Genomic DNA, 72,089 nt, shown 5'->3' on the forward strand with positions numbered 1-72,089 from the left:
TTTGATTCCTCCCCCCTCATAATTCTACTAATTCTCTCAATTCCTTCTGATTCTGAACAAGTGTGATCGTGACTTATAATTAAGAGAAGAAAAAAGAATCATCTCTCGAGTGAATAAAATAAATCATACTGTACAAAAGTTGTTTAGGTCAAAGCATTCGCTATCATAGTTATTTATTTCATTATGATAAATTTTTTCATAATGGCACATATTATCAGCAAAAATATCTGTAATGCAGTTTTTTAAAGATTATAAATTGTCACAAATCATATAAAATTTACATAGCTATATAAATAAATCTCTACCAAGCTAATAAACTTGGAAAACACAAGTAATCAAGCAAATTAGAGGGGAATTTTGATGAAATGCGGGATGAAACTGAAATCTACAATAAAGAGAATACATTCTTGTTTCTTTTTAAGACAATATGATAATTATCATTCTGCACATTTTCAACCAAAAATGTAAGACAAACAAAAGGTTTAAACGCATGGTGTGTTTCCCAAGACAATTCACTGTACCATGACAAAAACACTTCCTTTATAAAAATCAAAACCCCATACCATAACTTCAGTAAATCTATATGTAGGTTTCAAGCTTAAATAATCTGATCAGTAGATTAGAGATATTTCCTTCAGCCAGAAACATGTTGAACTTACCCTGCCCTTACCCCCCCCCCACAAAATATTAGGCTGTTATTAGCACCTAATATTGATGCCTGTATGAAAATGATAAAATCAGGGAAAATTTAAACTGAATATTTATCACATTTTATAAATAATTACCATATCATGTATGTCAATTAAAAGCATTTTGTATTGCGCTAAATACAGACATTTGTTTTCATCAATACACAAATAGTAAATAAACATTAATCTTTGGACAAAATAAATAATAACTTTATAACCTTGTATTGCCCGCACAAAATTCAAAAGTAACATATCATTGTATAACCAATATTTAGAAAACACTCATGATTTTTATGTTTTTTGTCCTCATTCTACATATTCAAGAGTTGTTCAAATTTCGGTAGTTTTCATGTGCAGTAATTGCATTGTGAAAGTGAAAATTTTAGCAAAATCAGCAAAAATAACACTATCCCATAATTGTCAGCTTTTACAGTAATTACACAAATGACTCCATTTATTAGAAGCAGTAGAAATTCTGAACAATGGTACCCAATTTAAATGAAAAAAAGAAGTGGGGTTAATATACAAGTTATTATATGTTTGCATTATGGAAATACAACTGATATAGAGAAAAATTGAAGATGTATATTGTTGCTGGAGTAAAAAGACTTTGGCCCAACACTTAAAACTAGAGAACATTCCCAATTTATTTTTTACTAGAGGTTCTTCCTGTGTCAAGGTGCAGAATTTGTTTGTCCAAAACCAGCTTGTTCTCTCAAAAAAAAAAACAGATAGTGCACTGCAAAAAGTTGTAGTGTCAAAATTCCATCGAGATTCCCAAAATCATTTTACAGTGATTTACACCAGTCTTAAATTCATGGTGTTAGATAATTATGCTGTTTTAAATGTACTTGGTATTATATTCAAACCACATGGTGTATTTTAACATTTGAGGGTGTGTTCCCCTAAGAACACTGACTGGTGTTGTTTTTAACACTGGAGATATTATAGTGTGCTGTGGCAGCAATGCCATTGATAGCACTAGCAACAAAATGCAACTTCATGCTTTATGTTCCAGAAGGCACTGTGATATATATATATATAAAACAGAGATGTATATTAACAACTTGACTGCTGACTGCCATAATGTGTATACAACCCCTCTGTGCTGAGCCAATTTAATACACACTCAAAACTCACTACATAACAAGTGGCTTTGAGCTTCTATAAATCACAGGGTCAGTCCCGAGAATTTTTGTTATAGCGCCATCTGTTGTCCAAATCCGCAGTTTTGATAATCCTGTGATATTTCCACCATAGGGGTATTACAGCGCGATGCTGGCACTTAAATCGGACAGTGTTGTAAGCACGTAATATTACAAGGTCCGCACAAAATGCAAACTAGCCAAGCACATAATATCAAGTGACCCGCAGCCAAGTGGTTAAACAAAATGTTTTGACATGTTTGTTGGTGAAGAATCAACATTTCTCAATGGCATGAAAAACAAAGTCAATAATTTGAAACAAATTTCACAGTGAGATTTGTCTATTTCATGAGGGGGGGGGGACAAGTATTTAACAATTTTTCTGATAAAATCATCTTTGGAAGTTTTCCTCAAACATATTTGATCTGAATTGCACCTTATTACATTGATCTTTACAGCAAATCAAAAATGCATTTTTTTTAATCCTTTACATGGGAAATGACATTATTTGTAGTCTGACATTTGAAAACATGAAGGAAATATAATATTCCAAGATATGAATCTTTTTGACTCTCTTGAAAATAAAGTACACAATACATTGTCACTTTTTCACAACCATAATTTCCTTCTCTCACTACATTCCCAAAATATGAAAAAGAATATATCTAGAAAGTTAATAAAAAGTAATTTTATATTCAACAAAAATACAGTAACCGCTACAAATTCATTCTTGTAAGGAACAGTTATCAAAACTAATGCATTTTTTTTCAGGGGGGGGGATTCAGCATTTATATAAAAAAAGGCAGTGGGAATAGTTTTGTTTCTTCTTGATGTATTCTGTTTGTAAGGGAAGAAAGATAAAATGAGAGAGATTACCTTTTCCATAATTACAGGATAAAAAATATCAATTGTATTTGTCAAATATCTTTATATACACTACCCATACAAAAGGAAGAAATGGCTCTTTCTATATATATATGGTATTCTATCGCCTTGCTGTAGATCCCATTGAATTGAACGAAGCAATAAATGGATACAAGTATAAAGCAGCTACGTAGAAAAACTCAGCATGTTGCAAAGACAATAGAATAAGAGAGAAGGATAAAATTCAAATATATACAGTTTGTTAATAAGCATTGTCATATAATCCTTAAAATAACGTAGCAAATGCGCAAGACATAATATATAAGTTATCAGTGTAAACATTAATTAAGACAGTACTGTGATACTCAGTAATATATATCATTCATTCATTATAAACATTATGAGCGTAAAAAAGGCAAAGAAATGCAACAAACTAAGGATGGAGAAAGAATTCCACCATGTTTGTCAGATTTCGGAAGAGGATCAAACTCCTATGGAGATATTCTACTGCTGATATACTCACATAAGATCTGTACAATTGCTCTCATTTTGCAACTGAAGCCATAAGTATTGACAGAATGTATTAATAAACAAATAACATTTGCGATGGCAAGAATGCTTATCTGTATTAACATTCTTAAATGTTCATGGTCTATGTGGACTTTAAAAGACAGAAAGCCATAAAAATTGCAATACAATTTTTCCACCTGAAAATAAGATGTATTCCCCCCTGAATTGGTTGGTGTGTAACTGAAACACTCGATATGACTGAATTGCACAAACAAGGTATTGTTTACAGGACTCAGTTATTTCATGCTTGTCCCAGGTGTTAATGAACATGATTCAACATTCACTAGTGAGCTACATGTATAAGCATCATTTCAATACTTATTTGGGCACTTCCATGTGTGTCTGACGAGACATTTCATCTCTAGTCTCTTAGCTGAATGCTTAGGCAATGAAATATTTTTTTGTCAATGATTAAGTTATAGTGAGAAGTCCTGTGAAAATGAATGAATGAATTAAAGATGAAAATGTTGTGTGTAGTTAGGGACATATAAATGTGCTATACGACACACAACATTTGAATTGAATTGGTTTCGTTTATTGAAAACAATACAGCTCGTAGGCTGAAAATGTTTAATTTACAAGCAAAAAATCATCAGAGATAGTATAATTATACAATGGTGAGAGATAAATCATAAGTTGCGATTGATAGAAAAACAATAAATTGATTTTCTACTATCATGTTTGAAATCAAAATACATAAACAAATAGGGCTAAATGATCAACAATGAACAAAAGCAGAAGAAAAGTGGTTTAGTTGAAGCAAAGGTCAAGTGATTGAAATTGAAATAAAGTAAATCTGTTGTGTAGATAAAAATAGAATATTACTTTGAGTTAAAATAATATTGAAAGAAACGGTAAGTTTCAATGTGCAGTAAGTGTTCATGTTAAAGGAAATTTGATAAATATTTTCATCAAATTTTCAACTCTGATTCACCCATGGACAGCTTATTTTTGTTAATCGTCATGTTTTACAAGACTACCCAGTAGTACTTTATCATTAGCATACAAACCTCATTTGTATGGACAGCAGGTTGAAAGTGTGAAAATGATTTTTCTAGCATGGAATCGCCCATTTCAAACTTCAGTGATAGACCTTTAATGATGTTAGTAGGACAGTCCACAAAGCTTCTAGATGATAATTCACTGTGAACAACATCAGGCTCTGTCAATCTGATTTGAAGGCTGGTCAGTCTAGGTGAGCAAGATAGCCAGTGTTAATCTACCTACCCTACCAGACTAAAGTCAATCAAGACTGCTTCTCTATTTAAGACGATTTATCCCAAATGCCTGCCAGAGCTGAACAGACCAGTGCCCAAATCAAATTGATCAAGTCTGATTAAGTTGACAGATAAAGCACCTCTTGCATGAAGAGATGTTATTAAGCTAATTAAGCTTTTTGTCACATCCAATCAAAGTCTTCTTGTGGAGTTCAGTTCAGCAGCTGGATTTTCTCTCCGAATACCAACATCTTGAACTGTTGTGAAAATTACCAAATTATTTAAAAAATACAGAAATTTTACAAGAGATGTAGGTGAGGATGAACTGAAGATGGTTTCATGATATTCTTCCCCTACTGAACAATTTTGGGAAATCCTAAATGTAAGGAAAAGGAACTCCACCAGTGAAACATAGGCAAAAGGGCATCCCACTTGATCAATGGATCACAAACATAGTGATCAGCAAGCTGAGGTGTCCATCTGAAGAATCATTGGTCTTGTGGTCTCCGAGGCAAGTTTTCCACAGATATAGATGACCATAACAACCATGGGCCATCGGTTACATGAACGTGGGCTTTCGATCTCTTCGGGCATCTGTCTCATGTGCCTTCGGTCTCAAAGGACTTTGTTAGATTCGCCACATGGATATTTTAAATAAGGCCTTCAGTCAAGTGACATTCCGTCACTTGGAACATCTCTTGGGTCACTGGTCACATGTGCTTCCAGACTCTTGGACAAACTCAATAAGGCTCTCCAGTCATGTGAGCATTCATTCTATTGGGACATATGTCATATGTGCCTTCGGTCTTAAGGGACATTAGCCATCATTACAAGCCTTGGGTCTATTGAATTTCAGACATCCACTACTCTACAGAGACCTAGTTGAATAGCTTGATGAAGCAAGTGTGACAGTACGCCTTGCCATTTTGTTCCTTGAAGGTTCCCTTGTTCAGTTGCTTCAGGCAGTAATCGCAGACAAAGCACTCCGGGTGGAACTTGCGCTGCATGGCCGTGATGCAGCGACTCGTGATTGGCTTGTTACAGCCGGCACAGAGGGACCCCCGTACAGCGTGGTAGTGGATCTCACAGTAGGGGACGCCATCGTGATCAAAGAAGTCACCTTCGTTGAAAGGTTTTCTACAAGTCTGGAGGATGAGATAAAAATGAGAAAAGATTGTTCCAAATGGTTCTCCAGCATTTTACAGAATACTCACAAGTAAATGATTCTATGCTATTGATTACATACACACATATATATTCCCAATTTAAAATGACTTTTTTTATGTTACGCTATTTCATTTCAGCTTCATCTTCACTTTGGGCTAAACAACATTTTTTTTAATCATTGCATCAGATTTTCATTTAGGGGATCATGACATTCAAGTAATAATGACACTTTCTATCAGTTGCTGAAAATTAAAATAAGTTCTAATTAGCATATAAAGCAATATTAATTATCATAACAGCTGTCTCTAATAGTGATTATAACAATATTGATAATGATGGGAGAAGTAGGAGGGGGAGAGGAGGAAAGGGAGAGGAAAAGGGGGGGGGGGGAGAAATATAAGAGAAAGGAGGTGAAAGGGATGGGAGTGGGAGTAGGGAGAGGGGAGGGGGGGGGGAAGAGAAGGGAGGTGATGTTGGTAGCTGTGGTAGTGATGATGCAGATAATGCTGACAATGACACCAGCAATGATGATGATAAGAGAAGTGGGTTGCTAACACCATTGAAATTGATAGAAACAGTTCACAGTCATGATGAAAATACTTCTAAAACCACTGCATGTTTAATATACAATTGAAAGCAAGTGGAAGGCCTCTGGCAGTCTCGCCTGCATTACGCGATTTGATATAGCAACAGTGCTGACTTTGAAAATAGCTATTCAATAATTATTCACATAAGAAAAATTCACATGATTATAAAATACTATGTCTATTGACCCAAAATGACCTTTGACCATGATCATGCGATCTAAGATGTGTGCAAAACTAGCGTTTATACTTGATTACCCTTATAAATGTCTACATTTCATGAACTAGATCCATAAACTTTCTCAGTTATGATGCCAATTCAACATTATACCCCCAACATGACCAAAGTTCATTGATCCTAAATGACCTTTGACCTTGGTCAAGTGACCTGAAACTCGCACAGGATGTTCAGTGATAGTTGATTACTCTTATGTCCAAGTTTTATGAACTAGCTCCCAGTCAGACCGCAGGTCCCTATGATAATGAGCAAAAAGGCCAGATTCATCCAAATCATCTCGTGGCTGAATCCTCCTCCTTGCAAAATCTCATGATTCGTGATATTTTTGTTTCTCTAAGAATTTACCTGATTTAACCTCTAGTTAAATGAAATATCATTGCACCATCAGATTGGGTAAATGTTACTCTTTCACATTGGCCATTTATTTTGTATACAATATTTTGATAAATGAATTTCGGGCCTGAAAATGTGCCTCAAAACTGAATTTTCTTCCTCTGTTTTCTTTTGCATATTGTGCAAAACTTTTTATTTTGAGCCTCAATGATATATATACATATCACAATAAAGCTGAACTTCTGTACTTTCTCACAATGCCACTATTGATATGAGGCACCTATTTATAATCAAATCAAGATCAGACTTTTCCCACCAAGGTACAAGACAAGATTTCTGAAATTTTGTAGTTGCATAAAATCCAGAGTTCTGATTGGCTGGATAAGGTTTACAAAACAGGCGCGGGTAATTTGAGGAGATTACCACATGGAAAGTGTGACCCTCCCATGAACCCATGCACTGGAATAGTTGGAATTTGCCAGTGTGTGCTCTGTTTGACCAATCAGAGTGCAGTATTCTTGTTTTCAAGCTGCTTTTTGTACTTGGTCAATGATAAGTGTGATATTGACCCGATTAAACCAATTCTTATTTTGACACAGGTCTATACCATCTTAAAGCATACATATTCAGCTTTATCATGATCTAAAAATAATGTGGGCTCAAACAAAAATAAAGTGTAAAAATAGCAGCTTTTGTCAGGTGAAAATAATTATTTTGCAGATATTTTAGATCAAAAGTTTAAGCTATATTACAAAATATTTTAATAAATGCAAACACATGACCTGAAAGAATGATTCTTCTTCTTTACAATGATACCAAAATCATGAAATTCAATACCCAATTAGAGCAGCAATGACTGAGTGAAAAGAGGTTTTTTTGGTCCGCATTAAGCTCATTAAATATGCAAAACTCCTCTTGTCATGAACATCACTAGGATGAAAGAAGCCATTTTCTTGGGACTTGCCGACTGACTGCTCCATAAAATTTAAAGTTATGATAGAAATTCAACAAATACTCCTAACATGCCCAAAGTTCAATGACCCTAAATGACCTTTGCCCTTAGTCATGTGACCTAAAACTCAGGCAGGATGTTCAGTAATACTTCATTACCATTATGTGCAAGTTTCATGAACTAGGTCCATATACTTTTTAAGTTATGATGACATTTCAAAAACTTAACCTTGGGTTAAGATTTGATGTTGACGGCGACGCCGCCGCCATCAGAAAAGCAGCGCCTATAGTCTCGCTCTGCTATGCAGGCGAGACAAAAAAATGATTGATCTTGACTCACCGCACACACAAAGCAATCTGGATGCCACTGTGCATTTAGTGCTGTGATGAAATTATCCATGATCGCTCTGTTGCATCCTCCGCATTTCGGGGCAAACATATCAAAGTAATCATCCCGACAGTAAGCTCTGCCATTCTTCTCGTGGAAGCCACTATCACCAAACGTTTTACCACACTGGGCGCAGAAGAAATGATCTGGATGCCAGGTCTTATCCATAGCAGTCACACACCTCTGCAAGATGGAGCAATACAATATACAATGAGAGTCAATCCTTCATTGATTTTTTTTTTAACTAAATGAAAATTTGATCCTAATCATATGCCTGGTTGAGTTCTATCCCTCGATCATTTTTCTTCTTTTTCCAATGGTAAAAGGGAGCTTTAAATGGTTTAAATATTGAATTACATTTAAAATTTTATTAACTGTAAAAACCCAGGTGAGTACCATAAGACCAGGGGTCCGTTGCAGAAAGAGTTGCGTTTAAACGCAAGTACAAATTCAATCGCAAGTCCAAAATGCGCGCTGTTGATTGGTTGAAAATCGAGTTACGCATGATTTTTTTTTAGATCTGTGTTTGATTGCAACTCCTTCTGCAACGGGCCCCTTGGCAACAATTTTTCAATCCCAATTTAACATGCTTCTATTTAATGAACAATACTAAAATTATTCATTTGGATATTAGACAAACTCAACATTTGACCAAGAGGAAATTAGACATGCTACTGACAAAGATAGATTAGACTCCACAGATTTAAATGTTAATTTGACCAAGTGCTTACAGACCAAGCATATATTAAATGACTGTCACCCCTGGGGCCCCGTCTTAAAAAAGTTGTGATTGATCAGAACAACCACAACTATGGAAAGCCAGCAATGTCAACAACTTAACTGCACGTTAGTTCAAAATATTTTATAGATTATGATGTACATCCATATTAATACATTCACCGTTTCCTTGGAAATTGTGCTTCGCTTGCTTAGAAAGGACAGCGAGTAAATTCATGTAGAAAAAATTAGGACACTGATAGATTTCTACACAGTTGAGGTTGATCTATTGTAACTCTTTGTAAGATGGGGCCCTGGATAATTCATCCAGCATATGCTAATGAACAACAAACTGTTTCATTCATTTAAAAATCCAAAACTGAAAATAACAAGAACTTTCTCAATCTTTAATGGATTTTCTTCAAACCTTCACCAATATTTGTAATGATTTTTTTCTCCTATATTTACAACACTCTTTTCTTCAGGGTGAACTTCCCCTTTAATCATGCACTTGATTTTCACTATTAATTATACAGTGCAGTCAATGCAATCAATCATAAAAAATATGTTGTACAATGATAGCAAAGCATTGTGTTCCCTGTGTGATAGCCCTTTACTTACATCCTTGATAGGGCCATTGCAGTAGGCACATTTGGGAGCAAAGAAATCGTGGTAGCACTCTTCACAGAAGGCTTGAGCATCTCGCTCAAAGAAGGTCTGGGTACCAAGTCCTTTCTGACATCCAGCACAGACGAAGTGCTCAGAATGCCACGTCTGACCAAGAGCTGTCACAATCTGACGAAAGGGGAAAGACACATGAATTCACTCTGATGGTAAAATGACCTTTGACTTTCAACATGTCATCTCAAATTCACATCAATTTATCATTAACACACCATTACCCTTCTCTACAAGATTAATGAATTGGTACTTAAACTTTTTATGGTACATGTATGCTGTATCCCAAAGTATTGTAGATGAATATTGCAATTATCCATTGGGAAAGTGATCATCAAATATTATTTAGGTGTAGATAATCCACAAGAAAAAGCAAATTGTGATTCAATACAGGGGAATCTCTCGTGAAATCCAGACTACTTGGTTAGACCTTACAAGCCAAAATTTGTGTATTGTGCATATCACACTGTGCTCAAGCTAATTGTGACATCACAATAACATGATCATCAACTTATAATCATGTAGACAAAATTAGTGAATATTTATTAACTGTTCAATACTCTTTAAAAAAAACACACCATACATTATTTTTTTCAATTATATAATCTCCATAGGCATACATCTAAAAACAGATAATCAGTTATATTTGGGCTTTTTGAGATTATTGCAATGGACCACTAAGAGTACAGCTGAAATCTATATCCTACATTTAAATAACAATTAAAAAAATTGTATGCTAATGGATAATCCCTAGGCACTGGATTAAGACTCACTTGTGAATTTTCAAAGACCAATTTGTATAGCTGCTGAATTTTATGTGTTGAATTCCTCGTATGGTAAACAAAAGACTTTTTTCAGTTTGCAGTTTGGAAGCCATCCCCTACCCCCTACCTGTTATAGTCAGGATGTTTTATGGCTTTAAATCATTCAATCACTAATGTCAAAGAGGTACACCACATATAAACCGGCTACATGTAGCTTGCTAAAAAGAAAACAGCATTCCATTTCCTAGTGGAAAAAAAAGATGATCTGTTACATTGTTATTTCCTAAGGAAATATTATCTTACATCTACACACTTCCACCCGAACAAATAGAAAGCCTAGGATCTCTTCAAAAGACATCAGGGGCCCGTTTCATAAAGAGTTACAACTGTTGTAACTCTGCCATTATGGCAACTACCATAGTAACCTTGATTCTCATTGGCTGCTGGGTCCTGTTACCATGGTAATTGCCATAATGACAAAGTTGGCATAGTTGTATCTCTTTATGAAACAGGCCCCATATCTTCTAAAGAGTGCATGAACCTTCAGAATAATCCCTTGGCCTCTTTTTGCTTTTTAGCAGAGTTGAAGGAGGTGCATTTCATGACAATAGTTTGTCAACAGGATTGAAAATCACAAACCACAATGAACAAAATAAAAATAAGGAGCTGTAAAGCAAGAGATCTCACACTGGCTTTTGTCGGCCATACTTCCTGTAGAATATGAAACTAGAAACAGACCTTGGAACCTTGTTCACATTGATTAATCTGGGAACATTCTAGACAAATATTTTGCCTTCATGAACCAGTTAAAGGTCAAGTCCACCTCAGAAGATGTTGATTTGAATCAATAGATAAAAATCAGACAAGCACAATGCTGAAAATTTCATCATAATTGGATGTAAAATATAAAAGTTATGACATTTCAAAGTTTCGCATATTTTCAACAAAATAGTTATATGAACGAGCCAGTTAAATCCAAATGAGAAAGTCAATGATGTCACTCACTCACTATTTCTTTTGTTTTTTATTGTTTGAATTATACAATATTTCAATTTTTACGAATTTGACAATTAGGACCTCCTTGCCTGAAGCACAAAATGTTAAAATAATGGAATTCCACGTGTTTAGGGAGGAATGAAACTTCATTTACAAATACATGACAATGACGAGAAAATAAAAATATTTCATATAATAAAATACAAAAGAAATAGTGAGTGAGTGATGTCATCAACTCTCTCATTTTGATATAACTGGCTCGTTCATATAACTATTTTATTGAAAATAAGCAAAACTTTAAAATGCCATAACCTTCTTATTTTACATCCGATTTTGATGAATTTTTCAGTGTTGTGCTTGTTGAATTTTTCTCCTTTTATTTCAAATCAAGTTTTTGTTGGGGTGAACTTGTCCTTTAATTTACCTGACATGTTAACACAACTGTCACTCTCAATGATAGATGTATGAAGAGGGTTCTTGAAAAATTCATTACGAGTGACTCATGCAAATGTACTTTGGTTGAAATCCCACTGCAATTCAGAGTTGCGCATCCATACCATGCCACATACAGTTGTTTTCAAAGATAGTGAACCCCACCACAAAATGCACTCTTTCATGATCGATGTTGAATGTAGACAACAACACTACAATGTTCAGCGAGCCCAGAGAAACTCTTTGAATATGTTCATTTTCTAGTGAGGTTTCACTAACTTTTGAGCACCACTGTACATGGGAATACTCAAGGATACAAAGATTCAGTGAAATCAATTTCATTTTTTATGTTAATATCTTTTTTCTTGGGGACAATCTTATTTCTTATATGTTTAACAAAAAGAACTTGTGGGTACCCCTGTGCTGTAGAAATCTATAAAATCTATAAAATATTCATATATTTGGTAAAGCTTTTATAGAAGTAACCCCAAATCTACGTATTCATCCTCGGTTGTATCGACAATACTACTATTTATCACTCGGGGGCTACACCCCTCAGGATAAATAATATCAGTCCAATCGCAGACAAGTAATTCCTCTATATTTACTCAAAACCTTGTATATTTGTAAATTATTTCCTACCCCCTAGCGTTATTCGACACAGGCATAGAATGGCCCCCACAGGAAGGGGGAGGGGAAGAATCTATATTGTTTTAAATGGCTTTATTGTTCAAAGTTATGCCAAAAGTGAAAGAGGTGATATCATTTACCTGTCCAGCTATGGGTTTCTGACAAGCTGCACACATTCCCTTAGTAATAGTCTGCACACCTTGTCTACTGACATCCGAATTGAGATGATCCAACATGGAATCCAGCTGACTGGGCTGGGATGGGGCATGGTTCTGCTGGGCGGGGGCAGGTGGTTGCTGAGGTGGGTATGACTGGGCCACTGGGGGTGGGGGAGTGTTGTTGATGTTCACCATGTTAGGGGGTGGGTGAGCTGGCTTTGGGGGTGGGGTGACTTTGTGGGGCTGGGCATAGGCGGGCTCCTGGGGCATGGTGTCTGTTGGTGAGAGCTGGTGTATTTTGGGGGAAATAATGTAGTTCTAGTTAATGGAGTATCATAAGACGAAAGTCTAATCAAATGATTAGTCAATACATGTAGCAAACAAACTCTCTGAACTACACTCCGAGCAATGTCACATAAGGAAGAAAAAGATAGTGACCCACATTCTTAAGTCGGGTTAACTTCAGCCATGGTCACATACTCTGTGCTGAAATTATGGAAGGCCAAAAATGTCATAATTTTGTTAACATTTGGATGTTTCTTTTGTGCATTGCACTCTTTCATCATGACATAACAGCGATGAAAACTAATTCAGTCATCATTCCTTTACAGTTATGAAAGATCAGAGTAACAGATGAAATAATTCAAAATCTGTAGTTTAAAAATTTTGTAACAAGGGCTTTTCATTGTTAAAACACATCTTTAGATCAGAGTTTAAACCAAATCCGACTTCAAAATATGGGCCAGTTACTTTATCATAGGAGGCAATATGTTGAAAATGCATGTTTTTCATACATCCCTTCTACTGTATATGATGGATAACACCTGATACTTGATAAGCACAGCAGAGCATCAATATCCCCATGAAAGTAGCCTTAAATATAGTCTGTGGCTGCAACTATCCTCTATGCTTTTACGAGTCTGATGCTGTTATTAAAGCGAGACATATCCAACATGTCTGATGCATAAAACTACGAACAGTGACTACAGAGCAACCATCACATAATCATACACTTTTGTTTCATTTCGGTCAGTGTTTTGTTTTTAATGACAAATGTCTGGTGGCAATTTGTCGAATGAAAATCCTGCACCGTATCATAGTCAATAAATAAATGTAAACAAAGTCTGAAGTAAAGACCAGCTGGTATAAGCAACATTTGCTTTGCACCCACTGTAGTCTAGCCACATCAGATGCAGTCACTTATGTTTATTGTAGTGGCAAATATACAGCTGCAGCCTCCATCTTGATTACAGGCTAGCATAAACCTGAGAATAATCTCACTTTAACCCATAGAGAACAGTGTCTCCCTGAGGAGGCACTTTCAGTATTTTCCTATGTACTGATTGCCAGTTATCATGCAAGAAATATGATGAGAGTGATAGATGATGAAGTGCTGGCAAATATGATACCATTTCCAATGTCATATGCACACCCATTCCAGCGAAAACCTGTTTAAATCAAAGGGATGCTCCAGGCTGAAGACATTTATAACTAAATAAATAGAGTAAAATTAACAGAGCAAAATGCTGAAAATTTGATCAAAATTGCATAACAAATAACAAAGTTATTGCACTTAAAATATTTGCATTATTCAGGGAAGATATTTCTAGGCATGTATTTATGAATATTCATTAGGTGGGCTGATGATGCCATATCCCCACTTGTTCTTTTTATTTTATTATATGAAATTAGGTTTATTAAAAAAATTCTACCAAGAACTAAAACAACTGGATTGACAACTGATTTTGTTAGTTATAAATTGCTGCAACTTCTGTGAATTTTACTCTATTTATTTTGATACAAATATTCTCAGCCCGGAGCATCCCCTTAAAGGAGAATGAAATCTTTGGAACAAAATAATTTGTATGAAAACAGAAAAATCAAAGAAACAGATCAACGAAAGTTTGAGAAAATTCGGACAAATAATGAGAAAGTTATGAGCATTTGAATATTGTAATCACTAATGTTATGGAGATCCTCACATTGGTAATGTGACAAAGATGTGTGATGTCACTTGTGAACAACTCTCCCCATTACTTTAGTATATATTTCACTTAAACTGCCTCTTTTATCACATCTATCAGTAGATCATGTGTTCTTTCTATATGAGGGCATGTAATACAGATTTTTTAAGAATACATCATGGATAAAGAGTTTGTATCACCATAAGAAAAAGCATAAATAGATATTTTTGGGGTATTTTCTAGTCCATCACAGGGAAAGTTTTTTGAAAGACTTGTGACATCACACATCCTTGTCGCATTGCCAATAAGAGGATCTCCATAGCATAAGTGATTGTAATATTCAAATTCTCATAACTTTCTCATTATTCGTCCGATTTTTCTCAAACTTTCTTTGTTCTTATTCTTTGATTTTTCTGTTTCGACACAAGCCTACTTGTTCCAAAGGTTTCATTCCTCTTTAAGCTAATATTTCACCAATCTGAATTTGAAACACAATAAAAATAACAAATCATTACTTAAAAATGCAAACTGGCAACTTTCTATTAAGATCTGCTATCATTCATTTTGCCTAATGTTTAGACCCATATCTTTCATCTTCAAATTATAAAAATGAATAGAAAATGACAATTTTGTTGCCAATTTGGAAAATAAAATCAGATTAATAATGATGTTATGGAAGCGGAGTAGTTTACCTGGAAATCTGAGAGTGACGCCATTAGATCGTCAAGCTCCTTGGTGGCTGAGGAAGCAGTCCTGGGAGGTGGCATACTAATCTGAGATTGACCTCCTGGGGGTGGGGCATGGGTGTTGTTTGCCATCACTCTATTGATTGGCTGCTGCTGCTGCTGGGGAGGCGGGGCACCGTTGGTGGGTGGGGCAGGTTGGGGGCGAGCAGGAGGCTGGGAGTGGGTGGTGTAGGTCTTCGTGGTTGTCTCTACTGTATAGCTGCTGGAAAAATAATCAAGTGATTAAAACTCAATTGTATGCACATAGGATGTATTTTTGTTCAATCCAAAGGAGTAGTCCGCAAGCATATACATGTACCTTTGGCTTTCGCATAGTGTATACTGCAGAGTTTGAAGTGGGAGACTTGATTCATTCTTGTGTGCAGTTGGCTGCTCCTACCTTTAATTTCAAGTGTAAAATTTGAGTCTGTGCTCGCAGACTATGAGAGAGGGCAGTGTTTATCAAGCTTTTATAAGCTGACTGTAATGCATGTAGATTAATAATAATTTCACAACCTCTTCCTTACATACATTTATTTTTGCTATATATATACATGTATTTACAATTGTTTTGTATGTGTCAATGAAGAACACTGAATCAAGTGGTTAGAACATGGAAGAACACAGCATTTGCATTTCAGAAAATTACAAACTTTTGGGGACTCTAATTTTTGTGGTTTCGGTCTTTAACATGTCCTCATATATTCTTGACTTTCTCATTCGTTTCATATCATGAAACATAAAAGTAATTATCATATTATCATGCAAACAGCGACCATTTTTTAACTTATGCTTGATAACTTAGCTAACTGATAAAGACCTTACAATTATTAGTTTTAACAATCTGATTGCGAAGACTCACTCTACTCCATTGCATGAAAGTGGTAGCTAGTACAAGTCGCAAAGATTAAGGCAGGACATCGTCACATTCAGTCTCTCTGCAGCGCTCATGCAGCGCTAGCTAATTTACTTGCTGCCAGTCAGCACAGCCCGGCGCTCATATATCTACAAAATAATAGTATGAGTTGTCTTCTTTTTAATTTATTCCTTATTCGGCCGCGAAGGATTTATACAAAGAAAAGAATTGGCCTAACTAAGAGTCCCCAATAATTTGATATAGAACATAAACTGCGTTTAAAAAAACTGATCAAAGTTTACAAGAGCTCTGCACAAATGATCAATATTTTTACACAGGCTAAAGTGTAGCTTCGATATTCTTTACTTGGCATATAGCAGTGATAACACAAAGAAAGAGAATGATTCAATCAAAGACAGGCTAAATGTATAGCACCTCACATCAATTGGTTTTTTAATCAAAAGTCGTAAAATAGTAAAAGAAAGATCAATAAAAATGAGATGATATTAAACAAACTTCCCAGTTTATTACACATGTCCTTCATGGGCATGTTCAAGTAATTGGCTCAATCACAAGGATGTTAACATTAAACTTTTAAATGACTAGAACAATCACACACCCACACCAAGATCACCATGAGGGATGTCCTGGTGAGCGGAGGATAATCTGAACACAGTATGTATCTGTGTGTATCTAACACAGCAAGGTCCATATTTCAACATCCACTTCAATTACACTTTCTGTAACGTTTAGATTCTGTTGAAAATGCCCATCAAATCACAATGGACAGAAGTCATTGCTGAAAGTTTGTGGACCGGGACAGCACGTCATCTTAAGATTTGAAGCAGACAACAAATTTCAAATTAAATATGTCGTCCATTCACCGATTTTTGACAAAGACTGCTTGCTAGAAAGAGCTTTTGACAAAAGATTCTATGCGTTATAAAACATGTCTGAGGAAGTGATTGCTAAAATGCCTTAATACGAAGCTGCCTCTTTTTAGTTGTGATTGAAAAACTGCATATCACCTTGCCACTGGGCTTCAAGAATATTTACTTTCCAAAAAGCTTTCTTCACCAGTGAGGAATTAAAGCCCATCGGGTGGGTGCATTATTGTATCGAATGCCTATCAGAAATTTAGAGTGGGCAATGGTTCCAATAACTGCCACCCATCTTACTCTTGGAAACGAAAGCACCTCAATAACATGCCAGAAAAACCCCAATCTGAACTCTATCAAATACGCATGCTGAAAGTAAACTTTTCATCCTCGAAATAAAAATTTGGAAATCGACTTACGAAGACGGTGTAACGGTGCCTACAAGGTCATCTAACATGTCATTGAGGTCACTGACTCCGCCCCCTCCTCCTCCTCCGACTCCGCCTCCCATGTTGGTCCGAGGAGGCTTTACTATACCAGCTGCCGGGGGTGGTGGCTTGGGTGGTGGGGTGGAAGCTGTTCAGAATAGATAAAAGAATAAAAATTAAGAGTAAATCAACTGTGAATTACATTTCAAGTAAATGCACTGTATGAAATACAAGTTAGGTACCTGTCAATGCCTATTTTACATGTACATAACATAAATGAATCAAGAAAATATACCTTTTCAAAATCATCATTCCAATAGTTGCATAAAGGCATTAACATAAACTAGAATTTAATTCGTCATGCGGACGAATTAGGTGGTCTGTCATGATTTTTCATTCAGAGTCGGCTAATGTATAAAATGAATAATTTAGATATGATTGATAATCTTCATTCTAGTCATCCTAAGAATAAATTTTGACCATTGCTCAATGTGATTATTAATGTTTCCCATAGACTTTACACGTAAGCAATTTTGAGAATTACAATTCCAATATTGCAAGTGAAAAACGGGCATGATCCCGGCATCTGATCAAAAAGTGGAGGGCACATTACCGAAAGCCCAGAATCTCAGCTATAACATATTAAAAGCTCCGGCAAAACTGACAAGAAGAAATGGAGATATGGCTCACGAAATAGAGGAATGTCGAATCTAGTTTTGAGAAAAAGTCATGTCCCATAGAGATTACACACAAAATACATGTGATATGAAAAAAAACAATTATAATCTGTTTTATCTTGCTAAATTTTAACTTTCATACCTTTTAATTATCATAAAGGATCATGTAAGAGGTGGTAAAAAGAAAAAAAAATGAAAAAAAAATCATCTTTTCTACCCCAGGACTCGAACCTCCGCCCTCGAGAAAGCAAGTCAAATGCGTTATCCATTGAGCCACGATATTCCCCATAGAGATTACACGTAAGCAATTTTGAGAATTACAATTCCAATTTTGCAAGTGAAATACGGGCATGATCCCGGCATCTGATCAAAAAATGAAGGGCACACTTCCGATAGCCCAGAATCTCAGCTACAACATTTTAAAAGCTCAAGGAAAGCTGACAAAAAAAATGGAGATATGGCTCACGAAATAGAGGAATGTCGAATCTAGTTTTGGGAAAAAGTCATGTCCCATAGAGATTACACGCAAAATGAGGAAAAATGACATGCCTCTTTTCATCGCTGTTTTACGCAATGATGCGTTTCTCAAAACGAATATTCATCTTAACTGAGGAGAAAGAGTACATTATAAACTACAACTTATCGAAATCTGGGCGAAAAATGATCTATATTCGAGAAGTTACAGTCAAATTTGCATAAATTTGATGACGTCATTTTTTAAAAAAATGAAATTTTTAGTTTGGGCGCCTATTTGATGACGTCACGATATAATTTAGGGACAATGGTGACATGAAATCAAATCTACAACTAATACTCTATCGATATATTAAAAAAAAATTGGGGGTCAACAGATTTTTTAAAGAGCTACAGTGAATTTACAATAGGCATGTTTTTGCCCATATATGGCCTATAGTGAGAGCTCGCGCGCACACGTGCTGCAAAGTTTAACGGGTGTTAATTTCGTTATTAATGGTTGTAGAAGGTTGATCAAGGTATCAAATTGCTCAGAATTTTATTAGCAATGCAATGATATTAAAGAAACGATTTTTCTGCGTTGCATTCAGGTGTAACGCGCGGAAACGCGCGCGCATATGTGCGCGCGCGCAAATTTTTGAAATGCTTAAAATGACCTGAAACGTACCCAAAAAAATTTATAGGTCATTTGGACGATTTTTTTACCTTTGACGCGTACGCGCGCGTCATGACCTCTACATGACCTTTGATGACATTGACATTTGACCCTTGACATGAAGTTAATGTCATGTAAATATTGTTAATTTTTAATAATTGATAATGAAGATATGATCAAATGAAGAATTTTACAAAATGGCACGTAGATGACGTCATCATGACCATATGACCTTGAAAAGCTTATTTTGCCGTCTCTATGATAGATTCTATATATGACGAAAAAATCAGCAAAATTGATTCAGCCAATTTCGAGAAAAGTTGGCGACAAAAAATAGGTACAATGAATAAAGAAAGAAAGAAAGAAATAAAGAAAATTCTGACGAAATCAATAGGTGATCTGTCGTAGACAGACCTTAACCTAAAAAGAACTCAATCATGCATTGGACATGGGCTAGTTTTAATTCTGGAGAAAACAAAAGTATTGGTATAGGGTCAAAGAAAGAGCAAACTGCCAATATAAGTTTTAGCTCAGGTATAATTCAAAGTACACGGCAAGTACCTTGACTGCATTAAATGTAAACTTTATTAAATATTTTGTAAATATGAACAATTAATAATAACAAACAATCAAAATCCAACAAGTTACCATCCTAAAGTTTCACAATATATCATCAAGCAGTTCATATGGCATATCTATCATAAACTCACTTTTTGGTTTCTGCCCTCTTTTAGTATACATTCTGCAGCAAATTTAATAAAATCCTTTGAACTATCAGCAAATCACAATTTGTTTACACCTCCACTCTGATTCAATCACAGTTCCAATAAAGTATAAGCTATTGATATCCAGCTTCACAAAATACAATACAAGTTAGTGAAATCGCAGCACTTATGCCAAATACTGATCAATATAAAAATCCAAGTTGGAACAAGGATATTGCAAACAATGATGTTCACCCCTCTTTGTATGCAATGTCCAAAGACTATCCAGGGATCACAAATGTTGTGTCTAAAATTCCAAATATTCCACAAATCTAGAAGTCTAAAATGTTAAAAACTGCTGAAAGCAAAATGATAATCTTGATGAATATCATGGAATCTGACAGGGAGAAATACATGTAATATCACTTGTTAGTTCCTGTTCCACCAAACTATAGATAAAACTGCAGGTAGATGTTATCCGAGATAACTCCTTTGTAATGCAGCAACATATTCCAGAAAAAAATATGAAAATAAAAATTTATTGACAATTCTTAGCCATAGGCCTCATCTGTATCCTGACAGAGAAAAAGAACACTTGGTAAATACCACAGCAAGGAATGTGTTTTCTCTAGTGCATACATGAACAATGAAATAGAAAATAATGCACAATGAAAACAGGCAATGTAAAGATAATGGTTAAATATTGCATGTTTCTATGACCATTAAATCATGTTAATTGATATTGTGAGGCTGAGACTGTAATTTGGTGAGCAGAACAAAAAACTAGCAAAGGGAAAAGTACTTTCACCATAAAATCTCTCACAATTACTGTATATGACTAAATGGGCAGTGATAGTATGAGGGGGGGGGGGGGAATGGATACCCCCAACACCCCTTAAAAATTTAAATTTGCACCATATTACAATCAGTTAGTCACAACACATTAACCCTTGGATAACATCAAGACTGATTCTCACAAAGGCCAAGATTTAGGAAATTATTACTCCAAAATTGCAGAAACATGGCTCCTAATAACGATTTGCAAAAACTGAAGCAACAATAACACTCAAATCACAGTACTCTGTTATAAGGTGAAACTTCGCAACCAATTAGTCAAAAAGCAACAGATGATAGCACAAATAATTCCCACAATGGCATGTGATTTCACCAGGAAATGTTCACTCTACAAATTGTTAGATAGTCAAAGATAAGAGACCAACTTCAGATCACATTCAATGAAGTTAAGTCTACAATAGCTCCCAATAAAAGATAAATGAAAACTGAAAGCAGTCATGGCCCTCAAACCAGAGTGAGACTTGAACGATCAGTTAGTAAAATAGAAGAAACCAACGGCAAATAGCACAGATAATAGCACAAATAATTCCACAAAAAGCTTTGAGATTTCACCAGGAAACATTCACTATAAATTGCAGAAAAATCAGAATTCACAGATCGGATACCCCAAAAGTAGATCACATAGAAGTCAAGAGCAATAGTAAGAATTGCAGCCTAGCGTATTCCAGAGGTACATAGCCCAGACCCAACAACAAACAAAATGCTGTAGATAGGATAAGATAGCATAGACAGCAGCAGTCTAGAACAGACGACCTCGATAAAACATGAATCATAATTGATCATTTCCAGGCACGGAAGACCCCATTAATGGGGGATGCAATATGGGAAATTTGCTTAATTTCTTTTATCATCATTACGGATTGCTATAGGTGTAAAGGCAGGTGGATCGTACCAGATTTTATGTAATTTAATAAACCCATCTCTCCGATTAAAACAATATCTTTTTCTACACCAATGGAGGCTGACATGTTATTGACGAAGCCAGTCTTTAAGTTCAGACTGTGGTATGAAAGCATAACGAGCAAATACACGAAGACAAAACAGGATATTCATATTTTTGTAAATCCAAGAAAAGAAAAATGTAGGAGGTAAACATTTAGCATAATGACCAATACAAGCACGTAACTCAGTTAAGAGATTGATAAGATGACTCATTTGCAATGTAAACATAAAATAAAGCTCATTAAGTAGGGAATACATTTAAAAACGATGAGAGTACGAGATAAAATTCAATGTACTCTGACTACGTACCATGAGCAAAAGTACCTAACAAGCTTAATGATAAAGAGTATCTGTATTAAGAGAAATGACCTTCCTTGATATTATGATTGTCATAACTGTGCTTGCTATTACACTGACTCATGCATATTTTCACTTCAATGGACATCTACAAATGACCAAGCTATTAAATTAATAGGTCTTGAAACTCTGGAGAGAGATGAGTGCCCATCAGTCTCCACTCTAATTATCATTATGTTTAAATTATCAAATTTTGATACATGTAGATATTTTTTTTCATTAGTTTGTTTTCAATTTAGTGGAATAAAACCAAGGTGACCAACTTAACAAGTAACAACTAAACCAGTAGAATGCTAAAGCATACAGTAGGGTCCACGGCCAAAGTATTGAAATTCAATGTACCTTATACCCCTTTCATAAACCCAATTATGCGGCTAATAGCAGCATAATTTGGTCGTAAAATCGGAGGAGGACCAGAGTTATCCGCATTATTTTGATGCTGCAATTATCCGCATAATAGCAGCATCGGGACCAGATTTTGACTTTATGAACGCATTTGAAAAGTAATGGGGATAATTGCCATGGAGCGGTCACAAGGTCACCCTTTTCCAACGCAACCGCATCGGAGGGGGTGTGTGCGGTTGCCATGACGATTATCATCCTTTTTTCCAGACGGGCGCTTGTAAAAATAGTGCGGATTATTTTCGGAGTCTATGAACCCAAATTTTATTGAATTATCCGCATTACTCTTAGGCGGCTTATTGGAGGATAGGTTTATGAAAGGGGTATCAGACTTTGTATTAAAGGACAGGTCCACTCCAACAAAAAGTTGATTTGATTAAACAGAGAAAAATCCAACAAGCATAACACTGAAAATTTCATTAAAATCAGATGTAAAATAAGAAAGTTACGACATTTTAAAGTTTCGCTTAATTTCACAAAACAGTTATATGCACATCCTGGTCGGTATGCAAATGAGGGGACTGATGACATCACTCACTCACTATTTCCTTTGTATTTTATTATATGAAATATTTAACTTTCTCCTCATTGCCCTGTGAAACAAAATTTTATTCCTCCCTGAACTTGTGGCATTACCATTTTTATAACATTTTATGGTTCAGTTTAGTTGGTCCTTGATGTCAAATTGGTAAAAAATGTCATGACTTTCCTATTTACATCAGATTTTGATCAAATTTTAAACATTATGCTTGCTTGATTATTCTCTATTTATTCAATTCAAAATTTCTCTGGGACGGACTTGACCGTACTGTAATACTGTTCCCATTTCAGACTAAGACTGCAGCATTTCAAGTTTGCTCTAACAAAAAAGTAGCACTATTAGCAGCCCTTGAAGCTACATGTAAATGTTGCCTACTTCTACATGCTTTGAATTTTGATATTTTTAGGCCAAAACCACTGTTCTATAGGGTACATTTTAATATTACACCATACATGGAGAAGAAACAAAATCTCCAAGGCCAGTAGGAGAGGGCATCAATGGCAATGTCCTTGGTGTCCTTGGATTCACTTTAAAGTGAAAAGCATTGCTTCTGTCTATTCATTCAATATTCTGTTCAAATTTAATGCTTTCATCACAAAGGATGATCCTCATAAAGATCTTGTCAGAAGCATTTGGATTCAGCTTTTCACATACACAACATGCCAAGGAGTTTACAGCTGGAGACATACCAATTTTGATTTGGTTTTGGGTTAACCACATGGTATGACACACGTTATCTCAGTCATTTGGGTGATGCAGTCCACCCTCCTTAATCATCAAGAGTTTCTCAATTCTCAAGATGGTGTGAATCATTCAGGACCAGTAGCTTACAATCTGGATCCAAGACAGAACTACTTAAACCAATGGCTACATTTCTCTTCTAACTATAAAATGAGGACCATATACACCAGCCCTGTTCACATTGCTACTGACTTCAGATGTAGGCATAATTAGGTCATTCTAGCAAAACCTATAACCTTTAAAGTGTGAACATGCTACACTACATCTTCCTTTCATTGAAGCATCACAGGAGGGCCAGGATGGTTCAAGGTGATTTGAAATGCCTTAAAGCTACAAACTATAAATTACTGATAATATAGTACATATTCAATGGTGCACTATATATCCAATAATACCTCGGGTTCAAGTACTGATAGAAAATGACAGCAAATTGATTTTTCAGTATTATCACCAATGTCATCAATAGGGTCCAAATGTCTATTATGGTGGAAAAAGGACTGGCAAAACTTTCAACTCCTACATGTAGGCAAACCCTCTACCTTTGATCAGGGGTCTTTATACTTCAACTAAAGGGGAAACGAAGGGGTGGGGTGTTGTGTTATTGCAAAACCCAAACTTTTAGAAATTAATCTTATGATGCTCTGGTTGCATGAATAAAAAGTGCTGTTTTCATATGATGTTGGACTATGCTGTTGTTATGTGCGCCTTTAAAGCCTATGGCAACACAAGAGACCAGCATCATGCCACGGTTCGCTCTGATGAAGACACACCAATCTCTCTCGCATCCAGCTTTAGAGGGGAAGCTAATTAACCATGACAAGACAAGTTCATGTACTATTCTGTAGGTCCTTCTTACTTATAGATGAAGCACATGGGGAAGGGGAGGTGGGGCATCCCCTTCCCTTTTTTTTGTAAAGTGATAAGGGAAACAAAACAAAACCAGGAGAATGAAAGTAAGAGAGAATAAACAGGAAAAAGAAGTATGGTTCCTTCCTTGTGATTTTTAATGTGACAAGTTCGCCCCAACAAAAAGTTGATTTGAATAAAAAGAGAAAAATCCAACAAGCATAACACTGAAAATTTCATCAAAATCGGATGCAAAGTAAGTTATGACATTTTCAAGTTTCGCTTATTTTTCACAAAACAGTTCTACGCTCCATTCAGTGATATGCAAATGAGAGAGTCAATGATGTAACTCACGCACTATTTCTTTTGTTTTTTGTTTGAATTATACAATATCTAAATTTTTACAAATTTGACAATTAGGACTCCCTTGCTTGAACCACAAAATGTTAAAATAATGGAATTCCACGTGTTCAGGGAGGAATAAAACATTGTTTCACATGACAATGATCAAAAATCAAAATATTTCATGTAATTAAAATACAAAAGAAATAGTGAGTGGGTAATGTCATCGGTCCCCTCATTTGCATAACGAACAGGATGTGCAAAGAACTGTTTAGAGAAATTAAGCAAAACTTGAAAATGCTATAACTTTCTTATTTTACATCTGATTTAGATGAAATTTTCTGTGTTGTGCTTGTTGGAATTTTCTCTCTTTATTCAAAATTTCAAAACAATTTTTGTTGGGGTAGACTTGTCCTTTAAGGAAAACAAATATCATCAAAAACAAGAGAGATAAAAAGAAAGGACAGAAGAGAAGAAAGGGGGAATATATATAGTATTGGAAAGGTGAGGGATCACCCCCCCACCCCCTTTCCCAATGATTCTTCAAAGAGAGTTGGAAAATGAAACTGAACAACTCTGGTACTACCTTTGATGAGGCAAGTATAGAGACTTGAAATAGATTAATTTGTGAGTGTGCTACATTAAATACTTATAACAGCAATAAAAAAAATTGACATGGGACAAATTGAAGGTCAATAATAACCTTTGAAACCCCAAAACATGAGGCCCACTTCCCCTATCATTCTACCTTTGTTTACATAATATTTGACACTGCTATATTTTTATATTTGACTTAATATCTGTTTACTTGTTGTACCATTGAGCCACTTTATAAAAAAAAACATTAATGTCTGCTGCATTTCCTCTGCAGGGCACATGGAGGAATAAAAGTTAAAATTCTGATGTTAATTTTGATCTTTGTTGATATTGATATATATCCTGTATAAATTGTTCAGGGAATGAGGGAATGTATTTTTAACTAGACAAGTTCCATTGGACCAAAATATGGCTCAGCTAGGAATAGAATGCCTTATTAGGAAGAGCCTGTGTGGATAGCAGAATATTATCATCATAAATCCTTCAAGTTGGTCTACAAAGAGGCATTTAGAAATCTGTTGGGATATCAACTGTACTTTCTTACTGAATGAATGTTTACGAATGAATACGGATGAATGGATGGATGGATGAATGAATAAATGGATGGATGAATTAATGAATGAATGAACGAACAAACGAATGAATGAATAAATTAATTAATTAATTAATCAATCAAAGAATGAAAGAATGTGTGTATTTTTTTGAACTCTCAAAAATAATATTGCAATGTTGGCCAAGAGTTGTCAATAAATATATGAATCTTACCGAGATATAATACCTGAACCTTTGAAGAAGTTTGTAAAGATTTGTTTTATCAATATGGTAGTCTTGAAGAATTCACCAATCATCATTTAGTGTCTATAGTATCCTTAATTCTCAACATTAAACATTGTGCTTATTTGAGTACTTTCTACATCAAATATGTTTCATAACTTTATTTAATATGTCTTATTGCATTGCTTTTGGGTATTCTTGTTTGAGAGGCAAAACAAATCAATTCTAAACATGAGCATGACTGTTACAATTTATTCTACTCAGGACAATATAATAAAAAATCTATTTCCAAGACACTGAACCTAAATCAAGTTGGAATCTAACAACTGTCATGAGAGACATAAATCATCTCCTGCTGTAACACCATTTACATGATAAATGCTACTCCCTCGACACGATCATGTTCTAAATATTTACCAAGAAATCCCTATCTAATGATAGCATCCTAGAGCATTCAGGATTCAATGGGGTTATTACCATCTTCCAAAAGATGATGTTAACTGTATTTATTTCAACTAAAAATTTCCATGACTGTCTTTGGAAATTGAATAAGTTTTTTTTTCAAACTATGGGGACTTATAGACATGTATAAACAACAAAAGTTTGTTCTTTCTTTTAAAAAGGCAAGAGAAATAAGAGTAATGTTGCATGAAAATGAAAACATGAAAAATATTCAAATAATGTATGTTGCATGTATTCTTTTAACAAGCAATCTATATGTATGCAAGGAACTATCATGGGTCAATTTGGTTTATCATGTTTGATACATGTACACCACCACTCCTACATCTAGCAAATTCTCATTTTATCCTTCATTTTAAGTAAATATAGGCCTTACTGATACTCTCTTGGCTGCAAAAATCAATCCACATTACTGCACCTCAAAAAGCAGATCATTGTGGAAAAAAGTGATACTCAAAAAGTGATTCAGAAAAACTTCAGGAGAAAAAAATCACCCCAGGCCACTTCAATTTATCATAACAATAACTTAATTCCCTTTTGAACCTCATTTTGATGATGAGCAACAGTAAATCAGTTAAGACATTTCCAATGGCATTTTGGAACAACTTCTGAATTGCGATTCTGCAAGAGTTTTACTGTGAGGAATGTTTTGTGAAGGATCAAGAGTCAGCTTTTGAAATAGTTTTGCCTTTTAAATCAGATCTTGGGGTGAGAATGTGGGTTGAACGACAAACCACGCTTTGTTTTCCGCATGAAAATCAAACCACCCACGTCTGTACACATTAATGAGATAGACGCTGAGGACGTGTCATGGGTACTTGGCACTATGACTGTGACACATTCAATGGCACGTACTGAGGCCCACCTCTAACCAACAAGACCAACATTACCAAGAAATGGAATTTGAACTTGGTCTATGGGCTATTTTCTTTGTGGATTAGTTTAAAGTATGGCAGAAGAATAAAAAAAAACAGTATATCAAAGCAAAGTTTAGAATACAATGTGGTAGAGTGTGGTTTATAAATGTACATACTCTCATTATTTGGTCAGGAGATGTGGGGGGAAACAAAAGCAATTTTTGAAGGGTTCAGTACCATAATATATTGGTGCTATTATAGGAACTATTCAGGGTACTCTGTTGTCACCTCATCTAAACAGAGTATGTGCGGTGGCTGTATTGTTTGGTAATTAATTTTTTTAAAAAGTTTTGGTTTTATGGTAATTAATAAAGGTCATGACATTTTTATGATTCATTTAAAAAACTATACAGGCAAAGATCAAATGATATAAGAAGAGATCTTGTCAAGAAAGGGAACATTGTGAAGAATTGAGGAGAATATGGGGAAGCAAGGAGCAAGATGGAAAGAGGTAGAGGAACGATTGACAGTAGGGAGAGGGATAGGAAGCGGGAAGATTGGAGTGGAGTAAAGGGGTAGATAGTGAGGTTTGGAGAGTAGGCACGGGGAAAGAGGGATGGGAAAGGGGATTGGGAAAGAGAGGGGTGAGATGGAGGGAGCAAGAGAAGAAGGAAAGATTATCAAAACCACATGGGAAGAAGGAGTTGTGCAAATAGTATTAAATAGCAAACAAGCATGTTAAAATTTGGCTCACACAGGATAAAATGCAATTGCAATGTTCAAATCTTGTACCACAAATAAGCAGAAAGTGCCGTTTGCATTGCAGTCTACATACTGTGCTGTATGTAAAATGTAAAAAAAAACACAAGCTAGAAGGACGATACAAAGGGGATGTTTTCAGTAGTTTATGGAATTGGCCAAGGAAATATGAGGGAGGTATGATTTGTTTTGAAAATTCTAGGCAGCTGGGGGTAACAGAGAGCAGCACGTACATCTGAAAGCACACTGAGATAGTAAGTACATTTGAAAGAGTAGGAAAGGAAAAGGAAGAGAAAAACAATAGACAGATAGAACGATAGATAGATAGACAGACAGACAGACAGACAGACAGACAGACAGACAGACAGACAGACAGACAGACAGACAGACAGACAGACAGACAGACAGACAGACAGAAAGACAGATAGATAGATAGATAGATAGACAGACAGATAGACAGACAGACAGAGACGAGCATGTACAAAGGGATAAAGATTAAGTACAATAGTTGCAAATATGAAAATACTTACCTGATTTTCTTATTTACGAGATAACTCATACATCTACTTGATTTGCTAGTTCAGCCCTCTGGACTGCCATACCCGAATAGAACTCCCAAGGATTTAAAAAGCGCGAGCGCGCCCTCTCCCATTCAGGCTTACTACCCATGATCACCGCGCAATTAGCGTCCATCTTCCTCACCTTTCGCAAGCCCATACGTTGAAACATGTTGCTACGCAAGGCGGAGGGTCGGTGGGAGGGTATCAAGTAGATGTATGAGTTATCTCGTAAATAAGAAAATCAGGTAAGTATTTTCATAATTTACTTCAATAACTCCATACATCTACTTGATTTGCTAGACCAGCACGGACTCAAACCGTAGGGAGGTATGTTTTCAATTGTAAGCCTTAGAAAATTTAAAAGAAAAAAACAAAAACAACGAAATTTAGGGAGAGGGGGAAAAAGCCGCAGCTGCTTTAAGCGCCGAAGCAGCAAATCTCGCCTCGCTGGACGGAATGTCCTTCAAGTAGAAAGAAGTGAAGGAGTTAGTTGAGCGCCAAAAGGCGGCCCTCAAAAATGTCCTCGAGAGGAATGCCCTGTATACTCAGGAATACTTAGTATCATGGGCCCTCGGCCTAGTGTCAGGAGAACAACATCACCTGCTGACTAGAGCGTAAGAATCGAAATTTGTTGAAAATTTCAACAAGAATCGTGATCGGAAAACTGAAGCTTTTAAGGCTCAGTAAGTGATCAATCGACCAATCTGAGAAGGCGAGATATCTCAGACCCCTACCGAAATTTAAGCGTGCCGCTTGCTAGTAACTAGCATGCGACTAGCAGGGCACTCGCTTAATAAGCGAGTGCATGCTAGCGAACAGTCCCTGCTCGCTAAAAGATCGCTTAACTATTACTCTGCACGCATATCACACGCTTATTAAGCTAACCGCATGCTAGTTACTAGCATGCCGCAAGCTTGCGCAAGCTAGTCGCACGCTTCCCGCAAGCTTGGAAATTTCTGTAGGGGAAGCCTCCGCGTGGGAGAAAGCGCCCAGAATTCGATATCTGTCTCAAATGCGTGAGGGCAGAAATCTGCAGAATTCTGATAGAGAGCTGTGGTAAAAAGTTACTAGCGGTCCGAAGGGGACCAGGAACGACGGAGAGTAGGGATTTAGGAAGAAAACCACTCGTAAGGCAGACAAGGGTCGAGAAAGCGACTGAGTGCCATCCTGTTAATAAGGAATGCCGCGGACATGTTGCCTATGTAGAATAGAGCAGTCTGGTCAAAACAGCTCAACCGGGCGTGTCAGGGATACAGCGCGGTACACATCACGACAAAAGTGTGTTAGACCGAGTGATCGAGAGAGAACTCAGGATCCCCTTTCTCCCATACTGATTGAAGCACCCATCTGAGGGTGCAGTGCCCGCGGTGGAAGAGGTGGCTTGGCTCAAGCCACCATCGCCGAGAGAGCCCGTGAGGCTAGGCTGCGATGGCTGTCCGCTGGGCGGGGGAATCCCTAGCAGCAGCAAGTGTACGCCAGAGGGAGCTGGCGAAAAAAAATCTGTCACGATATTACGTGTAAACGACCATCAAGAGATGCTCTAAACGAACAGACATCGCCAGATATGATACCTCAACCGTTACATTCCCAACGGAATCGAATGAGGTAGCAACGGCCCTGTCCTATCAAGTTAGGGACGGAAACTGGCTAAGAGTGTCGAAGTCCTCGCTTGAAGAAACAAGCGAAGGAGACTTGAGGAAGTAATCACAAAATTTCCATCAGTCTGCGGTGAGAACCAGTTGTTTATGAAAACAGTCACAAGGCCTGTTTCTCAGGTGATCGTAAGAGCGAGCACCGCCGGCGCCGGTTGCGGCAGCGTGGAACAGTCCGATATCGGTAAGATAAGGAGCTCCAAAAAGCTGCGGGGGGGGGGGGCGGCAAAAATGACGCCCTAAGCAGCGGGGGATGAGAATCTAAATTTCTAAAAGAAGAACTCCAGTGAAGTAAATCACTTACATGGAGAGGCTCATCCACAGTCGGCCCGAGAGAAGGCGGGTCGTAGTGATCGTGGTTAGGAAGGCATAAGCATACATCCATCCACTGTTACATCATCCTCGGTCGTGCGGTGACCCTGGCCACATGCCTTGCATGGAAGGAGGATGAAAGCAGCATGCGGGGCGACTCGAGTGTGCCGTGAAAAAATTTCTAAGAAAGAAGCCGATTCGACTAACGGGCACGGTAAAGGCATCCACCGTAGACCACTCCGCACAAGGAGGGAGCGGCGGAGACGCCCGCAAGATTGACCCACATAGAGGGCAGTCTATAAAATAGACAGTTAGAGCTCGACCGATGGTCTGGCGGTGTACAGTTTGGTGTGAACTCGCCGACCCGGTACGGTGGGTGTGCCCAGAAAGTAGGCATAGAATGCCGACAGAGAATCCTGGGGCTTTAAACAAGTTTGAACGCGCGTACATAGCCAACAATCTCATGAGATGTACGGCGGTTACTTTCCTCCGAGATGATGTTTACCCAACCGGGAAAGACTCGGGGAACAGCTGTGAATGTCAACAGGAGGGATATCTAGCATATGAAAAGCTGATTCCTTCCACGTATTCGGTGCGGGTGCTGCCGGCGGTGTCCGGGGGGACGACCGGTGATGGCAGCTCGGGCAGGGTTCGTACGAGCCGCCCGAATACGAGACAAATAGGTTAACATAACCATAATGCACCGGGTGGTGAAGGCATAGCGATTATTAAGCACAGGAGAACTTTTAATCGCCGTGACATTCAGATCCGATATACATACTCATAAGCTCGGAGAGCTATGAGATAGTGAGACATACCGCTGAGCGGTGATGGTGCTCATATCAGAGTCGCCCTCTCTTCAGCGGCGATCGCTGGAGAACGGGTGTCTGTACTAGCCCTGACTCTGGCGTTGCAAGGGTAGGAGCTAAGTAAGACAGGGCACCCTTACTTTCGAATAGAAAGTGAGGTTCAGGCCAGAAAAGCGACGGTCCCGTCGCCTGGGCGGACGGTCCGCGGACGTGATAGGTTGTCCTCTCAAAGCAGCCAAACATTCTCACGAGAGAAGTGCGGCATGCGGTATGTAAGAGATTCATACCTCCAATCTACGGGCCCGCTTAGGGGGAAGAATGGAGAGAGTTACCGCTGAAGGAGTCGTCGCCGTATGTGAGCTTGACGTAGAGGGCGAATTCGGGAGAACCTGCATAATAATCGCCCCCCCCCCCTGCCTCTGCCTTCTCGCTAGCCTCGAGAGGCTTGAAAATTTCGAGACGGCGGCGCCGGAGCCTGGCGCTTCCGGGCAGCAGCAGAGCGGGGGTGGGTTTACACCCACGGAGCTGGCAGCTTCCTCGTCGTAGGAGCCGCCTCGCCTAGAGCGACCCCGTCACTCTCCGAGACCCCCAATTCGGCCGATTGAGCTCGGAGCGCCTGAAGAGGCGGGGCGAGAAAATATGGACTCCCTTGCTTCATCAATACCCCCACTCGGAGGGTAGATGTGAGGTAGATACTTGTCAAGCAGCGCCTGAGCGCTTACTGAAAAGTCGACCGCGGGATAGGAGTTGTCCTCGTAAAGGGAGTCTCGCTCTATGGACTGAACCGGGGGGTTGTCCAGTAAGCGCCGGGGTGGCCCCGCGTGTCGGCTGGGACACGTGCTCTGAGATCGACGAAAATGCTGGAAAGCACACGCGATCTTGGGGCACCCGGTTAGTCGGTGCACTGGCTGGCGATTTAACAGAATCGCTCGAGGATTTCCCGGGTGTCTGGTGGTTATTGCCCACTTGTCTCGCTTGATGCTCAGGGGCATCAGCGGGGTGAGTAGACGTCGAGGGTGGGGTGAACCCGCACTACTCGAAAGCAGAATGTAGCAGCATGAATAGCTGTAACATCTGACCACCGACACAAGGGTCTGAAGGAGGGACGCCCATGGCAACAGGGCTGGCCGACCTCACCTTCGACCTCTTCTTCTTCGCGGCCTCCGCCGGTGTGGCCGGGGCAGAAGAAGGCACAAGAGGCACGGGTGATTTCTTACGATTTGCCGCCCCTGGCAGGGCGGCCGTCAACAACGAAACTTCACCCGAATCTGACGGGGTCAGATTGTGGTCACAGTCTGATGTGTGACACCTCTCGCGGTAGCAGAATGTAGCAGCATGAATAGCTGTAACATCTGGCCACCGACACAAGGGTCTGAAGGAGGAACGCCCATGGCAGCAGGGCTGGCCAACCTCTCCTTCGACCTCTTCTTCTTCTCTTTCTGCGGGCTCCGCCGGCGTGGCCGGGGCAGAAGAAGGCATGAGAGGCACGGGTGATTTCTTACGATTTGCCGCCCCTGGCAGGGCGGCCGTCGACAATGAAAATTCACCCGAATCTGACGGGGTCAGATTGTGGTCACAGCCCGATGTGTGACGCCTCTCGCGGTAGCAGAATATAGCAGCATAACATGTATGACTGTAACATCTGGCCACCGATAAGAGGGTCTGAAGGAGGAATGCCCATGGCAACAGGGCTGGCCGACCTCTCCTTCGACCTCTTCTTCTTCTTCTTATTTTGCGGGCTCCGCCGGCGTGGCCGGAGCAGAAGAAGGCACAAGAGGCACGGGTGATCTCTTACGATTTGCCGCCCCTGGCAGGGCGGCCGCCAACAACGAAACTTCACCCGAATCTGACGGGGTCAGATTGTGGTCACGATCAGATTGTGGTTACAGTCTGTGTGACGCCTCTCGCGGTCAGGGGCTGGGCGATCTCTCCCGATGCTGTCAATGGAGGACGACTTATACGGCAGAGATCCTGACCTGTGCCGGGGGGAGAGAACCGCACTCTCCCTCCGGACTTCTGGTGACCCGGTAGCCGGTGGGTCGCATAGCCCTATGGGTGCTGCGGCGGCAGGACCTAGTTTAGGCTTGGAAGCCTTGGCTACCACTTTTTCCTTTGTCCGAGACCGTGGCACCACAGTCTCGGCCTTCCTTCTCTTAGCATCCGACCGCAAATTCGGAATGCTGATCGACGCACCCTCATACTCACCGCCGCTGGGCGCTCACCGCGGCGTCCTTCCTGCTCGCCTGGAGGCGGCCGACTTCTGTAACTTGCAATCGGGACGGTCCCCGTGGAGGGCACCAGGTCCTCTGGGGCTGTGTTAGTCCCATTCAAAGATACCTCTCTCTACCCTGAAAAAGGAAAAACAAGAATTTTTCTTTTTCTTTTTTTTTACAAAGATCTCGCTTAGATTAAAGGTGGAGACCGGAGTGGTCTTTCCCTCCTCCTAAAGGGAGTTTGTTTGAGCAAACAGAACAAAACAAGAGGGGAGGGGTAGGGAGGAAGAAGAAACTAAGAATAGTTTAGGTATCTGCCTGTAAGAAAATAAAAAGGAGGTCGGAGACTTTGAAAAAAGAAACTCCTACAAGGTTCCCCTACTATATTCTCTTTTTGTGCCCGAAGGAAAAATTCGAAACAAAAATTCAAAATGAATGCAAGTTCAGAAGAGAACGAACTTTCCACCTGCGAAGAAACACAAAAACAAGCATTTCAGAGCAGGAAGAAAAGGGATTGAGAGACAAATAATTCCAGATAAGAGAAATTTTACGATAATTTCCAAGAGGAAAAAAAAAAGTAACCTCCTGTGGAAAGGTAAAGAAATTCAGAACAGGAGGAAGGAGGAACGTCTCTAGTAACGATTCCAAGAGGAAGAACGACACAGTAAATCCTCAAAGGGAATCGTAGAGCCCGCCTGTCGAAATAAAAAATATATAAGACTAGGAGGGAAGAGGGAATTGAACGAAGAAAACAATTCCGGGACAGGTCAAAAAAATTTCTAACAGGAAGGAGACCCCACCTGTAAAGAACAAAATTTTTTTTTTTTTTTAGGGGGGATTGAATAACCAAACAATCATCAGGTATAATTGCGTAAGCCGAATTAAACAATCCCCGAAGCGTCTGTGAATAAAATATTAATCAAGAATTTTATTCAGAACAGAAAGGAAAAGGAATTGAGCTTTAGGATGCGCCTGTGAATAAAATATCAATCAAGAAATTTATTCAGAACAGAAGGAAAAGGAATTGAGTTTTAAGATCCGCCTGTGAATAAAATATCAATCAAGAAATTTATTCAGAACAGAAGGAAAAACGAATTGAGCTTTAAGATCCGCCTGTGAATAAAATATCAATTAAGAAATTTATTCAGAACAGAAAGGAAAGAGAATTGAAGAATTAATCAATCAATAATCAATCGAAAATCTTAATAAATCAATTCCAGAAAGCAAGGAAGGAACAGAGTTGAAGATCCCAACCTGCAAAAAAGAAATAACAATAACACCCTCGACAACAAAGTGTAGAGGCTGTCTAGAATTTAATTAAAAAACGGCACCAAAAGCCACCACGCTTTGAACGTGAAGAACAATAACCATGACAGGTGGTGAAGGCTTGCTGCCACGTAGGCAGGCCAAGCCCGGTGCCTCGCGAACGCGCTAGCGATGCGGCGCGACGAGAACTCAAACGTTAGAAAAACAATTTAAGTTTCACCAAAAACACGTCTGAAAAGTCACGCCAAGTGTAAATTCTGAACACAATCTTACACACAAATGGAAAGATTGAAATTAAAAGGGAGAATGCACCACAGATAAGCGAAAAAAATATACCAAAGCTCAAAAAGATTTGAGCTCTTAGGAGACTTATCTGAGCACGTCTTGACAGGTGGCTTGCCGAAAGCAAAAGAGGAAGATGGACGCTAATTGCGCGGTGATCATGGGTAGTAAGCCTGAATGGGAGAGGGCGCGCTCGCGCTTTTTAAATCCTTGGGAGTTCTATTCGGGTATGGCAGTCCAGAGGGCTGAACTAGCAAATCAAGTAGATGTATGGAGTTATTGAAGTAAATAGCGGGATTGCTTGACTATAAAATATTGTAATTGAGAACAAGTTACATCTCATATCAGGAATCAGAAAATAAAATGTAAGTGATGTTGAGGAAATATCAACCAGTTTCAAGTTTCCAACATAAGGATATTAAGCCTCTAAAGTATAATTCCAAGAAATAATAACAAATATATTGTTCCAATTGAGCTCTCTTATTTGTCATAAATCTATTTTGATTCTTATTTTCATTTATTACTACAGCAATGAAGCTTCAGTTTTGGAGAGAAGAGCTTTCCCAAATAACATTCTGCAAAGAATAAGAAAGCAAGGTTTTGATTGTTAACAATATTTTGGTTCTGTTATGAATAAACAAATAAATGAGTAAGTAAAATAATGTACTTTTGGACTTCCTTCCATGCATACCTCAGGACGGTTGAATATATAGACAAAAATAATAACATTAGTCTAAAAATCCATCCTGAATTATGTAATTTTATCATGTCAATAGGAAAATATAATGGCATCATTTAATTCATGAATTTTTATTGTATTTATTTCTTTTTTTTTCATTTCAAGGGTTTAACTTGAATGTAACTTGTACTCAATTACCTTTTCAAGGCAAAGCCAGTCATAGCAGAATATTAGCATTTCAATACCCTCGCAACAAGATTTCGTCAAGGAAAGGGAGAAATATCTTTGTTTTCATTAAAAGCAATCAACTTCAACTAAATATTCTTTGAGTTTTCCATATCAAGAAACATACCATATTCATTTCCTAAGTCATACTTGCCTATAGGCAGACATGCGACCAAAAAGAAAAGAAACAAAATTAGAAATTCAGAAAAAATCATAAGCTGAAACAATAACAAAATCATATATCAATTATAATACAAGTAAAGCAATGGTGCAAGTTGACACTCTTTTGAATCTGTGTTTCATTTTTTTCTACTAATGCAACTGGTAATATACAGGCAAATAAATCAATACTGCAAATTTATCTTTTCAACTGTCCTTACTGAACCTAATATAATCCTTTTATACAATTAAGCAGTGCAGCAAATAAAGATTCCCTGGAATTTGTATATATTGTAGAGGCATGGAGCAGCCAACAAACACATTTCAAAGGCTTTTTTTTTAATCAAAGCAATTCTATATTCAAGACAGCATTCTCAAATACAATTTGATATATTAGTATGCATACATTTATTTCAAATTAAAATGGGATTCAGGAATAAGAAATATGGAGGAGCAGGTAAGTTACCAAGTTTTGATTCAATGAAACATATATAATCAATTACAGGTGAGCAGGGGAGCATTTCATGAAATAGTGATTTTCACTATTGTTATAAGCTACAGAAATCCTTGCATCTGATTGGCTCAGAACAAATATGACAGACAAAAAGCACTATTTGTTTTATGAAATGCTTCCCTGTCAGGCGTTGGGGAGGGGGAAATGGGACACAGACCATAATGCCCCCCATTTAAATCTGATATCAGTTTATGATTAACATACAGCCTACTACTAGGGTAGAATCAAGAGAATGAAACTCAAGTATCACCTTACATACCTATCTTATAAATGTGTAGGAGCCATGGAATCTTTTTTGACAGCCGATTCTCTTTTAAAATTAAACATTAGAATATAGTGCCCCTCTTTCTTTAAAAAAAAGACTGTTTGAGCACTATTTCCCAAATTTAGTGACTTGATATCAGAAAGCTTCAGATAAAGACTAAATATTCATATATTTAGCTAATTCAATGCCTAGGAATGGGCTCTCTATTGAAAAGAAAAGAAGATTTTGACTGAGCACCAAACCAAAATACATTTTCATGTAAAAATTGCTGAATTTAACCTGTAAAAGCCAATGTCAATTTATACCTTTCATTTTGAAACTGTTTTAGGGCATACAATTTCATATGATCTGGTAATGAATTGGAACAGTGATTACGCATTAGGATGATTTACAAAACTAAAGACAGGCTTTAAAACCAGTCTAAGGTGTGAATAGTCTGTGTAATACATTAAATAGTATCGGGTGTATAATCCAGATTGCTGTACAAATGTAATATGAGCGATGATGACATATGATATGATCTATAATGGATACCTAAGCCAGTGACCTATATGTAGTGAAGATTATACCACATGCCCAACTTAACTCATCTCCAAATAAATTCTAAACCTAACTGTAGCTGTCAATAGCCAGGAGGTTGTTGCCTATTTCTGTCATATTTGGCTACACCTCAGCTCAAACACTAATTTAATCTTTATCGGGGACAAAGTTCCTGGACTGGGTTGCCTTCATGTTTTTATTTTGATGTTATAGTTTTGAGGGAGGGCAGACTCTCAAAATCTAAATGAAAGTGGTATCATTATTATAATTTTAAGCTACATTATTAAAAAGAAATGTTAAATGAGCACATCACTACAAACAGGCTTTGACACAAACACAAACAGCTGAAAGTGACTGGCAGCATAAGACTAGGGACTTACAGTTCTGTATTTGTGATTGTGCAGCTTCTAACTCCTGTAGGAGCGAGTCTAGTTCTGATACAGGCATTCCTGCCATCCTAGGAGGTGCTGGGGTGGGTTGGTAGGTACTGTTCTGATAGCTAGCTGTCGCTGCCTTGTCGTATCTGAAGGGAGAGAAAGGAAAAGAATAGAAGGGGAAGGGAGAGGAAAAATATAGAAAAAAGAGAGTGAAAATAGATTGGGATAAAAGGGGCAAAATAAAGACAGAAAGCAAGAATGGGACAAGATGAGGTGGGGCAAAATAAGAGAGAGAGAGATAAACAGGGACAAACAAGAGATAGAAAGAGGCCAGCCATGGTTATTTGGTATATGAGAAAACACAATTTTAACAGTTATAAAAGTTATAATCAAATGAAAATAATCCATGGGTTTTTTAATTTCTCTTTGATCTCTACATGGCAATGACATAATTGGTAATTCACAACATATAAATATGAATTTAAAATTCAAAGTATGTAATTTGAACTTCTAGGGAATAATCATAAAAGTGTGCTTTAAATAGGACCATCAAGAGAACACAAACATCTTGCCTCAACAATTTAGTGAGGTAGCCTGACTGCTAGTAGTTTAATACTCTTGCTTCTTGCAATATTTAAATGTAAATGAAAGAGGGATTCCTGTCCTCCCATTTATGCTATGCATCTATTCATGATTCTTGAAGAGCTAGACACTCCATTTCACCACTCCAAAATAACGAAACCGTGTCAATATCACTAGCATGTTTTCCCTGAGTCCAAGTGCAAGTACATGCCAAAAACTGATACATGCATGTTAAAATGAGCAATTGAAAGGTTGGTCGTTGGAGTGACATCCTTTTCCAAATGATGCATTAGTCTAAATCCAACGTTTAAACTGTTGGATTCAGCTATTAATTTCAATTTTTTTTCACTCCCAACTTTTCAATTGCTGAATTAACATTTTGATTTTTAGGATTACCTGAATACTGTTGGCTTTGGTAGTGTAGGCTTGGGAAGCGTCGGTGGGGGTTGTCTTCCGTTGGGTCTTGACCTGGCTGGTTTAGGGGGTGCAACGCTGCCCTCTTGGTGGTCCGAGAGGGGCGGGGATGTAGGGGTCCTTGGGGTGTACTCAAGGCTGTAGGTGGGTGACTGTTGGCTGTAGGAGTTCCCTCTAGGAGGTTCAGAGTAGACCAGGGCAGTCGGTGGAAGCTGGATGTCTTGGACTTGATACAGAGGCTCGGATTCTGCTTGCTGTATCCTGTAGGAGTTCTTAGTGGGATGTGAGGCCTGGATAATCAAAACAAACATCAGGAAAACATTGGATTAAAAAAATAAAAATGTAACCAGGAAGCAATGAAAGCCAAAGTTTTCCTAGGTACATGATCAGACCAGCAGTTCCTGTTCCAGCTCAGTTTTAATTCCAGGAGATATGATTTGCTTTTGTGACAAAGTTCTTATGGAAACATCTCCACATTATTTACCTCTACATGAATCCTGACTGAAAATAAAACACTGAATTTTTGACTGACAATGTTATACCCCCAGAACCTAACCTTAATATTATTACAGTACTCACCAAATTGCTTACACATCAAAGCTGGAGTATGATTTCAAATCAAATGTACAAAGTTTCTGCATGATCAAGAAAACATTGAACTGACCGGTCCCCACAGTGGCACAGCAGCCACCTGGTCCAAAACAAGGATGCCTTGGAAGCACAAATTTATAGGCCTATAGTCTAAGGGTGTGTTTTTGCTTCCATTGCGTAGACAGAAACAGCGTTTTCAAACAACATTTCAGAACGCCGATCGTAAACATGGTTCTGGGAGTGCTGTTTATGCTTAACTTTTCAGAGGGGAAATCACGATCTCCAGCTGGCTTCGCATCGTAATTTTCGTGAACAGGAAAGTAAGATGATTTAAACATCAAAAATGTCCGATATTTTAGTAATTGTATTAGATACTTGACATACTACTTGACATAGCAATAGAATTTCCACCATGGTGATAATAATAGTAAGACAAAATAAAGAATATTAAAGTATACATTACTAATGTAAGGAAATAATAAGACATCTATTTGTTTATGCTACTAGGGCTTCTGGCTCAGCGATGTCTCTTCATCATAACTCCTGTTCCGGGGCTTTTAGTAAATCCCTCAACATTCATTGTGATGACAAAGTAGAAGAGTATAAAGATAGTAATTACACATACAAATGTACATTGGTCATTATCAGAACCAGGGAGATGAGAGGTAATTCCGTGGAGGTAAATAGAACCATGCGACTGTAATTGTCCGCGGATTTTCATCTCATCGGTGGAGCGTTTCATGTAAGGACTTGTCGGACGTTTTATCCGACAAGTCCCATTTTATCCGACAGTTACTATAGTAAAAGTGCCTCTCAGCCAATCAGAATCAAGGAAAGATGTCAGATCTGACAACTTGTCAGACAAAAATGTTGATGAAACGGTCCCCAGAAGCATGTATCAAATGACGTCATTTAAACATGTTTATGATCGCGGTCCTGTTTATACTTCCCCAGAAAGTCTGATTCTGGTCAAACGACGTTAAGAAAAGCATCGTTTTGTAAGTTTACGATCGGCATTCTGAAATGCCGTTTAAATGAAAGTAAGCATGGATCCAACCATGTTTGGGACTAATCACGTATGAAAATGCCGATTCTGGCCTGAAAATCGGAAGCATAAACACGGCCTAATTTGGAGGAGAAGTCTTCTTCCTAGGGAGTGTTTCATCAACATTTTTGTCAGCCAAGTTTGTTAGATCTTGGAACTTCCCTTGATTCGATTGGCTGAGAAGCACGGTTACTATATTGGAACGGATAAAATGGAACTTGTCAGATACTAGTAAAACGTCTGACAAGTCCTTTCATGAAATGCTACCCTGGTCTTAATCTCCTTAGTCCTGGTATAGAAGTCATTCATCAGTGGTTTTAATAGACAACTGTTACAAGCTGATGAAATCATTGCACCTGATTGAGAGCGACGATATTGTCAATGGAAAACATTATTAACAAGACTGAGTCTCCAGAAAACACTTCCCTGAAAGATATAGCTACAATATATATGTCTATGAGACAAACTGATGTGCATTCTCTTGCCAGGCTAGGCTCTCACTCTAGGCTGACATTTTCCACGGTCTTGGAGCTTTTGTAATATAAGCAGTAAAAATCATTTCTAAGCTTTCAAATTACATTTGCAATGTAAATGTACATATATGTCCTTGCTTTTCAGATCTAGAAAATGAGGGAAAACATTTTTCTTTTGTCACAATTAGATTCTTCTTTTCGAAAGGGGATTTCTCTAATTTCTCAAAGTAGAATGGGCAGCACCACAGCTATTCATCAAGGTAGATGAAGTCCCTATGCCAATTATTCTTGAAGGGCATGTATTATGCTGTAAATTGGAATTACTATGGGTTGCTTGACAGAGCCCTTGGAATCCAAAACCATACTAAAAGGGGTCATATTGTTGTGTTTTTTAAATATTTGTATAATTTGTACAATATAAAAGAAAAGATAAAGGAGAACAACAACTAACTTCATAAATAACAAGAACAAAGGGAGAAAAGGGTAGAGAATGAGGAAGTAGAAGAAAAAGAGGAGGATGATATAAATGATGAAGAAAGGACAAGAAGAAACAAGAACATGAGGACAATTGACAACTATATCTGGCTTTTTTAGGGCTTCAACCTCAGGCTTTGAAGCAATCATACAGTTTGTAGGATAAGAATAAAGTGTAAATTGCAAGGTGGTGAAGCTGCAGTGTTATTAATAAAAGATCCTTGATACAAATTGAAGTAATCACCCAATACAATCTTTACATTGGCATTCGAGAGGACTTACATGTTCGCAAAAAGTTGGGTAAAACACACTTTAACAGACATGCCACAACAAAAGGGTGATCGCAAACAGGGCTGATATCATTTTGATATGGGTCCAGAATCACAGACTAGAATCCAGTCAGGACAAGGAGATTACATTTAGCATGAAGTTCATCAGGATACCAGTATCTCTCTCTAGTCCATGAATTTCACAGGAAGGGTGTAGAGTTACACCACACAACCATGGATCCTGCTGGAACCATGATTTAAATTAATGCATGTAATGTATCTCTGCAAGTTACACCCTTTGATTCCAACTTGGAAGGTTAGTTTGGAATCTTTCAACATGCACATGTAGGTTACATCAAATATTTGCTTGATAACCTGTGGGATTCCTTTTCATGAATGGAAATCATCAAGACAAAGTAATGTAATATCGGCTGTCAGAGGTTATTCACAACATAGAGGAACAGCTTTCCCACATGTTCACAATAAGCTACATGAATGTAAACACAGAATCATATTTCATACTTTAACCAATATCAGGTCTAGAGTAAAGACTAGATGCCAAAGGTTCTGTCCATGTCAGCCAAAGTACATAGTGAATCTAGTCTCACTAATTCAGACTCTGCATATTTAATATGCAGTTTTAATAAACCAAGGGACTGTTCCTGCAGACTACGGGTATAGGTAGGCCTACTCTGCCTACATCACAGTATACAACAATGCATCATGGGTAAAACTTGGTCAATGAATCCATCCATGGTACTTGAATTCTGGATATTATAGATTTCTATATAATGATTAATATCCAGTTAAATTGTTCGAGTTATCAGTATTGTAGAAAATCAATTTCCAAACCAAACTCTATGGAGATTTTAAATATGTGTACATGTAATTGTAATTTGAGACTGAAAAAAGAAACCATTATCATTTTTTTTTAACGATGTTCATGTGTGTTCCACTTGCATTCATGTACGTAGATCACAAAAGGAACATGTTTTTCAAATTTGTTCATGTCGGCTTACACTTAAAATGATAAAAAATAATTTATATGAAATCTGTTTACCAATACTACCACCCACCCACCCTTTTTTACGTGACCCCATTACCCCCACTATCACCGTTGGGTTGGGTCTTCTACCAGGAAAGGAATAAAACGAGGAAGAGGATGAGTTGGAAGATAAGACAGGAAACTCATCCTCTTCGCTTCCTGCTTGCATGCTGACATCCTTACATATAAACATGTCCAACCAGTATAATAACGTATCACACACCGGTAGTGGTAGATCATAACCATTTCCAAACTGGTTCAACTAGATGTGCACTCTACATGTGTATTCAAATCAACAGTAGCATTTCTAATAAAATTTATGGGTTTGGGAGCATGAACAAAAGCATTGGTTTTACTTCCTGTATTCTTGGACTTGAAATTGAAAGTGTAATGTAATATTTTTCAAGTGAATCACTGATCCATGTCAGAGATACACTGAACTGCAAAAAAACAATTTTTCTTAGTATGTATACATGCACCAGATTCGTAGTCAGGGGTGCACTGGTGCATGAGTCCCTCCTCCACTCTTTGGCCAATATTCTGAAGCCTTGTGTAACTTTGACCATGGTCTATATGTAACTCTGTGCTAAAATTATGGGAAGCTAAAATGTCACACATTGCTTTATACATTGTAGGTCTATGAGGCTGTTCTCACTACGTTCCTAAAACTAGTTTTCTGGAAACTAGTTTAACGTGTAGTGAGAACGGTCAAAGCGGTCTTGGAAGCGATCTTCCAAACCAGTTTGAAATGAAAAACCACCTCGCGATGTAGTTTTCAAGATCGCTTTGCCTCGTTAAACTGGTTTTAGCTTAAGTGAGGACACAACCGTTCTTCGGGAAGCGATCTTCGCACATTTTAAGCGCGCTACTCCACATGACAGGTGTTGAATGCCTATGCTGCGGTTTCGAATTTCGCGTGAAACGTGTCACCCCACTGAGAGCGTTTCCATAGCAACAAGAGCGCTTTACTTGAAGTGATTTTGAAAACCACTTTCGCGTGATCAAGTGGGAACGCTAGCAAAGCTATCTTCCAAAGTGGTTTCCTGAATCGGTTTCCAGTAAACTAGTTTTCGAAAGTATAATGAGAACGGCCTCTATGTTTCTGCTCTTTTGTCATGATTTAATATTGAAGAACACTGTTTTAGTCACTATTGCCAATTAGTTATAAGTTGCAGTACTTGAGTAGCAAATATGGGCTGATAATGAACCTGTGCCATGCGTGCCACAATGGGTAACCCATACTATAATTCAATACCAGAGTTTGAATTACATGTAAACCCAACTTCATAATAAGGGCTTCTGGCAACAAACTGGTCACTTTTATCTTCCCCATTATGAGAAGTAGATACATCTATGTCAGAATTATCCCCCCCAACCTTTTCTGTTTAAATGAGGACCTTTTTTCATTTGTCAATTTCTATAACAAACAAAGATAGTAATTTGAGAAAGTGACAATTATAATTGCTTGTCGAAACAAGTTCTACAAATAAAATTAATCCACTTTCTGCCCCAATCACTCAACCCCCCCCCCCCCCCTATTTACGAATTCCTTGACCCACAGGTACATGTATGCCCTGACTCAGAGCTGACATTTTTTGCCACCGGATAGCTATTTTTACTCAGACTTGGGGATTTCACATACCACTGTCAACATTTAGAAACAAGAAGTAACTATTCATATGGATAACCATTATACTGTGCAGCTGGGACAATGCTTCGGTATTCATTCTTGGGTCCTATATTGACCTTGGAACTTATGTACATGTATGTATCAATTAGTCAATAAAAAAAAAACTAAAACATACTGTACACTTTACACGAATGACCACAGAGTCAGCAAATATCTCGGAGCTCCCTATTAAAGCCCCGGTGATTCTCATTACCAGAAACCAATCTGCACCGGATTTATCAAAGCTCCTCAGACCGATTTGTCAAGAAATTGAATCTTAATGGAATGTTTGCTATGTGATAGAGCATTCAAAGAGAGCGTCTTCGTCAAGAGAGTGAAGAAAGATGAATGAGATCAGACGTAAACTTCTGAGAGATAAGTGCTCTAAATCTCAACAAGAGTTCATCTGTGACATGTACACAGCATAAACACATGGGACAATATTTCAATACAAATTTTCCACCTATATCAATATGTATTAACAGTTGGACATGGACATTTGGTTTAGGGTATCCAATTTAAAAGCCATCTTAAGTCTTGGAAAAGATCAAATCTTGTGAATTATATATATCGGATATACTGTAAACTTCTTGGGTTTCTTTGTCACATTAGATTTAGATCCTCCTCATTCATTTACAATTTTCTTCAATAGAGGCCCTTTGAAACATTTAAATTTTATATTTATGTGTAGAGATCTAGTGCTTCAGTGAGCATTGGTGAGCTTCATATGAAGGTTTCATCCTTTATTTTCAACCCTAAGTGTTTCTGTACCCCAAAATGCATGTAGATCAATTTCTATTAGATTTTAGATTACATCACAAAATTTGTTTTATGACCTGTACATGTAGGTGTGTAATTTCAACTCATTTAAAAATTAATTCAAATTACAAATGGATCCTCTATTATATAAAAGTATTGTTGGTTTTCATACTGGAACATTTTAGTTTGGGGCTTTAGTTACATTTTTTAATGACAATATCTAATGGGAAGGGGGGTCTGTAAGCCTCACAAAACATGATAAACTGACGTACATGTTGCAATGAACATGTACCTCACCTCATTGCACAATCCATGAAAGTGATCAAAGTTTTTTTTTTAATTTGTAAATTGGTTGAATAATTTTTTTCAGCAAGACGTAATTTAAATTTAATGAATAAATTTACCAACTTTTAATGAAATAACAATGTTGATATTTCTATACACCTACTTTCATGAAATCCTAGATTTGCCCCTTGAGTACAATGTCATTGCAAGTTTGCAACATGTTTTTACTATACAATTCTATTAAACAATTGCTCACATTTTCAAGTATCTGATAAGAGCTCTGTATTCTATTCTATGACAAACTCTGAAATACTTTGTCAACAATTCTGAAGTCTTGAAGAGCAAAAACCCCACAAAATTGTAATCACAAAGCCTAAAAAGTGAAAGTAAAATCATACAGAAATAGGATACCAGATTTCAATCCATCATGTTTTGCTCTTGAACACCAAAGTGATTGTTATGATATGAGCAAGAAAATGACACCTAACAGCTTGCACTTTCTAAATTTAGTGGTTCTCCAGGCTAGACTGGGAGCAAAACACGTTTCTCGATCTTCCTCGTTATTAATAAAAATTTCAGAGCTTCACACATGGTTCATTTTGAGTGACGATTAACGTCAGACAGAACAGCACTCATTACATCAGCTCCTTGACTCTGATCTTTCATGAATCACTTACGGTTATGAATATGGACAGCTTGGGGTATGAAAACCGGTAGGAAATTTTGTGGAATTGTAATTAAGTTTCGTATTCAGCTCCTTCCTGAATACCACTACAGATAATGGCTAAACCTCTATTCTTATATTTGATCCAAAATATAACATGTCCTTTATCTTTCGGCCAGATTGACAAGCTACTAGTGCTTTCAAGACATACAAGAGAATGAATGAAAGGTTAAGAATTTTTTGAGAGAGAAAATCATATCCATGTCCAAAATACAAATATTCACCAAGCAATCAGCTGATTGGCCTTTCATATTGGTGCTGAAATTTCCGGTTGTGTCCTCGTGTTCCAAAGGGCTTTAATAGGTGTCCCTGTTTTTCCTATGGCTTGGCAAAATAACATGTATTTTGTTATTCAATGGGTGATTTCAAGTTTGGTGTTGACCTTCGCCTTTTGGTGTTAAATTGAAACTACAGGTAGTCCAAAGAAAAATCTCTGTATATTGTAGTAACTGCGCCATCATGTTATATACACTGCAGGTGTTGGAAGCTAGAGAAGGCAAAACTACACCTAACACCAGTAAACTCGGACCAAGGACCAGGGGACACAAAAGAAGTATTACCAACAAAGGACCATATGTGCAAAGCAGCCCATGTATTTCAAACCAAATCGGTAATGGAACATTTTCTTGTGTTCTGATGGCGAGGGGGGCATACGTGACAAAGCAGAGATCATCTTCTCTGTGACCCCCCCCCCACAAAATCCCAATGAGAGCTCCTTGGTATGTGATAATGGAAGCAAGATCTGAGATCATCTCATACCAACTTGGCTGGTTCAGACAGTAATGAGCTGTTCACAGACAAAATGATGGCAGAACTTGCAGAAGACATACCGCCTGGTAGAATTGTTTATGAGATAGGTGATACGAGATAGCTGATGAATTTTAATTACTTGAGGATGCACCAACAACAGATATTCCTTTTGGGTGCTGCTTTGGCGAATGAAAAAAGGTTTCTATAAAATTGATGTTGAACTTGAAAAGAGTTTCATAGTGGGTGGGATTTCACTGTATACTACAAACATGTTTGTGCCGATAAAACCAGTTGGCTCTACTTCAAATGTTGTTTGATTCGCTGTATCTCTTCTCAATATTTAAAAATTGAGTTTCATTATTTTTCCCATATAAGAAAAATGGATTTCATCAACATCTCTCATAGAAGCAGAATAAATGGGAGATGTCCAGAGAAAACAAAATTTGAGTAATTCACTTATTGAAATAGGTGAAATTAATTCTATACATATGTTTAAATCAAAGCAGAAAAGTTTTTAAGAGGCAAGACTGACGAAAATGAAATCCCAATTTTTAAGTGGTTCTTGAGACTACATTGTATATATATTTTTCTCATAGAAACATGTATGAAATGATATGCCTGATTTTTAAGAAATTTTATAAAATTTTAATGACAAATGGAGGAGCTCAATGCTCGCATGTTACATCACAAAATTTTAACTTGGTTTATGTTCATTGACAGATTTCACCACACCATAACATTTTTTTTTCTGTTCGTTTTTTTTTGTTTTTTTCTTTTAATTTGAGGCAGCATGAGATTCCCCTTTAATGAAGTTATAATCAATTAAACACAAATATATTGTATCTTACTGGACTAGGTGATGGTGAGAAACCGTTTGCAATCTCAGAGTAGATGGGTGATACCGGTGTATGTGGTGATAACGCCCCAACAGGATACGAGTATGGAGAATCTTGTATGTTCCTTTCACGGTTCTCCTTTAACTGTGCTCTTGTATTATCAAGGTCTGCAAGTAATGCGTCTGTGAAGAAACAAATGAAGAAAAAAAAGATCAAATTTTTTATCTCTGTTAATTTTATTAATTAGTTTCAAAATACACAATGCAGAATTCATATCAAACAAGGATGTTAATTACAAATACATGTAATTTATCCAACAGCAGCCTTGCACAACAGATAACAAAACTAAGAGGAAATGCACATACTGTATACAATTGCAATCATGACATTTAAAATCATGATGCACATGTACACGTCTCCTTTGAAGCAATAAACATTTTATTAAGACTGATATATATTTCACAGATTGTAATTGATATGCTATTGAAAAAAATCTTATTTCTTTTTAGAGTAAGGGTACTTGAAAACAAAATATATTCCAAGCACATATAAGTTTCCATTACAGATTTAATACCATACTTTTACATATTAAGGAGAAAGGGAATTTTTTTCCAAGATTGTTTAATAGAACTTACAATGTATAAATATTGGAACTTACTGTAAAGAATCAATTTCATGAAGGAAGCATGATTCTTATTTTAACTGGTTATTATGACACATGACCATAATATTTGTTTTTGTCAAATATCATTGTGAACTCATAATATGACTGAAAACATGAAATAAGAAAACTCTATTTCACGGATCAAATATATTTTGCTTTCAAACATGACATTAAAGAGAAATTCCAGTAGTTGCAGTAAACACTGATTTCATGAGAAAGTCTGTAAAACCAGGCTTAATTGTCAGTATATCATCGTGGATGAAGATCTGGTACAGTTACATAAACTGAACTTTGTGAAATCTTGAAATCTACGCTGAAAAACGTTCACACTGAAGATCACCAACACAGATACGCACACGTGGGACAGTGTATTATTATTGCTGGAATAAAGACCCGACGGAAGTGACCGAATCTGCGCTTATTTAGCTTATTTCTCAGCAATTACACAGTTTCTCCCAGAATCCTTTGGCACATATTTTTTATTCATACAAACAGACACTTGGGTGGTCATTATATTAGATTCTGTAAAAAGTCATTTTGAGATCGTTACCAAAACTGGAATTTACCTTTAAATTCAATATTGATTTGACACCAAATACTGTGTCACGTATTGGTTTATGACTAATAAAGTTAAAACTGAGGCCTGATGGTGAAAAAAAATGATTTGCGCATAAACTCACATTTGAATCAGCATTATGTCTCCTTTAGAGTTTCAGTGAAAGGCATTAAGAACACAAAAGTAATGCATCCATGCCTCTAATAAACATGGTTGTCATAGTTCTAAACAAATCTTACACAATAATAACATCAGTTTGACTTTGAATTCTTAAATTATTCTCACTTCATTTTCATACCATATTAGTTATTGAAATGAACAAAATTTGAAATTTATGATGATATACATGTATCTCTGTCAAACAAAAAATGACTGGGAATCTTAGGCAGCAAAATGCATCGCAGGGAAAATCAAATTTATCTTGAATCTTTTCTGGTTAAACATGACAGGTAATAGATATCTCATTAGGAATAATCCAAACGGCAATTAAATTGATCAAGACTCACTGTAATGGATGATTAGATTTACCACAGAGTACAGGATATGCAACCAATTCTCAATGAAACTAACAAGTCAAGTATTCTGAAATACAATATTTAAACCGAGATCAAGGGATGATGGCCACAGGGACGAAACTGACCAGCTGTATTAATTATGTACATTTACAAATATCTGACCCCTGTCTTTACGTGGCTACTTCCTGAAATGGCTTGTCTTTATTTTCTTGGTCGTACGATTGAAGGGCCTACATGTAGTATGAACAGTTGTGAACATACAATGTCCAAAATGGTTAATTATTTTACGGAATCGCCCCTTTGGCAGAATGATTTATAGTATGCCTGACACAGGGTTTCTGGCATAAATGGAATAAATGATTCTGAGCAACCTTTGCTGGAGAAAAGAGGTTTCAATCACAAATGACGCTCAGACTCTAACTTTACAAAAAGTAATAATTTCTAAAACATTCAGGTGCACCAAAGTCATTGCAAAATAGTATCTATAAAACCTGGACAACAACAAAACCTTGGAATTTACATGTACATGTAAACACAGGCTTTTCTGCTTTGACAGAAGCAATTCAGGATTAACCTTGACAGGAGTGGCGAGGTTCCTACTTATTCAGACTCTAATTTCATGTTTCAGACATAATGTGCAAATCCACTATGAAGAATATTACCATTTCTCTCTAAATATAACAAAAAACTTAATGGCATCTAATCAACAAATTCCTCAACAGTCAACATCGATTGGAATGATTCACACTAGGTGGTTTCAAACCGCCTCGATCACAAGAATCCCCGTTAAATTACGAGAACTTTTTAAGGCTAGAAAATACCCGTTAATTATTCCAGCATTCACACCGCCCCGAAACACATCCTTCGGGATAAGTACCCGAAGTTACGAGCATGCGCAGTGTGGTCTGATAAGCAGGCAAGGCGGGAGATTCAAAATCACTAGCCCAGCAGCCACCCACGCCGCCGCGCCCAACGACACGCTGGGCTAAAAGTTCCCGTAATTTGCTTTCACATCGCCAAAATACCTGCGACCTTGGAAAAATCCCCACGAAAGTTCTCGTAATTTCGCCAAGTACCCACTATTTAGCGGGTATTTTCTTTCGGGGAAATTACGCGTAGTTTGCTTTCACATTACCAAAATACCTGGTATTTTCTGATCGGGGTAAATTTCCTGATCAGAGAATACCTGGAACTGGCGAACTTTGAGGCTGTCTGAAACCACCTAGTAACCTTAGCAGGAATGAAGAGTTTGGTAATGATGACGAATGACACCCAGTCATCCTCCTTCAAGAACACAAAATGGATGACTAATAATCAATCCTAGCTGCTTGCATCCATTACCATGGCGATCAAAAAGATGCGCTCCATGCTTGCACAGGATCATGGGGATGAGATGGGGAATGGGAGACCACTAGATGTCTCATATTGTACCAAAAATAGAAACACTTTAAAGATGACAAGTACTTAAAGCCACACTATTTTGAATGAGGATATATTGGACCAGTGACAAGTTGTCACATCAGTTTCACTTTAAACTTTCTCTTTAAAAGCCTGTCTGAAGTATTGGATTATAATCCAATGAAGAGAGTTTATGTTAAACCGTTGATTTTTCTGACATTCAATTCTTACAAAAGTGTAATATTTCCTATTCTCATCAAGAGATTCTCTTAAAAACTTTGAGTTTGAATATTAATTCAGATACAGAGCTCTCTCTCTCTCTCTTGGAAATGCTATCATTTTTCTTTATAAATACCCCCTTTGCCACTTATTCCATACATGTACATGTATGCGAAAAGATTATCCGATATTTTACCTGAATTAAAGTACTGTAGTGTCTGCACTGTACTGTCCAAATAGTTCTTTAAGTGTTTGGTGATTAGAATATGTCAGTATATTCAAATAAAGTAATTATGCAAAATAAAAAAAATTGATGCTTACGTTTCTCTTCTCTTTCACTTTGAACGTAAAAAAAATACTCTACAATACAATTTACAATAGAAGGACTCTAATATTCACAATAAACAATTTTTCTGAAAATTTCAAGGAAACACATTTTACTCGATAGCGCATTAAGGAGACCGTCAGAACTGTGTATCCACACAAATCCTTCATGCTGTTCCCTGCAAATTTTCAAGACAAAAACCATCCCCAATGCTAATAAAGTTCAATGTTATATAGTGGGTGATGGAATCTCCCATTCATTTCAGAAATTCATTAGTTCACTAAATGGATTAACTTAAGTGGTCAATGGGAGCTTCTGGGCTGTACACTCTGGCCTGGAGGAATATGGGGCTGATAATATCACAATGCATCTTGTCATCTAAAAAGTCATGTTCACATTCAAAGTTTATTAGACAAGAAAAAACGAGCAGAGCAAAGATACATTTTGATAGACAAGTTCAGTTCAACGATTAATTTGAGAACGAAAGTGTCTTTGGGAAATACTGAATCTAATGCACCTACTGAACAGGCATGCTTTAAAATGTTCAAATTGATATTACCGCAAACTATAACTTTATTTCATCTGAGCTATGCACTGCACTCAGAAATGCATGTACATGTATGGGAGTGAGAAGTACATCTTTACACAAAATATTTGGCCTCAAAAATTTGTTTTTTATTCTCTTTTACATATTTCTGACAAGTCAGGCAATCACATCAAGAAGGTTAAAAATCTGCATTTTTGTGTTGATTGCTCTTTTGAAGTTTTGTGGCAAAGAATTTTGAACACATTTATTTAGTGAAGGAGTTGTTTCAGCTAGGGAGTTTTCAGGTTTTGTTTCTTTCTATTATTGTATGCAAATTGCAGGTCATGTTAATTATTATTTGCTGCAAATAAAGTTCAAGTGCAGACCCAAAATGATGGAGGTATCTTCATGGAGCTTGCAACATATTCATGGTAGACATATTCATCTAAGTTTTAGTCTATAATTTAATTAACAGATTAAAGAAATTTGAAAACCACCAAAAAACCCATCCATTTACCAAAAAAAATCACATGTGAATGCACCTTTTAAGCCTTGATCCATTAGATACTTGGATGAAAGGATGACTAATACCCATGGTTCTCCGAGCTCGATACCATCTACCTAATTGCTGGGGTATTACAGATGCTGTTTACACACTATATGAACCAGGTGATGGGAGTTGGGGACCATTGGCCAACATTTAGAGGTAATTTGAAATACGCACATGGACAGCATGTTATATATAAATAAATGTAAATGCTTTAGATTTGATAATGAATTGGGCTCACCATAATGACGATAATTTGTAATTTTAAACACCATCTCACTTTAAAAGAATACCCTTATTCTGCATTAAGTCAAAGGGTGCACTGCCAGCTGTATACCCCCACCCCCTACCCTCCCTACTTTCACTCAGAATCAGAGACATGCCCTTTCCATTTTTAAATGGGATTTGTTTCATAGTGACTGAAAAAAAAGAATCCCTTTAGGAGTGAGAATCTTTTCAGCTCATTTTTCAGAAAACTGTGAAGAAATTGGTATTCAAAGCATCGTAATGAAAAATATATGTGGCCCAGCTGTTCTGGAAATCCTGGACACATCCCCTGAAACCAATAGACTACATGTACTATCAGCTATCATATCAATGTCAAAGACAAATGTCAGGGTGCTATCCGTCAAAGCCAAACTGATATAGATGAAATCACTTACTCATACCTGCAGGTATAGGATATCACTACCATGGTAATGGACCAGGAGGATGGAGATGCGTCATTGCTACCAGGAACAGGCCAACATCACTATCATACATGTATTGATCATTACATTGTGTATCTACATCTTTTATACCCATGACCCTTTGGTCGGAGGGGGGGGGGGCACCCATGTAGGCTTTCATACAGTGTTCAATGAAAAGATGAGTTAGCCCAAATACCCCAAATGAAAGTCGCGAAATGTCCCCCTTTGGAATTGTTCTAATTGGCAGTGGCTTGGCTATGAATATTTCATAATAAACTGGAGAGAAAAAAGGACAATAACAGGCAACAAGTGGAATGCCTCTGGCCGTCTCACCTGCATCACGCGGTTCAATATAGCAGCAGTGCTGACTTTGAATACTACTCTAACTCGCACAAGATGTTCAGTGATACATGGTTACTCTTATGTCCACTTTTTATGAACGAGACCAATAAACTTACAGAGATATGATGGTTATTCAACAAAAAACCCCAACATGGCCAAAGTTCATTGACCATACATGACCTTTGACCTTGATCATGTGACCTGAAACTCGCACAGGATGTTCAGTGATACTTGATTACTCTTATGTACAAGTTTCATGAATAAAATCCATTAACTTTCATAGTTTTGATGGTAATTCAACAGATAAACCCAATTCGGCCAAAGTTCATTGACCTTTGACCTTGGTCATGTGACCTGAAACGCGCACAGGATGTTCAGTGATATTTGATTACTCATATGTCCAAGTTTAATGAACTAGACTAATAAACTTTCAAAGTTATGATGGTAATTCAACAGATACCCCCGATTCGGCCAAAGTTCATTGACCCTAAATGACCTTTGACCTTAATCATGAGACCTGAAACTTGCACAAAATATTCAGTGATGCTTGATTTATTACTATTATGTCCAAGTTTCATGAATCATATCCATAAACTTTCAAAGTTATGATGGGAATTCAACAGATATCCCCAATTCGGCCAAAGTTCATTGACCCTAAATGACCTTTGACCTTGGTCATGTGACGTGAAACTCATGCAGGATATTCAGTGATACTTGATTAACCTTATGTCTAAGTTTCATGAACTAGGTCCATATATTTTCCAAGTTATGATGACATTTCAAAAACTTAACCTCAGGTTAAGATTTCGATGTTGATTCCTCCAACATGGTCTAAGTTCATTGACCCTAAATGACCTTTGACCTTGGTCATGTGACATGAAACTTTAATAGGATGTTCAGTAATACTTGATTAACCTTATGGCCAAGTTTCATGAACTAGGTCCATATACTTTCTAAGTTATGATGTCATTTCAAAAACTTAACCTCAGGTTAAGATTTGATGTTGACGCCGCCGACGCCGTCGCCGCCGCCGTCGGAAAAGCGGCGCCTATAGTCTCACTCTGCTTCGCAGGTGAGACACAAATTAAATTTGCAGTATTTTTCACCCACTCACTGTATGTAAATACTGGTCTACATGTAGGCCTAAATTGAAGGGAGATTCAAAATAAAATCTGATTAACTCAAGAATTATAGGAGTGTCATCTATTACAAGTTTTTTGTCACTTGGAAACACAGAAACATGAGATGTCAAACAAAAAGAGTCAGCATTTTTTTTTCTCTTTTAGTCACCTACATGTACATGTACCAGTAACAGGAGACTCAAAGTACAATTGATACAAACAGATGCATTGACCTACATTCCCATCCACCTATTCAGACTTGATATCGAAAGTAAATGATAATAGATCAGTCTCTACCAATCACATTTGCACATTAGACCAAGTGAAAGATGACGTAGATCTAGTTGTAAAGGCAGTACAGTGCCTCAAAGACATCATTCTCACTTCCATCCTAAAACTAGCTTACTGGAAACTAGTTTTAGAAGTGGACAATAGTTTTAACGCGTAATGAGAACAGTCAAAGCATGTCTTGGAAGCGATATTCCAAACAAGTTCAGAAAACCACTTTGCGATGTAGTTTTCAAGAACGCTTTGCCTCGTTAAACTGGTTTTAGCGTAAGTGAGGACAGAACCGTTCTTCGGGAAGCGATCTTCGCACATTTTGAGTGCGCTACTCCACACACTGTGTAGGCCTATAGAATGTCAATGCTGCGGTTTCAGATATTGCGCAAAACATGTCACCCCCACTGAGCATTCCCATAGCAACAAGGCACTTTACATTATGAAGTGGTTTTGTAAACCATGTTGGGCTGATCAAATGAGAACGCTAGCAAAGCAAACTTTCAAACTGGTTTCCTGAAGCGATTTCCAGTAAACTACAGTATAATGAAAACGATGTCTAAGTTATTGGAAATGTTAATGGCTGATTATACTGCACATCTAATGATTTCTGTTACTGATTTTTTGGTATTTAGTCCTGTTACTGACTAACTGTGGGCCTACAAATATTTTGAAAGTACAGGACAAAGTCTGGGTGCATTCTATTTGGAGTTTACACAGACCTACAATTTTCTGTTATCAATTTACATGTATTGAATTCTACTTCAAATTCATTTTCTGTTTAAGGAGTTACAACAGGAATTCAGAATTCAAAAATTTGTTCAAACTGAAATATGATGTATAGACCTACATGTACAATGTGTTAACAGCAAAGAGATATATTTAATTGTACAATAATAACATGACGAGCAGGCCTGTGACGAGGAAAGATAATACATCAAGTACTGCAATGCACAAGACAGCAATTCACTAGAAATGTAAATAATGACTCAGTGAGATCAAGGTAGTAAACATTTAAAATTCTGAAAGATTAAATGTCAATATGGGTAGGTCTTAACAAAGCCCCATTGTAGAGAATGAAACACTATAAAATGAAGTCTCAATAGAATTTCAATCCTACCGATGATGACATTCTGTAGGCCTATTAGATTTATTTTGCAAAAATAAACATTCATCTAATGCACTGACTACATGTATGAATGTGTGTGTCTTTTGTCACACATGTAGAAAGTACCATATGAATAGACAATTCAAAGAAGTGGGAAATATTGTATTAAGAGAAGTTTGTCACTTAAGAAATTAATATGCTTCAATTTGAATACTTTAACTCATTGCAAAGTTAGAAAATACATGTTTAAATACAGAGAGAGAATTGTTTGCAAACATGATTAATAGAGAAACAGAACAGGTAATCTCATGAATTAAAATTTAGATTAATTGCTCCGCACAGCATAAATATAATTCAACTTTAATAAAGAATACCTGTTTAATACTACTACAACTTTACAAGCAATCATCACACAAACACTTGATGAACAATCCACCTCTTGGGTTTACATGTGATTGAAATTATGATCATGAGCACAGAAACAAATATATTCATATGTACCTGAACAGAATACTCTATAATGAACCTGAATACATTCCACAGTACACAGACATTGTAGGCTTGGCCATTGGCAGAAGATGAAATATCACCGTGTTGAATTTTACGCCCATCACAAAAAAAAATGGGCAAATAGAAGCGTCCCTCAAAGCAGACAGTAGATATTGACACAATATACCATTCTTGTTTCACCTTCTGAGTCTTATGAAAGAAAACCTTGCCTCAGAATCCAACCTACATGTATGTAGCTACATGTAAGGGAGCATTTTATGAAGCAAATAATCAGTGATTTTCACTGACTATTGTTATAAGCTACTGCAAATTCCTGAATCTGATTGACAGAGAGCAAATTAGCCAGTAAAAATCACTGACAAAAAACCCCCCTAAAAAAAATCATCAAATTCTCCCCAGAATGCATTTAAGCAATCGCTTTTATATGTAGTCCCTAAAATCAATGTATTGAAATATGTATGGATTGAACTATTACTACATTACTACAGACCAAGCAGGTCTTAGTGCTCATCCACTTCTGGCTACCTTGTTATTCCTTATTAAATTTTCAAAAACTTGGGGGAAAGATCATTTGCTTTATATGAATACCCCAATTTGTGGAATAGCCTTCCTGAGGACATAAAAATGCACCTCTGTTGAGACTTTTAAAATCTTCTAAAACTCTTTAATAGCTCTTTATGTGCCTTGAGCACTCTACAGAGTGGATTTGGCACTTTACAAGTCACACTTTTATTATTATCATAATTGCATCAAGGTAAAGTTTTGAGAATTTTGCTATAATTTTCACAAAACATCCAGTAAACTGGGTACATAGGGTGGCCTTTTCTCAAATAGTCTGGTAAACAGGACCTGACGTTTCAGGAATATCAGATGGCCCTTTTCTCGAATTGTCAGATATACGCAATTGCCTGACCCGACGCAACAACCTAATGTGATGGCACAAGCCGCAGTATCAATATCACAGGGTAAAACCAGACATAAAAACTGCAAGAGCAATTATTAAAGAGAAACACAACATTACCAAACAAAGATGCAGCAGGATTTACATTTGTACATTTCTTGACTAAAAATTTTCATGAACGCAGCCCATAACAAGTTCGCTGGTAACTGTTTTTTATTCTCTTTATGAAAACATGAGCCTAGAGCAAATGTAACCCATTCCACCATTACCTGGCTATTCTTGTCACCTATAACTGATATTAGAAACATGGAAGTGTATACAAGAATCAAGTGATTCCTAACACACTGAAACTAAAGGTTAACCCCATTTTGGAACGCAGCCTGTAACAAGTTCGCTGCGAACTGTTTTGTTTTATTCTCTTAATGAAAGCATGGGCCCCAGAGCAAATATAACCCATTCCACCATACATGTAGCCTGGCTCTCCATGTCACCCATAACTGATAAAAGAAACAAGGAAGTGTGTACAAAAATAAAGTGATTCCTAAATACACCCCCTGTACACTGAACTAAAGGTTAACTTAACCCCATTTTGCTGGTATTACTTAGAAAGAGATAGGTCTACTTTTGAAGGGAGAAAATAAGTAAAGAAATTTGACAAGGTTAAGGGCATACATGTACACGTACCCCTCCAAGGCTATTGCACATGAAGATGCAGTGGCAGATCCGGGCAGGAGCGCAAGGGATGTATGCCCTCTATATTTCTAAAAAAAAATCCATCAATTGAACATGCAAACAGCAAAATCTAAACAAAGTTGTAATATGCGCCCTTTCTATTTTCAATTCTGCTCTTTGCACTATTTATTTTGAAATCCTGGATCCACCTATGAATGATAGAGATGTGTATACATGTATGATGAAGGTCTCAGTAAGGAATGAAAGTGCTTTTTTAATATGTATGAGGTATAAAATATTGCAATGTGTGTACCATTTATAAATGACTATTGAATGGTACAAAGTAATCTAGTTAGGGTAATCCACTACCGGAGAGCAAGTACTGGTAAAAATACAACAAAGATTACTTGACATCATGTAGGGCCTTCAATGTAATATGTGTTATGTGTATACATGTACATACAATCCTTCACAAAGCATTCGATGTGGCAATGTTTGTAAACATCCATCACCTGTGTGGCATATATTAAGTCTTCTACAGTGTAAATTACATGCCAATCAACACCAGCACCATTGCCCAAAGAGATTACAAATACCGACACATGATCCTTACCCTCTAGGAGATATGCCAACATTTACAGCAAAATATATTCCAAATGAGCGATAAATCAGGCTGCATATTATGAAGACAAGAAATGCAGAGGCCTATAGTATGAGCAACGTTTGGTGGCTGTGAAATGCAAGAGATGGATATGGAAGAAATGTACCGAGATGACTTGGTTACCGCACGCACACGCAGCATCTGGTGGTGACCTCAGACCGGAGTATTAGTCATAACACAGAGAAAGCTCAGTGCAGAGGGGAGTGGAGTGGAGCGAGTGTGGGGGTCTCACATGTGATAAGGCCTTTGCCCATATATGAGCATGCTCCCTGCCCCGCTGACTGCCTCTCACCATCACGGCAACGAGCATCCTCGTCAGCATCACTTGGCTGCACCCAATGGTCCCTGGTGCGTAAAAGCAACACATCAGCTCTCCTGTTCATGTCTATATGTGTCATGGGTGTGAGAGTAAATGGTTTTGCCAGACAAGTGGTGGGAAGAATGGGCGGGGCAGGTGGGAGGGGCAAGGTGGGGATTTTTAAAGAGAAAGGGGTGGAAGGCAGGCGACCAATCAAAAAGAGGGGAAGAGGAGAGAAACAATAGAAGGGGGATGTAATAAGGTCCAGAGTCTGTGGAACAGATGAGAATGGCAGGATGTCAATATTACACGGGAAGATAAATGATAGGAAGAAAGAGAGTGAGAGAGAGACAGAACGGAAGAGAGAGCAGTGGTGAGTGATGCAAACAGACAGAGGATATGGGTGAAGATGAGAAAGGGGAAAAGACAAATTTTTGTCAATAGAGACAGCGGAAAGGAGGTGCAAGGAGAGAAGAGGAGAGGGATGGGGTGATGGAGATGTCATTGATGAGAGAAATGTGCCGTGGAATATTCATCAGCATCAAGAGGAAACACATACTGTTCAAACATGAGTAAAGGTGAAGGACCGATACCATCAGTTCACGGTGGCATCCTTAGTCTACAGGAAATGGTACCAGTACAGTATGTTGATGAGGATACATTACAATACCACATCAAACAATATTTCAACAAAAGGAAATCATCTTCAATGCAGGAAAGCGAGGAGCAGATTATTAAAGTGAACAGACATTCAATAAGATTTGAAGACAAATTCAAGAATGAAGTGATCTAATTGGTCGACTGATAATTTGATATCGCATGAGGCATGTTCTATAGTTCTATTTTCCGCAATGCAGTTCATCTACCATCCAAACTAATATCAAGGCAAACACAGTGTGTGTGTGTTGTCTCTACATAAATGTACAGAGAAGGTCTAGACTGTTGACTTAAAATCTTTTAAAATGGTTCATCTGCAGAATCACCTTTCGAAACATGTTCTCATATGTACAGTGTAACATCTCTATTATTCAAATTTTTTTTTCATTTTTAGAACCGTACAAAAAATTGCTGGAACAGGGTTTGAAAAAAAAACACCATCAAGGTCTTTTTCTAGGACAAAACAGTGTAGACTGAACGCAGCCTTAGATTAAAAAAAAGAAATGATTTAGTACATGTAAGTGTCAGGGCTGATGGAGATGAACCTACATGTAAACATAACATTCTGTCTACAGGCCCTCCTCACATACTGACATTCATTTTTTGACATTCACAAATGATACTCCCACACACTCACTGTCATGATCACTTCAAACTGTGCCATGCATCATCTCCATCTGAGCTGAAAATATTGTTTCCAGAATGTCATCTCATTAAAACAGGGATGAACTCCATCAATGATAGAACCTCTGTTTGCTCTCTCTCTCTCTCTGAGGCTGTTCTCACTACATGTACGTTCCTAAAACTAGTTTACTGGAAACTAGTTAAGTGGAAACTAGTTTAACATGTAGTGAGAACGGTCAAAGCGGTCTTAGATTTTAGAAGCGATCTTCCAAACCAGTTTGGAAAACCACCTCGCGATGTAGTTTTCAAGATCGCTTTGTCTCGTTAAACTGGTTTTAGCGATCTTAGCACATTTTGAGCGCGCTACTACACACGACAGGTGTAGAATGCCTATGCTGCGGTTTCGAATTTCACGCGAAACGTGTCACCCCATTGAGAGCGTTTCCATAGCAACAAGAGCGCTTTATGTGAAGTGATTTCGAAAACCACTTTCGTGTGATCAAGTGGGAACGCTAGCAAAGCAATCTTCCAAAGTGGTTTCCTGAATCAGTTTCCAGTAAACTAGTTTTAGAAAGTGTAATGAGAACGGCCTCTCACTCTCTCTCTCTCTGGTAGAATCAGGGCCCCTATGGGCTGGTTTTTACACTTTTATCAATAATAATTATGAATGCAATCAATCATAGAAGTCGGCCCCATGGGGGCAAAATCCCTTGTCCTGTCCCCACCATCTCCCCCAGCATCAGTAACATTCCTTCATGTATATCACCTGATATTTGAAAGTGCAGAAAGGGATGTGAAATCCTTTTTAATCTTTTTCAATCATTGGCCCCAATCAATCACTGACATACTGTGAATAATAGCACTATTTCACCCCGATGACACTTCTTTCCATGCACTGCAGGCTAGTGCCTGTACATACATGTAGGCCTACATGTAATTTTTTTTTTAACCCAAATGACCATTCACTCATAATCCAACAACCTGGGTTTGAAACCAACAAACCAAGTCAGTGCGCTACTGTACATGTAGGCCCCCTTGTTTGTAAAACCCCCTTGGATAATTGAATACCCAGTATAATTATGTTCAAAAGAAATAAATCAACAGTATGTAGGCCTAGCTGCATAGAGGAGAATGCTGGAACATAATGATTAACAATTTTCTCATCAAAATTTTACTTTCTTATCCTATTTATCTTGGCCTATAAAGGTATAGGCCTACACATTTGTGCTTTATACACGTACATGTTGTATTACAGCATACATGGTATCTCTAAAGAGCAAAATTTCCCTTTCTTTTTCTTCAAACACCATCCAGTATGAATTTGATGCACTATGGGATTTGAAATTTAGTACTATCAAAAGAAGATAATGAGGAGCCTGAACATGCATTACAAATTTGCAGTCATCGTCAACTCAAATAAATGTGGCCAATATGTGAATCTCTTCCAATACGTGACTTTCCTGCATGACTGCTCATTAATGTACCAGTTACATGTATGTTGCCTGGGTTTAATTCAAAGGAACGAGGTGACATTTCATGAAGATGAAGACCTAGTGAACATGACAGACATAGCCTAAATGTATGTGAGTCATCACACCACTGTATACTGTACATATTAAGGGCTTTTCAAGCCTATATACAGATACATACATGTCCATGTACATTATCCCCCTCCTGCCCACTCCCATCTGCCCCCCCCAGCAAACTTTTTATCTTCTAAAAAATGATGTGCATGAGAGTGTAGACCTGGGGAGCACTTCATGAAAGGACTTTATTGTTGTTTTATCTGACAAGTCCTGTATTATCCGACTGATAACAGTTACCATAGTAACAGTGACTCTCAGGGGGGGGGCCACTTACATTGACGAGTGGATACCATGCGCGACCAAAAAAACACGTAAAAAGGATGTCTTTTTCACGATAGGGCACGTTACGTACGTAACGTGATAAGGGTGTCAAAAACACAAAAATAATGAAAAAAGGGTATCATTTCGTTAGGAAAATTACGTGTTTAGGGTCGAATTTGCGGGGATGATAAAACAAAATTAAAATGTTTTATAAAGGATGTCCTTTTTGCCCCAACACTTCGTGTTTAGAGTCCTATTTGCGCGAGGTGTAGAATGTGGATTGGTCGTACTAAACCAAATAAGTTTAAGCCGACGGCCGAAGGACCCGTAACAATAAAACATTCCTGTACTTGTTTAGGGGTTCATTTCAGGGAATATTTGCCAAGAGTGTCGTTTTGTCTTCATTACTTGTTCAGGGCAGGGTTTCACACGCCAATACTTGTTAAGGGCTGCATTTTCAGAATATGGAAATTACGTGTTTAGGGTGCTTTTCGAGACCCCATGGTCGCGCATGGTATCCACTCGTGAATGGAAGTGGCCCCCCGGGGACTCTCAGCAAATGAGATGTCAGATCTGACAACTTGTCGGGGACAAAAATATTGATGAAACGCTCTTAAGTAGACATAATAACACACACAGTGTAATAAAGGCAAAAATCAAACAAAAAATATACTGTACATTCATGCTCACTTCCTATCTACTCCCAACCCCTTTTTTTACATAGTTTTGGGAATGAAAACATATATTACGTGCAAAATGTAATTCTTTAAGAAATAGGAACCACTGCATTAAAAATGCTTTTGATAGACTTCGATTTATTAATTGGTGTCGTTCATTTGCTCTGAACTCCTGAAGCACCTTGAGCATACAAGATGGAAAGTACACCATATGTACATAGGCCTAAATCTTTAATAATTATCAATCATTATTTTCTATACTACCGGTATCTGTATCATTTACACTGTAGCTCAATATTGTAGATTTTTTTTTCATTTCGGCCTATGAGGTTGATACTCATGAAGATCCTTTTATTTCTTCCCACTCAAATAAGCTATCATTCACTGCTCTGGATAGGCAATAAATGATTTGCAGTCAATGTCAACAATGCCAAGAATGCCACAATTCCTGGGGCATTCAGGTTTACCATAAGACCAGACAGACAGAAATAGTCTTTCAAAATGGACATAATCATTCTTCGCATGTGAAATTAATGAATTTGTAACATTTGAAGAGCTTTGCCACATCCCCCCCCCAGAAAAAAAATTGATTAACCTTGCAATGTCCCTCTCTTTGGCCCTAAATAGGCCTATATGTATATGTACATGTATTTTTGTGCCTTTTTCATTTCCCCATTTGCCTTGTAATAGAAAAATGTGCCCTTGCCATAAAAATACAGAAATACACAGTTATCTGTAGCCTCGGCCTAATCTCCTTGACATGGGACCTACATTGATAGTTTATTTTGTTTTTAATAATAGGAGTGTCATCTGCATGTATTAAATCATACATTAAAATCAAACACGTTCAATCCAATCAGCCATGTTTTACATATTAAACTAATTATATTATCTATCATACAATTATTAACAAGTAAAATCAAAGTACAAAAAATAAAGACAAAATAACAAATGGGTCTGATTGCATTTGATGTAGACTAATATTCAGAGAGGGGGGATGCCCAGATGGGGATCAGTCACAACTTCTTCATTCTTTAGATAATGACCTCATTCACTGAGAGGTCCTCAGAGGTCATCTAAGGTCAAACACCAAGCTGTTTGGTATTCCACTCTCTAAATAAACATGATATGCTAATGATACCACAAGTCCATCCTTCATTTACCGGTAGTCTGCTTATTCAGACATTATTATAGTTCAAGATACTACAAGTAGTAGGCATACTGTCAAGACCTATATACCTTTGAATGTTGTGCCGTTATGGATAACCTCTTTATCGCTAGCCTTGTCGATAATCGCATGATTTTTGCCACTTTTAGTGATATCGATAACCTTACTCTCGTTGTTGATAATACCCGATACTATGGAGGGACATACAGTTCAAAATACAAATTTCTGAGACTGACACCAAAAAATGGGAAATCTCAATTAGAAAAGCGGCACCTACACGTCTGTCTCACTTCTGCCAATGTATGCAGGCGAGACAAACATGAGAAGTTTGAAAACATAAATGTATTTAAAGGTAAATGCCAGTTGTGGTAACGATATCAAAATGAGTTCGTACAGAATTCAATGAAATGACCACCAAAGTGTCTGTTTGTATGAATAAAAACTATGTGTCAAAGGATTCTAGAAGAAATTGTGTAATTGCTGAGAAATAAGCAAATAAGCACAGGATTCGTGTCAAGCGTCGGGCTGACATTCAGAGCAAAAATAATACACTGTCCCACGTGCGCTTATCTGTGTTGGTGATCTTCAGTGTGAACATTTTTCAGTGTAGATTTAAAGATTTCACAAAGTTCAATTTATGTAACTGTACCGGATCTATATCCTCGATGATATACTGACAGTTAAGCCTGGTTTTACAGACTTTCTCATGAAATCAGTGTTTACTGCAACTACTGGTATTTCTCTTTAAAGGTCTACATGTACATGTACATGTACATGTAGGCCTAAAAACAGCCTATTTAAATTCAAGGAAGGCTTTTATAATAAACAAAAATAAGTAAATAACTTGAATGTTAGATTCATAGAATGATAGACACTGGTTTAAGTACTTTTTTTTTACTCTTCCTACAATGAGATGCAGGACTTACATTACATGTAGGCCTAAAACTCTGACTGGAGAACCCGGAGGGGGGGGCACTTACATTGACAAGTGGATACCATTCGTGATTAAAAAAACATGTAAAAAGGATGTCTTTTCCACGATAGGGCACATTACACACGTAACTTAGTAATAAGGGTGTCAAGAACAATAAAATACTGAGAAAAGGGTATCCAGGTGGGGTATCTATCTCCCTAGGAAAACTATGTGTTTACGGTCAAATTTGCAAGGGTATAAAAAGACTATAGATGTAGGGTGTAATATTTGCCCCAAAACTACATTACATGTTTAGGGTCTGATGTGAGTGAGGTGTGTGGGGTGGTACTCCCCTGCCCAATGAAAGTAAAAGGTTAAGCAGACGTTCGTGATCCCGTAGACCACAATTATTGTTGTACTTGTTAATAGGGGGTCACTTTAATGGAATACTTTTTCAAGGGTAGGCCTACCGTTTTGTTTCCAATACTTGTAAAGGTAGGGTTTCATACGCCAATACTTGTTAAGGGGTGCATTTTCATTTTTCAGTACATAGAAAATACTTGTTTAGGATGCTTTCGAAACCCTGTGGCCACGCATGGTATCCACTCGTCAATGGAAGTCCAGGGTATTAAAATTACATTGAAAAAAAATCTGAAAGATTCTGATAATTGCAATAATGTTCCCTCCCAAGCTTTTCACCTTCTAAATATATGCAAAATGGACACAGAATGTGTATACATGTAGGCCTACATGCATGTAATACATCCTGCTACATGTACATGTATGTGTACTGTCCACACCCGTGTATGAATATTAAAAAAAAAACATTAAAAATGCAATAGACATCAGCCAAAAAAACTGTTTGCAATACACTGAAATGATTCTCCAAATACAGTTTTACGCATGATTATGGGGTTACCATTAAAGTGTGCACATACAAATAGCTAACAACATACATGTACAATCATACAATACTGCATTATGTATCTGGAGGATGACCATTCAGAGCCTTTTTATAGACCATACAGTACAAACAAATGTATTCACCAATAACCACAGACAATTCACTATGCAGTGCTTACTGTCACAAATAGACAGTGTACAAAAGGCAAATCAAATCAAGCATGAAATCTGAAAGGAAAATCACAATTCACTCCTCACTCCCATTAAAATCCAAGGTCATGATATCTAATGAAATATTGGAAGAAATTATCCAAAACATACCCAGATTTTAGCTTACTGTAGCCAACTCTGAAGGATGTGCTGCGAATGTCCTAGAGACTGTACATGTACGAAGAGAAATGGGGCAAGCTACATGTACAACTATACATATGCAAAGCTTTCTGTTGTGATGACCTCCAATGAGTGTACATACTGGTAGGATAGAAGGAAAGCATTGGTAGGTAATGATGTATAGCTTTTGGTATGTTGGTAATGTCGAATAGGAGAGAGGGTGAGAGTAAAGCAGTAGTGTACAAGATCACCAATAGATGGCACTGTTGATGATACAATTAATACACCATTGGGTGCATAGCTGCATACATGTAGGACATCAAATTCCAAAATAGACGCGAGGGGGAAGCGAGCCATCAACCACATCATACAGTTGGTGGAAGAATAAAAGTGAGAGAAAATCAGTCAACGTATCAAGAGTTGGACATAGAAGGGGTGCAAAATGATGCGACAGCACCTTTGTCAGAAAAAAATTGAAATGGAAAACAAGGGCCATCACTCACAAATGAAGGGCAAAAAAAATAATCAAAAACTGAATTAAACCAAGGTGCCAAATTGAATGGGGTGTACGTATCTTCGCCTGCCCCGGCTTCTGTGCATGAAAATGTGTACATGTGCATGTGTATGTACATCTTACCCAGGGGTTAAATCAGAAGCGCTAGAGCAGGAGATTGGGAGTAACTGATAGACACCTGGGGGCCGTTTCATAAAGCTGGTCCTAAGTTAAGAGCGACTTTAAGAACGACTGGTGAACCTTTCTTACACGCTTAACCCAATTGCAAATGAATATATCATTTATCACAAGAAAGGATCACCAGTCGTTCTTAAAGTCGCTCTTAACTTACGAACAGCTTTATGAAACACCCACCAGGTTCGTGCATGAATATTATATGAACCTGCTTCATACAACTGCATGATTATTGATTTACAGTACCAGTATTAGGGAGTTCCAGAACAACATTTGCTATTAAATAGTCATTTCTTTCTTATAAAAAAACAAGTCATGGTCTTCAAAAAAGGCTGAATTTTTGTGACATCAGATGCCAAAAAGAGAAAGAAAAAATAATTTGACTTGACTTTTAAATTTTAACTCTATGAAGGCCAGATTCTTAATGGACAAGTCCTCCCCAACAAAAACTAGATTTGAAAAAAAGAGAAAAATTCAACAGGCATAACACTGAAAATTTCATCAAAATTGGATGTAAAATAAGAAAGTTATGACATTTTAAAATTTCGCTTCATTTCACAAAACAGTTATATGCACATCTCGGTTGGTATGCAAATGAGGGAACTGATGACATCACTCACTCACTATTTCTTTTGTATTTTATTATATGAAATATGAAATATTTTTATTTTCTCATCATTGTCATGTAAAAGGAAGTCTCATTCCTCCCTGAACACGTAGAATTCCATTACTATAAAATTTTGTGCTTTAGTCAAGTAGGACCTAATCATCACATTCGTAAAAATTGAAATATTGTATAATTAAAACAATAAAAACCAAAAGAAATAGTGAGTGAGTGACATCATCGACTCTCTCATTTGGATGTAATTGGCTCGTTCATGTAACTATTTTGTTAAAAATAAGCGAAACTTTGAAATGTCATAACTTTCATCATTGTACTTGTCTGATTTTTCTCTATTGATTCAAATCAACATTTTTCTGAGGTGGACTTGACCTTTTACTTTGAAATGATATTGATATTAAGCTTGCTATGACTTGATTAAGAAAATTAGAAAACATACATAGAATAACCAATCACATCTATGAATACCAGTATAAAAGGGGGAAACCACTGCATGCCTACCAAACATAAAAGCATACAGCGTCACCAATAAAAAAAAGTTTTCTCAAAACATCCTGTTTACTTTAAAGGGATTAGTGGATAAAGGTACAACTTGGCAAAGCCATTGAATCCTGTTGAATAAATTATAATCCGTTTATTGTCTCCAGTTTAGAAATTCATTGACCTATTGTCAGCTCATTTAATAGGGGCTAAGATTCAGAGGGATTTGGGCTTATATAATGAAAGAGGATACATGTATTTTCAAACCCTAAAAATGTAAAATGTACATGTAGGCCTATGTATTAGACCAGCCCCGTTGCATAAAATGCCTTCCATTTTCCAATGGTAACTACCATGGCGATGGTGCTCAACAGCCAATCAAATTCAAAGTTACCATAATAGCAACATTTATTAAAGCAACAGGGCCTGAGGGCCCATTTCAAAATGACTTACAACTATGATATCACCATAGAATTCTTGTTTTTGATTGGCTGATGAGCTGTTACCATGGGTGTGGTAGTTGCCATGTTGTACCTCTGAAATGGGTCTCATATTTGACCCTAGAATTTAGCAGACGACACAACATAGCTTGATACTCTTCTTGTGATTAAATGTGATACCCGAATCTTATTGCCAACTGGCTCTTCAATACTCTTTTTCCATGTTTACTCATATGTTTATACTCAGTATTGGTTATCAAGGCGGATGGTAAAATATAAAGCCAGACGAGATGTGTACTCAGTCCCCTTCCAAGTTCAAAGACTGCATGTTGTGTGTAAACAAGATAAGTTGAGTTTCTTTTCAAGTCTCCCAACTGTTGAGGTCATATCAGATGTGACCTAGAATTCCATCCTCTCATATCAAAGGGACATGTATGAATTCCATTTGTTGATTGAACAGTTGGAAAGTTTGATAAAGCGATGGGGAGTGAAAATATACATGACATAGGCCTACATTGTACGATATCAGCACTTTTTATCATGAAAAATAAGAATTTCACATTTTAATGTAGATGATGGCATCGTTTTCTCCAATATCTTTCAATATAATTGAAATATTGAGTGAGTATAATTGAAAAATTGAGTGTCAAGAAAAAATAGCATAAACAAAATACATGTAGGCCTATTACATAGACAGGGCTACATGTAGGTAGTGATGGGGGATCTGACTGGATCTGCACAGGGGGGGGGGTCTGCTAAAAAAATCCAAAAACTTTGTATTTTACCTTAAAGTTTTATTAAAGTATCAATTTATCTTCAATATTAAAAGTTGCATAAAATCTTGAAATGGGGACACCAAGGAAACTCCATGGTACGACCAAGTGGACTTTCGTATTACTTTTACAGCAGCTGTAACCCACCCAGGCATCTATATGTACAAAGTATCCCAAAACAATACTTTCCTAAAAAAGTAATGTTAGGTTTTCTAATAGATACATGTAGGTAACAAACAAATAAATAAATATGAAGTCATATAGGTCTATATTTGAATGTCTAGGTAATTATTCATATTTGGATTGTACACAGGGCATTGCAGGGGAAAAAATTGAGAGAAAAAAAATGACTATCTTGAAGAAATATACTGCACACATTGGTTTAGGGTTGTAAGAGGGTTCTTTTCTGCTTTTGCTTTTGGTTCAACTTCAACATAATGTACAATGTCAACGTGTAAACATAAACTTTGAGGATTTTCCAACAGCGCGAATGTTACCAGAGCAGAAGTCAGGAAGATGCCTGAAAACTCTGTGTAAGCGTTGACAATTTTCATAAATTTCTTATCCAAGGTTCATGATGATCATTTTGAATTCCCTCGGCCTGCCATATTTTAAACCCGTTCCCCCTTTTTCAATATAAAAACATGGATTAATGATAGCGGAGGACACCGGTCAAAATGATACTGCCACCTGGAGCCCATATTAACTTTCAATTTCACCCTTGATATTAAAACAGGACATCACTGGGATACTTTAACAGAGAGGTGCAAGATGCCCCATACATGGGTTTTCATTTTCTAAATGAAAAAATAGGGTATCAGAGGGTCACATGATTGTACACCTACCAAGCTTGTAGAATTTCTCTTTTAGTGGCTCCAGAGGGGTTCGCTTTGTCAAAAAAAAATGTTTTTATGTTGACAAAAATGACAGATCTTGGAGGTTGAATGAGTCAATATTTTTATCCCAAAAAATGGACACGCTATAAAAATACTGGATTATTTTCTCTATTTTTCCATATAACAGGTTGGATCGGGGGGGGGGGGGGGTGTCAGCACAGTCCAGTATACTCTGTAAATTTATGTCCACAATGTCCATTAGAAGAACAAAATTATAATAAAGTATGTTTGCATTTTCACACTTTAGCCCCATACATTATATTCTCACTCATTCGGTAGAGCATCACCCACATACAAGCTATCAACCCTAATTGATGCACAGTGTTCTTTATAATTGACAATTACCTTTAATAGTTATAATGGATTCAAATCTGAATTTAAAGGCCTGATGAGATTGATTTGAGAAATATTTCAAGCCTATAATAGCAATCACACTGGTTGCTCTGCTTCATATATTTTTCATAGGGGATTTTTTTTTTAACTGAAATTGTTCATGGTGGCAAAGGGTGATAGGCACAATCCTTGTAAATTGAAAAAAAAAGAGCATCAACAAATTACTATAGAGGTCAACAAACTTCTTTTTGTGATCTACTTCAAACAAGCCTATGTGTTTCAGGAAACACCTCCAAAATATTAATCACATCCCCCACCCCTTGTCCCCCCCCCCCTCCCTAAAAAAGATAGAAATAAAGAAAATCCATGAGGAAACCCTAAAGTTCTCATGTATTAATTTTGAGCAAAATTCAAGATAGATGTTAATTATAATGAGGAGAGTAAAAAATTATATACCTTCAACAAAATATCAAATTTCCACCTGCCCCTGCCTTCTTAAGACATAAATGGATTTCATCAGGAACTTCATCAGGAAGTATTTTCTTAGGGGTCGACTGTTTCTATACTAAAATAAAGAAAAATGCGATCAGTAGTTAAATATTACATGTAATTAGCATGAATTGCACATAATATAATATTTACACTGAGGAAGAGGGAAGGGGGGGGGGGCTTTTCAAATAGTTTCGATCTTAATCATACATGTTCATCCCTATCCCATTCAAATACCATCACAGATTTTCCAATGATCATTTAATACAATGTGGGCATGATACAGATCTACTGTTTGCTCAATTCCCTTCTGTTTGGCTTGCCACTCAATTATTTAATCATGAAATCAAATATTCAGGAGTAATGAGTCAAACAGAAGGATTTTGGCTTCTTGCCTCTCTAACAATGATGCAACATCACGTACAGTCAGTGCACACGATGTTCATGTACTTGTACACAGCAATGCAGTGGTGTAAATGTGTCATGTGGATAATTGTGCTTCTGGCATCAACAATGAACTTGATCAATTTTGATATCTGAAGCTACATGCAATACAAGACAGATGTAGTTAACACCTGACCACATCAGAGTTCGAGCTATTAAAAGAATACAAACTGTATTGTGCTTTTAACACAAACACCAACACTGAACCCTCTTGGAATAAGCCAATTTATTCATGGACAGAGGGTTATTGTGGTAAAGAAAAATTGAATAAAGAAATATGATGAACATGTAATTCGAAATGCGTATGTAAATGTATTGTATGCTCTTTCTAGTAAAAGACCACCTATA

General features: G+C 37.3%; 1 protein-coding gene across 3 annotated transcripts; it reads right to left on the bottom strand.

Annotated features, from left to right (window-relative positions):
* Positions 1-5,129: 5,129 nt before the first annotated feature.
* LOC121408164 (leupaxin-like) lies at positions 5,130-59,309 on the bottom strand. Of its 3 annotated transcripts, none has more exons than XM_041599512.1 (11): positions 59,112-59,309; positions 48,139-48,308; positions 39,189-39,496; positions 38,214-38,356; positions 36,483-36,509; positions 17,364-17,520; positions 15,178-15,433; positions 12,504-12,809; positions 9,485-9,658; positions 8,099-8,329; positions 5,130-5,630 (listed from the first exon to the last, which is right to left on the bottom strand). In XM_041599512.1, exons 1-11 carry the CDS (start codon positions 59,131-59,133, stop codon positions 5,364-5,366), a joined length of 2,061 nt encoding a protein of 686 aa, XP_041455446.1. In that variant the 5' UTR covers positions 59,134-59,309; the 3' UTR covers positions 5,130-5,363. The 3 variants fall into 3 exon arrangements, with proteins under 3 accessions (XP_041455446.1, XP_041455447.1, XP_041455448.1); XM_041599513.1 differs by having other exon boundaries at positions 15,178-15,430; positions 59,112-59,303; XM_041599514.1 differs by lacking the exon at positions 36,483-36,509 and having other exon boundaries at positions 59,112-59,306.
* Positions 59,310-72,089: the final 12,780 nt, after the last annotated feature.

Source organism: Lytechinus variegatus, chromosome 2 (assembly GCF_018143015.1).
Source record: "Lytechinus variegatus isolate NC3 chromosome 2, Lvar_3.0, whole genome shotgun sequence".
NCBI lineage: Eukaryota > Metazoa > Echinodermata > Echinoidea > Temnopleuroida > Toxopneustidae > Lytechinus > Lytechinus variegatus.

Bases quoted from the DNA above. Each gene is read 5' to 3' on its own strand.
- LOC121408164 (XM_041599512.1), bottom strand. From the start codon at position 59,133: ATGTTGGCATATCTCCTAGAGG. The intron at 12,810-15,177 runs GTAAACTACTCC...AAAATACACCAG, and splicing joins CGTCACTCTCAGATTTCCAG to CTCTCACCAACAGACACCAT. The intron at 9,659-12,503 runs GTAAATGATATC...CCCTTTCGTCAG, and splicing joins AGAAACCCATAGCTGGACAG to ATTGTGACAGCTCTTGGTCA.